At 28.6% G+C, this 60,948-nt stretch overlaps 2 protein-coding genes across 6 annotated transcripts; one reads left to right on the top strand and one right to left on the bottom strand.

Moving 5' to 3' along the window:
• The first annotated feature begins 10,378 nt into the window (after positions 1-10,378).
• LOC145843767 (very long chain fatty acid elongase 7-like) lies at positions 10,379-22,191 on the top strand. The gene is made up of 7 exons (XM_082950990.1): positions 10,379-10,497; positions 12,572-12,762; positions 16,827-16,964; positions 18,189-18,294; positions 18,739-18,875; positions 21,316-21,412; positions 21,668-22,191. Exons 1-7 carry the CDS (start codon positions 10,443-10,445, stop codon positions 21,772-21,774), a joined length of 831 nt encoding a protein of 276 aa, XP_082807116.1. The 5' UTR covers positions 10,379-10,442; the 3' UTR covers positions 21,775-22,191.
• A 1,901-nt stretch (positions 22,192-24,092) lies between these two features.
• On the bottom strand, positions 24,093-58,820 carry LOC145844694 (ubiquitin carboxyl-terminal hydrolase 24-like). 5 transcript variants are annotated; one of them, XM_082952105.1, is made up of 53 exons: positions 58,680-58,820; positions 58,292-58,403; positions 57,732-57,778; positions 55,548-55,577; positions 54,929-55,078; positions 54,532-54,622; positions 54,100-54,244; positions 53,336-53,482; positions 51,989-52,354; positions 51,308-51,469; positions 50,732-50,953; positions 50,175-50,378; positions 49,544-49,708; positions 48,964-49,197; positions 47,300-47,406; positions 46,727-46,819; positions 46,325-46,445; positions 45,609-45,803; positions 44,800-44,897; positions 44,287-44,503; positions 43,536-43,655; positions 43,386-43,442; positions 42,942-43,119; positions 42,280-42,428; positions 41,788-41,930; positions 41,389-41,469; positions 41,041-41,112; positions 40,608-40,763; positions 40,130-40,293; positions 39,667-39,887; positions 38,898-39,059; positions 38,209-38,389; positions 37,882-37,972; positions 37,297-37,459; positions 36,568-36,690; positions 35,864-36,094; positions 34,919-35,001; positions 34,521-34,656; positions 33,332-33,393; positions 33,162-33,271; positions 32,822-32,912; positions 31,952-32,070; positions 31,444-31,621; positions 30,570-30,717; positions 29,350-29,495; positions 28,792-28,930; positions 28,384-28,515; positions 27,832-27,934; positions 27,294-27,636; positions 26,851-27,004; positions 26,079-26,308; positions 24,974-25,175; positions 24,093-24,494 (listed from the first exon to the last, which is right to left on the bottom strand). In XM_082952105.1, exons 1-53 carry the CDS (start codon positions 58,723-58,725, stop codon positions 24,435-24,437), a joined length of 7,680 nt encoding a protein of 2,559 aa, XP_082808231.1. In that variant the 5' UTR covers positions 58,726-58,820; the 3' UTR covers positions 24,093-24,434. The 5 variants fall into 5 exon arrangements, with proteins under 5 accessions (XP_082808231.1, XP_082808232.1, XP_082808233.1 ...); XM_082952106.1 differs by having other exon boundaries at positions 40,608-40,760; XM_082952107.1 differs by having other exon boundaries at positions 54,100-54,217.
• Positions 58,821-60,948: the final 2,128 nt, after the last annotated feature.

Below are 60,948 nucleotides of genomic sequence, written 5' to 3'. Positions count from 1 at the left end.
ATATTTCTATATAACAAGAACATCAAATTTATTTTAGTTATTTTATGCTTCTTCATTGCAGCTAATGCGCAAATAATCTGTAAGTATTTTTCCTCAAATATATGTTTATTAAACTTTTGAAGTAAAATTCAAACTTTGAAACAATAACTTACACTTAATTTAACAAAGAAAACTCTAAAAGAGATACCATTTATTTTAATTTAGCTAAACTTTGCTTAATATAATAAAATGTTAAAGATCGTTCAAAATTGCTTATTTATTAAACTTATCAAATTAGTGAAATAATTTATTATCAAATTAATAAGTTACATATAATATTTAGAACACTAAAAGACAAACCAGTTTTATTATGACAAGCCAAAACACTTTCTAAATACCTATTTAAAAAATTTGAGTCACTAAAGTAGCAAGGTAGGGTTTAAAATATTTTTCGGTTACAAACAAAAAACAAACAAGTATTACTAACTTGTTTAGTTTGTACCAAAATAATAAAACTTTTTCAAAGTGAGTTATCAGAAAAAAATATTTAGGTAAATTTTCAATTAATATTTTTTTAAGAAAAAATAAACGATCCAAACTGTATTTTTTTGATAAAAATATTTTATCTTGGTTGTAAATAGGAATTTAAGTTTTCAATCTTTATGTAGACAAAAACTTAGATAAATTTATTTAGAAGGTTTAAATCACTAGCTAAAAATTTGTCAAATTACCAGAAATTCAATTGTTTTTTGAATAAAACAATACATATCACATTTTAAATAGCTGCTAAAGTAAGTTGAAGATAACCACTTAAAGATAAGGAAAAAGTAAAGCTAGTATTATAAATTCACGGACCGTTCAAAATTTTCTAACAAGTTTTTCTTTTAGTGCTAGATACACCTATATGTATATTTTTATTGAACGAAAAAAAAATACGCTTAGAATATTTGGTCCTAGGACTTGGTGCACGACGAACCTTTCGGTTATCGAGTCGCACACCACGGATACTTTTTAACGTCTCGTCCAGGACATCTTGTCAAAAAAATCAAAGAAATTCTGATAAAAAAAAGAAAATATAAGAGGTTATTAAGATATATTCTGGACAGTAAATGTATTTGGTTATCTTTTATTGTTTAAATACTTTGCTACGAGCTTAATAGACTTATTTAAATTTTCTACTGTTTATTGATTAAAGTATTTTGTTAATATGTTTACTGACTTTAGTTAATTTCCACAAAGTATTAAAAAGAATTTAAAATCTATTACAGTTTTTATAAAAATTAATATAATTTAGAAAGTATGTACAATATGTTATAAGTTGAAATTTAGAAAAATTCGCTTAAAACTATAAATAAAATACCTGTGGTCTAGTTTTAATAAAAACAACAGTTTAACAAAAAGATTTGAAACTATAAGTTTTTAGTCAAAAAAAACGCATTTTAAGTTTTGAAATAAGCAGTATAAAAGTTTGTTTAAATCGTACGATAAAAAGCAAACAAAAAATGAAACTAACTTTTACAACTTTTTTCAAAGTAATATTGCTTTTACTTACAAAGATAAAGTTAATTTAGCAGGCATTCAAACGTGTAAGAAAATTTATAAAAATAGTTTAAACACGCCGCTGCATACTTTTAATTAGTCCAACCACGTGGAATAATGCACTAAAAAGCTAAATTTAAACTTTTGCTCTGCATATAAGCAGATTTTGCAGTACAGATTTCATTCAGTTTTGTAGTTGTGCAAAGTAGTAGAAATTTAAAGTAAATTTTGTTTTAGCTTATAGCTTAAAAGAACTTTGCAAGATAATAAACTAGGTTATTAATCATAAAGTTTTTAGTTTTTTATATTCAGGTACTTTCAAATGTGTTTTTCAGAAGTTTTTATCTATAAGCAAACTAAACATACATAGATTTATATGTAATTGCCTTTTAATATCAAAAACTTAAGAATGTTTATTTAGTCTATTTCAATTAAAGTCAGTTTTTTTAGTAATTTGAACTTATATATAGCTCCTTATTTTAAAAACTCTATCTCGCTGACTAAACTAAAACTACTTAAAACGATGAAACTATTTAACGCTATTTTTGTTCTGATACTTTTGGTTGTACCTTTTATTAATGGTGAGTTTCATTATTTTTAAAGCGCTGTGAAATTATTTATATTAAAACAGCTTGGGATTATTACATTTTAAATCTTTATTAATTTTGTTTCCAGCTTTACATTGTTGGGAGTGTCAAAATGCTGGGAATGAAAAAGAATGTTTGTTGAAAGGAAAACTCACTAGATGCTCGTCAAATGAGGTAAAGTCAAATAAAATTGTGTATATATTAAAAATAATGAACAACAAAAAAACGTATTAAAAATTTTACAAAATTAAGGTACAAAACTTTGCATTTGATTAAGACAATTTTTTGAAACTCAACAGTTTTGTGTTTTAGTTGAACAAAGTTTTTTTAATAAATTTACAATTAAACTTTAAAATCATTAATTTTTTTTACAGGCAATATGTGTAAATGAAATTACGGTGAACCAAGATGGTAGGAAAACGATCACTAAAAAGTGTCAAGAAAAAAATTGAAGTTCAATAAATGTTAATGAAATAAATGTTAATTTTCACTTTTCACTTTTTCAATGGTTTCATTACTATGTATAACTAGTATTCCAGTTAATGAATAGCGTTTAATTTTTTATATAGAGTTAAAATAAAATTTTATGCTCAACTTGACTTTTTTGTACTGTTTATAAAAATAAAACGTAAAAAAAAATAAGAATACTTAATGCATTTTGTAGATTTCTATTTTTATGTTTAAGGAAGATTCAAACTTCAAAAATTGTCTGAAGTTGAAGTACCATAAACAATACATATTTTCTAAAGTTGTTCTTTATAATACTTTATAGATAGAAAACTGATTCTACAATCTAGATTCTAGACCAACAACTGTTTAGAAAAATAAATAGGTAAAGAGTAGATATTTACAGAAAGGAAAAGGCATAAATTGTGCGATTGTGAAAATGAGTTTAAGAAATTAGTTAGTTGTTTTTAAATTACATATTGCTTCCGATCATTTGCATTTTAAACACTAATGACAAGTTCTAACTTTTTATTTTAACTAGTTAATTTTAACAAAAGGTTGAACATTAAAACAAGTTAAACTCTATAATTAATAGAGGTGGTCATAATTAGAATTTATTTCGTAGCTTATTAAGTTAAAACTTTTAGAAAAAAAAGCCTCACTTTCACCTGCGAACGGAATTTTATCAACAAAACTAAAATATAGCTCTTTTAAGTAACGAGATTTTCAATTTAATAAAACTAAGGTTTATCCAAAAAAAAATATGATCAACAGATCCAAACCATTTTTGTATTTTTCTTATATCACTAAACTATAAATTACTCAGCTAATTTTACATTATGTATTTGAATGTTTATAGCAATTATATCAATACTTTGTTATATTAACATCTATAAACTTTAACTAAAGCTAAAAGATCATAACCTATTAAGTTCTAGAATCGTTATTCATTAAAACCTATGAGCTAAAAAGTCTGTAAACAATGTATTTATCACTTAAAAGTACAAAAAATGCTGATACAATAGTTTATTGTTCTTTAATTTTTTAATGCTTATTTATTTTTTCAGGTAAAATATATTTTGTTTGACCAAATATATAGTTCTAAGCTACAACTTAAACTGTATATAATAAATCTAAATTTAATTTGAAATAAGGTAAATAATTTTTTCTTGAAATATTTTGCATTTGTCTCTTTATAACGAAACGTTTTTTATTTTTTAAAGTTTGTTCTGCAAATTTTATTTCCTAGAAAATTTAAGTGATAAGTAATAAACAAAAACACTAAAACAAAACTTAATTTAATAACTTAATTGTTTTTAAACTTTATAGCAAAAACTAGTACCAATACAAAACTGTTTAAAATTTATTTACAACTTTTAAGCAAATATTGTAACTGCTTTTTTAATAGCGTAATGCTTTTATATAGTAGAATTAATGTTTAGTTCTTTTAACCATTTTTTATAAAAAAAAACTTTAAATTGTTTTTTTTTAACAACTCTAATTTTTTTGAGAGTAATTTAAAGACTTTTTACAAAAATACTTATGCAGATGTTTCTTTTTTATTTAATAAAATGTTAGTTTAATTTTGTTAACTCTTATTTAAAGATTGTAGACTTTTTAATTTAACAAATAGAATTTAGTTTTATGATTTATTTGTATCTAAAGTTACCAGAATAAATCAAACAAATAAAAGTAAACAAAAGTTGTTAACTACGCTTTTTATAAAAATTTTGTTTTTTTAGTAATTAAGATTTTACTGATCAATAAGATATTAATTAGACACTATAAGTATAATTACCTTTTATATATAAGCAATATTTATGGCTGTGCTACATTTTATAGTTTTAAAACTTTAATAATCTAAAAGGAAATTACAGCTTTTGATAAAACTTATCTTTAATTTGTTGTGATATTGAATAAAATCATAGTGTATTTAAAATTTATAGACATGTAATGATGTTTTTATGTTCGTGAGCAAAGGGATAAAAAAGTATTTTAAAAAAGATTAGAAATAAAAAAATACTTTAAAGGAAAATGGAAATTCCTAAACTTTGCTTAAAACCTTTTTAAATAAACATACTTGTAATGTTATAATTTGTAAAAAATTTAATAAAAAATACAATTTAGATAAAAAGTAAATTTCGCAGTGTTTTAATGATTGAAATAAGCAAGTAAACTAAAGTATAGTATATATAATAACATTTAATTAATAAAATAAAAATTTCACTGCCCCCATATAAAAATTCCTTTTAATGCTGCATAATTTTCATGCCAAGTAATTTTCAGCCATTTTTCAAGATTGCTTTCCAAGAAAATTTTGTATTTTTATAAGTTATACATTTTGAAATGAATTTATTTAAGTAGCGAATACAAATCTATATATGATGTATGAGGCTAAATCAAAATCAGTGTCTTGTAATTTTTTTGTTTGAAATATGGAAGTATACATAGTACTAGTATAAAGCCAAAAGTTAAATTAATAAAATAAATAATTCACTGAGCCTATTAAGTAAGCTTTTAAGTAAGCTCACAATCCTTCATTAGTTTCGTCAAAAGACACTTTGAAAAATTTCTGAAGATTGCTTTGCATGAAACGTATACACCGTGTTTAAACTTCATACTTTGATTAAAGGTATATGATATATACAAGCTATAATAAATTAAACAAGTACAAAAATATATAATATTGTTTTAAGTTTCAAAGGTGCAATAATGAGCCATACTCTTCAAATGGAAGTTTCCAAGTTTCTTGAGCTTTACAATAGCGCCATCGACGGATTCATGAACCTGCTGACTCAAATTGTAAATTTCCGCCCAGAATACAATAACGAAAGTAAGATAAAATTGTTGATCGAGAAGTTTAATTTTATCAGAAATGAACTTTTTGAGTTTGTAAAAAACCACCGAAGGATTGCCCTCGTTAGAGCGCAAGCAATTAGATGCGAAGGCGGGGAGAACTCAACGTTGCATTTCGGCGGTTTAAAATCGGCTGAAGAGTTTCTTGATCTGAGAAAGTTTTCTCAATTTATCAATGACAATTCAGGTCGCATCGATGGTGATAGAAGTAATGTTCGGTATCGTACTGGTTACAGCAAAGGTGCGCTAGTTTTATTTGTGAAGGAAGTATTGAATGTTAGAAATCGTGAAATCTCAGAACACGATTTGGAATTGCTAAGATACAGATGGTCGGTGGTGGATGAGAAAGTGATGAAAACAAAGTTTTTCGTGACTGACCTTTTAAGAAAAATTGCAAGAAGAAAAGACCAACTTGAAAACAAGAAAATTTATGCTGAGCGCGTCGCCGAGCTTTCTTTTTTATTTGACGTCACTACAGCACGCAGTTTAAAAAACAACACTTGTCCTCTTTGCGCCGAACGATTAATTTTCAATCAAGATTTGTGTATAAGTCCTTTGAGCACCATCGCTAATCGCGCCATCGCTTATCACAGCGAGTGTATGAGGTCTTTGTGGGTGACCGTAGAAATGTGGCAAACCAGCGAAGAATTCTCTACGCAATATGACATTCATTTATCTACGTTGAACGAAATGCTCAACGGAACTAACGGCATTCCGACTGGAGCTGAAAAAGAGAGTTTGCGAAGCGAGTTGGAGGATATGCTCATTGAACTGTACTGAGAAGCGTTTTTTAAATGTTGTTGTGCGGCTTTATAAGTTGAAAATTCCTTGTTAACATGCTTTCTCTCTGTTGCATATTTTGTATTGCGTTTACACCTTTAATAAAGATTGTGAAATAGTAAAAAAAGGTGTTTCTCAATGAGTTTTATATAAACTTAATAAATGGTATGATAAGACGTTTATTGATATAAATCAGTTGAAACAAAACTGGTATTTTACAATAGAAAGAAAAATATATTAATTTAAGTGGTGTTAATGAACTCATCTGAGTTTTTTTGTTTATAAAGTTTGTTATCTAAAAACTTAGGCTGGAAAAGGATGTTTTAAACTAAATAATGTGCAACTTTATAGTTCCTTTTTTGATAAAACAAGACCTACATATTTAGCTGGAAAAAGTATAATCAATTATAAGTCAACCTTGTAAACTTCTATTTAAATGTACCAAACTGTACATCTTGCAAGCCAATTACCATAAATAACTATGTAATGAATATCAATATGCGATATTTAAAACTTTGGTCTGTTGAAACTAGCTTCAAATGTAACTTTTAATGTCTTAAAATGCGCTGTTTCAATAAAACAAATTAATCAGTAACCGTAGACAAAGAAAAAGCTTTCGGTTTTTCTGTTGGTTGATGAATAACTAAACCTTCAGTAACTAGTGGAAAATTTTAAATAAAACCTAGTATTTTATCTATATTTAAGGTTAATTATAGTATAAAATAAATTAGTCTACTTTTCTTTATGTTTAATATTAAACTCCGATACGAATCAACTAACTTATGAATTTATTCAAATTTTTATGCAGATACTAAAATACTACTAGAGATTTAAAGCTTTCACTAGATTAACTTAAAAAATACATAAAGTAGCATAATTTGTTATTATAATATATTCCGGTGAACTTAATTCGCTAAGATCTTTTGTTAACAAACGCTTACGATTATATTATGAATAGTTAAAATTTAGCATTCCAAATGAAATTGAAATTCTTCGACCGACAAAGGAATAACTTTTTCCACAAAATAAAAATTGCATACCCTTACTTTAACATTAAATTGTTTATTAATCTGTGTTGATTAAGTAACGGTGAACCAAGATGGTAGAAAGGGAAATCACTAAAAATGTCAAAAAAATAAATAAAGTCTCACCTAATTTTCATATGAACAGCTTTTAATAAAATTTCAACGTTTCCGTTACTAAGTTAAACTTTTATACCACTTTTAACGAAAAGCGTTTTGTTTTCAATACAGCATTGAAATAAAATTTTATGCCTAGCATGACTTTTTTTACTTAATAAAAATAAAACGCTTTGTAGTTTGCAGGTTTCTGTTTTCATCATAAAAGAAGATTCAAACCACAAAAATTATCGTGAGTTAAGGTAAAAAAAAAATTATATGTTTTACAGTTGTTCTTTAAAATAGTTTATAGATAGATTATTGATTCTATACCAGGAGTCGGCAGCCTTTAGTAGCTCGCGGCCCCGCACTATTTAAAATAAAGTTTTCGAAGGCCGCAGTTATTTTTAAATAATTTTATTATTTAATGCAAAAATACTGTTTTAAGCCTAAAATATGGTAAAATAAGAAATAATAAAGCACTAGTAAGCAGTATTTATTGAATAAGGAGCCTTATTCTAATATTCAATACAAAATCTTTTATTTTTATGGTTTTAATAAAGTATTTTTTTATCTAAAGCAGTTTGCCGACCCTGTTCTAGACCAACAACAATTTGGAAAAATAAATACAAATATTTTAAAACGCTAACGTAAAAATCTTTTTTAATATTATGACTCGATAATAACAATTAACGATGATAAGATTAACCTAATTAATTATAAACGATTTTATTTCATTAAATTCAACTAAAGTTAAAACTTTAAGTTAGTAGAACTTTTTTGGCTTTGAAGTACTAAGTTTTATTAGTCTAACTTTTATTCTTTCACTGCAGTATAATTAAATTTGTTAACAATATCCCGTAAATGTAGTCTATTGAAAAAATTAAGTTAAAGTTTGTTATCTTTTTAATTATAGTTAAAATTAGAACTAATTCACTTTGTTTTTTTAGTAAGCTTGAATCGCTAAAGTTATTATACTCAGTTTATCAAATTACAATAAACTTACTTTTTTAGTGTTACGTTTAATAAATGTAAAAATTTACATTTTGAAGTAAAAATTAGAAAAAATTTAATTCAATATAACCCAAGATAAAGTCTTACAATGTGTTATTACGAATATTCAACATCTTTTATTTGAATTTTTCATTATTTTTGAATTATATTCAACACATGAACTTTAATCAGGCTCTGTAATGGAAATCTCTAAATTTGATTCAATCTTTAGCATACAATCTAAAATTTACATTTTTTTAGTCAAGCAATTTTTATCATTTGAAATTTCCTAGAAATTTTGTGCTATATTGTTTATTAAACGATAAAAAACACTCTAAAAGTTTGGTTTAAGGACCTAATGTACAAAGGAACCTTTTGGTTATCGAGTCGTACACCACATGTTTATAAAGTTTCTTACGAGCTACTACACATAATTGTTTTATCATCTAAATATTTAGTAATGAAAAATCAATAGAACAAAATGAAAAAAAAAACTAAACGAAAAACTAGCGACTGTATTATACTGCACTTTACTTTATTATACTGTATTATACTGTACTATAGCTACTGAATTAACTTTAAACAAAACTTTCTATTTTATTGAGATGGGTTAAAGTGTAGAAAACTTAATAAAATAGTTCTCAAAGCGTAAATACGTGAAAATTTTATTTTAAGTAAAAATTTTCAATGAAAAATATATTATATAGTTTAAGGTATTATTTGAAAATAGTGTTATTTTCTTGCACTAACAAGAGAGTTTACGTGAAAGAAAATATAATGGTGAAATGTTCAATATTACTTCACTCTAATTGTAAACTTTCAATGATTCTATATGAAAGAAAATTCTTAAGCTTATAATAAAAGCAAACGACATTAGTAAATTAACACATGGGCTCCAAGCTAATCAAGCCTGTGCACACTAAACCAATAAAATCAAATTTGTGCACACCAAGTTGTAAATTTGTGAGACGCTAGTGTAGATTGTAGAAACACCTTTATAGGAATTTACGGCACTTTTTTGCTACTAAAATTATTTGAATTGAATTTAATGTACTTTTTACAAGCAAATCATCTTTAAAAATATACTAAAGCTAAAAATTACAAATGTTTAGACGAGGAGTTTAACTTTTTTTTACTTTATGGATCTTATTTTACAAAATACTTGTTTATGTAGCTCACGTCTTACATACTAGTTACAACTTTTAACTAACTTCACGATCCAAACTCATTAATTTGTACATGCTTTTTCATTTAACAACTATAACTTAACTCTGCATACAGCAAAATTTTTTACATTGTATTCAACTTTTATTAACTATTTGTTTATTACGATTTTGAAACGACTTTAAACTAGCATTTAAAAATCTATAAAAAATATTATAGTTTTTAATTTAAGGTTTCAAACAAAACCTTTGCTGCTCAGACCTCTTTACTTGGTTCTGATAACATAATACTGAGAGTATATGCTAAATATTTATTTTCATTTTAGATATTGCTTTAAAAAAATAACAAACTTTCATTTTGTTCTTCAAAATAAGTGTTAATTTATGACTTATATTTTGATTTACTCAATTTATATTTTTAATACTTTTAGTTTATATCAAGAGTAACAATAAAAAATTTAGGCTTGATTACATTTCCATTTAAATAAAGACTTCATTGTGGCTAAGGATCATATTAAAATCCTTGATTAATTTATTTTGAATAAACTTGTGGAAAAATAAAGATAAAATATGAAGATTATTTGTTGTTCACAATATTTTATTGTTAGTTCAGTTATATAGTTCTTAAAACATTGCTATTTTCAGTTTTGAAATTAAAAAGTGTAGTTAATATCTTTTATTTTATTTTTTTTAAACCGTTTATATTTTTTAAAGAAATTTCGAATTAACATACAAGCTATTATGTTATAACATACACACTCAAATTATGATTTACTAAGTATTTTTACTTTTTTTGTCTAAAAAGTTTTATTTCTACAAATAAATAAGCATACCGCACGGTGGTACATAGAGCCCAAACAAAAATAAAAACAATGCTTAAATTAATGACTTCTCTTTAAGCTTTCTTAGACTTTAGTCTATTAGTTTCCTCAGTTAAACTTTCATTTTTGTTTTTTACTTTGATTTACTGGGGTTTAGAAATGGATTTATACCATAGGTTTATGAAAGCTTATGATGAAACCCTGGAACAAGCAGGTATATACTTTTTATTTTATAGTAAAAAATAATTAAATTAGTGTTTTTATACATTATATTGTTATGTTTAGTCCTATACTTATCAAAATATTAAATGAAGCTTTTGTAAGTTATAAATTCAACAATAGTTATATTGTAGTGATTGGATATTAAGTTTATTATATTTAGTCTACCATAAAAATAAAGAAATTGGTTGTCATATATATTTTGTATGAATGATTAAAAATAAGAAAGTTTTTATTTAATTCAAAAATATTTAGTGTTATCTTAGTTAAGTGTAAACTTATTTAAGAAAAAATTAAAAAGCTAATCTTTTAAAATAAAAATAGAATAAAACCTCTCTTGATTTGTTTGTACATCTAAACAAACCAAATTAAGTTGTTTTAAATAAACACAATAAAAGTAGAAATCTTTTTATACTCATTTTTCAAAAATGGTCTATTCCAGTGTTAATAAGTTTATTTTTTCTTTTCTCACTAAAATTTAAAAATTTGTTTTCAAATACTAAAAAAGCATAAATTATAATTTAACAGAACAATTTTCAAAGTAAACTTTTATAAAAAATACTAATTCACTAAGTTGCCACTCTCTCAGTAAGGCTAACTCACAGTCTACTTTTATATTTTTTGAAACAACTCAGGCTAGATTTTTCTTATATCTAAATGGTTTGAGTTGGTTTTAGTTTAAATATTGTGATATATTATAGTTTATCTAAGTTATTGTATTTAGTTTTGGTTAGTGTAACAAAATTAAAATTTTATGTGAAAACTTTAAGTTTACTTCTAAATGAACTTAAACATAACAAAAAGTAAGCAATTGTCAATAACATAAAGTCTGATAGCATATATTTGCAGTCTCTGTAAATTACTGATAAGATTTTTGTGTACAGCACCCAATTTAATTTTAATTATTTTATTAACTAAATGAATTTTTAAAGGTTTGCATGTATTTATGGTTGCATAATATATTGATACTAGTTAATGACTATGAAAATGAGAACATTACTGATTTTGCATACAGTAAAAATAGTTATTAGATAATTTTATGTCTATATAAAATAATTTACACTTCTAAATTGTGCTCATAAATGTTTGTACCTCCTAAATTGTGCTCATAAGTGTTTGTACCTCCTAAATTGTGCTCATAAATGTTTGTACCTCCTAAATTGTGCTCATAAATGTTTGTACCTTGGTTTTTCAAAAAGCTAAAAGTAACACAGGATAGTTTTTAAACCCTTAACAAGTGGTAGCCTATTGATTAGTTTTTGCTAATTATCTACTTTTTAATGGTACTTGAATCCTTTAAAAGTACAGAAGCTAAAATAATATAAGCCCTTCTAGTCTACTGACTATATACTGACTGAAATATTGTTTAAAGTATGTATTCTGCTGCTTTGATTGTTTTAAATCTGTAGAACTTAATGTTTTGCAAATAAGCTTTATAGCTATCATACAAAAAAGCAATTATACAAACAAAATTAAGTTTGTAATTACTGTTAACGAGTTAAAAAGTTAAGTTAAATGAACCTTGAATTTGACATTATATTCAAAATAAAGCATAAATTTACTCAAAACAAAAAATTCTTATTAAATTTCCTAACTCACTTAAAAAGAAACTTTTTCTTTTAACTAACTTGATCTCGTTTACTTATTCAAAATTTGATGGTGTGGAAAAGGTAAAACAATCTTATAAAATAGGTTTTTTAATCAAGAGACATTATCTGATATTCATCAATGACATACTTTAAATCCCAAAAACAACACACTAAATACCTAACTATTATGCTAAAAAGCATAAAAAACAAAAACAGAACTAAGTTCCATGATTAAAAACAAAAAAAAAAAACGGGCCTAAATTTAAAAAAAACAGATAAATTTCCCAGTTAACTTAAGTAGTTAAGGAAATCACAAGTTTTCTCTGAACAAGCGCACAGTTATTTATTTTTATAAGCTGTGAAACACTGTACAAAGCAGTCATATAAAACAATTTTATTGAAAAATATTATCTGACACTTATCAGTGATAAGTTTCAAGTTTTTATCAAAATAAACTTTCTAATCCTCAATTACCTTCAGATCCTCGCGCGGACGCCTACTACCTGATGAGGTCGGGAAAGTTCAACACCATCTCAACCCTCACTTACCTCTTCATCGTGCTTTTTGCCGGCAAGCGGTTCATGAGGAACAGGGAGCCTCTCAACATCAGAAAGTTCATTTTCGTGTACAACTTGGTGATGGTGGTGTTCTCGTCATACCTTTTCTATGAGGTGGGTTGTGTTTTTTTTTTTTTACAAATTTTGAAACTGCAGTGGTCAATTAAAAAAAAAAGTTGTTTTTTATGTTCTTCTAGTCAGATAAAGTTTGAAATTAATTCCTATAGAATAGTTAAAAATTGAGCATGAAAATTTTAAATGGCTACTATAGTTTATGTTTTATTTCAGTTTCTTTATTTAAAACAACTTAATTGTTTGTTTTATTTTAACAACAATTTATTTTGAAATGATTAAATAAAGTTTATTAAACTCAAGAAAAAGCTTTATTTCTAGTTTCTTCTTTGTACAAGCTATATTTGCTTTAAATTAATCTGCTGAAGCAAATATATTTTACTTTAAAATTGTTGAAAATAAAGTTTCTTCAGTTTATTGTACTTAAGTCTAGTGGTAGTATTTTTCAAACACAATTTAAGACAACCACAAATTGTTGAGTTTATTCCAAACTAAATTTTTAGATAAGCCTAAGTATTATATTGAAATTGCTTAAAAAAATTAAAAAGATTATTTTAGAACTAAAGCTATCAGACTTTAATAAAACTAGCTCAACATGATTTTGTTATGTGTAATGTCTGCAAAATTTTTTGTTTAAAAGTTAAGTTTTGTAATACTGAAAGTTTGAGAAGATTTAAATTTTATTTAAATGGTTTTTATTCTAACTTATTTTAAATGCTTAGTAGATATGAAATACAAAGTTGTTTGACAAAAATAGTTTCTTACTGAAAAAATGTAAATATTAAGTTACGTTTATATATATAAACAATTAAATATTAAATCAAACTTTATGTTTATTTAGACTTTAAGCTGTTTTAGTTTAATTATTACATTAACATACATCTTTAGATACAACTTTAATTTTTTATCGCCACGTAAACAGATATTCATTTACAGCCATCAACATTGCAAATTAATGTTTTAAAAAATAATCAACAAGACCTTTTATATAGTTTTCCTTTTTGTTTTTAAAGTAAAAAAGATTTTTTATTTTATATTAACTAGACGTCTACAATTAGCTATCATTTAGCATGTTTCATCATGTTGAATTGAATTTGCATGCCAAAAACAAAAATTCTAATAAGATTAGTTTTTAGTTTGAAGCAAGTTCTCAATAGAATCTAGTACTTTTTGACAATTTGAATTTGAATTTTGTAAGAATTTTTTCTTTTAATTTTTAATTTTAGTCTACTGTGCACCATACTGTTACAACATATTTGTAAAAAATATTTCTGAATAATTGAATTAATTGTTTTGATTAATTCATTATGATTTTGTAAAAAACTAAAACAAGCTTGTAAAAATGTTATATAAAGTTTTTAAATTTAATGATAGTAGGAATAAGGTCATTAACTTTGTATATAACTTTAAATATAAGAAAACTAAAAGTGTTGCAAAAAACCTGGAATTTGACATTTTAGGCAAAAAAAAAACCTAAAATTTGATAAATTTTGAAAAAGCCTGGAAAATAACTAAAAAACCTGGAAAACTTAAAATTTTTAACTTTTCTTATGCTTCTAGTAACAAAACTTTGATAAGATAGAAAAATCTATCATTAAGATAAAAAATACTGTTTTGTTTCAAATTATTTTTTTAAAATACATTTGAAATATCTTTTACTTGTTTTTATACTATCGAAGACATTTTTTTTCAACTCAAGTTCAATTTTAGACTATAAATAACCAGAAAAACATGTTTTTTAAAAACCTTGAAGAAATTCAGAAACCTGGAGTTAATTTATAAAAAAAACTTTTAAAACCTTGAACCAAACAGAAATAGTTTAAAAAAAAAAGTTGGAAATTTTCTAAACCAATGGTAATGAATTAAGAAAAACTCTCCAATGGTTAGTCATTTGTATAGAACCCTTATTTACATATAGTAAATTTTAAAGTCTACTCCTTTCACTTTATTGTAAAAGAAAGTCATGACTCATATAACTAAAGTAAATTCTTGCAATTGTTTGAAAGTTTGAATATTTATATAAAAAGGAAAAACTCACAAACTAATGCTAGTTAAAAACAAAAATCATAATAGTAAATGATAATATGTACAATCCTTTTTTATCTAATGTCTCTTGCTATAAAAAACAGTATAGATAACAAACGTAAATTTTATTGTAACTTTCAAAGTATGTTGCATTTAAGGAAAAAATCTGAAATAAATTTAAATAATCTATTTAAACTAAACTATCTGTAAAAACAAAATTGTTATACATTTCAATGCATATAACTTATGTACTGGACTAAGTTGATCATTTTTTAATTAATAAGCTATTGTTTTTAGTTATCGTTTGTTTACTTACTACGGATTTCATGTAAATATTAGTTAATGATTGAAAACAATTTAATGTAAACATAAATTAATGGGTTTAATTTTTTTTTGCCGAATTATCTGTTATAACATAAAAATATAAAATTTTACCAATATACTGTACGAAATAAAATTACATCACATATTATGTTATTATTTGAACTCTCTTAAAAGCGTAGAAGTGTTTACTTAAAAACTATTGTCAACTTAAAATAATAAATCACGTAAATAAGTTTTTCTCAATATTTTTATAAACATAGTTGAGTAAAAGTTTTGTAGTTAAACTAAAAGTGTAAACATTAAAAACAGAATTAGCATAAAAAAGAACAATACATGCTTTTTATAAACTTTTATGTTCACCTATTTAGAAAACTTAGGCACATTTTGATTGTATGTTACACATAATTTCAAACTCTAAAGCTCTAAAAATAGAGTTGATTACTAGGTTTGTATGTAAATTAATTAGTAAGCGAACTACTTTGTTAATATTCAGATGAATGTCTTCAAAATTTCAACACCATGTTATAAATGCTAAACATGTTATTTAAATTATTGTTACAAAATAAACTGAAGTGCTATAAATTACATTCTATAGATACAACAAGTCCATAGTATTAAGGTGTTTATTTGTTATTTGTTCTTGTTTATCATTGTGTATTTTTATTACAAAAATTTTAGTTTATTGCAGTTTTCTTGCTTTACAGTGTTCGAGTTTATTTACATCATAAACTTATATCACAAATACTTTTTACAAACATTGATAATTTGAAAGTTAAATATAAAACTATAACTTAAATTCTTCAATATTGAAATTGTATTTTTTATGATAAATTTTGAATAAGTTCTGATTTTGTTAAAAATACAATCAATAAAACAAGTTTACTATATTCACAATAAAATGCTTAACAATTTACTACACTAGCGCAAAGTTAAGAAAATTGCTTTAAACTCGAATAAGTTTGGATAATTTCTGAGCAAACATTAAGTTTGTTTGTATAGCTTTCTTTAGCTATTTGCTCAAACGTTAACAGCGATTTAAACATGTTAAAGCTCCCTTTAGTTTAAACTGTTTATATCAAATTTAAAACTTTTTGATTTCTTAATAAATAGTACCTATTATTTGTACAAAATGCTAAAAGGTTTAGCCTATAAAATCTTAGTTTTATAAGTTGCATCAAACTTTTTTTTGTTAAAATATTGATTTATTATTGTTATTTACTATTATAATCTTAGTAGTTAGATCTATAACTGTTTTTTATTCTTTTTTAATTTATGTTATTTTTTGATATTAGCCTATTATTTTTTTTAAGAATTTGAGTTGTTATGTAACTAGTAAAGATGGGTTCAATAAAACGAAAATATTAATGTTTTCATTGTGTTTTGAATTAGAAGTATACACAAAAAATTCCAGGACGTTTTTTTTGTAAAATAAAAACTTCAACTAATTTAAGTTAATTTAATTTTTTATTAAAGTTTTTAACTTTCTACAGCTTAAACATTACAATGGGTGCACTTATTTTCTCACAAGTTAAAATATCTAGTAAAAAAATTTTTATTCAATTCAAAATTTAAAACAATTAAAAAACAGTGTTTTTAAACTAAAGTTTTAAACCTTCATAACAAATCTAAGAAGTTTTAAAAGTCTTCTACAATTGAGGCTACAAAACCTTTCAAGATTTAAAAAATTCATTGGCTCTATGATTCAAAATTTCAAAAATCACCACAGTGTTTCCAAACTAAAAATTTAAACTTTTCAGTTTCTGATGTCGGGTTGGGGGACGGGTTACTCCCTGGTGTGCCAGGAGTGCGATTACTCCGACTCGCCCCAGGCACTGAGGATGCTGGACGTCTGCTTCTACTTCTGGCTGTCCAAGCACATCGAGTTCCTGGACACGGTTGGTGTTTGTTTATTTTGATTATTTTTTCAAAGATATGAATAGTTTTATCATGTATAGTAATAGTCTTTTAAAGATTGTATTCGTTATAATACAATATTCCACATCTTTAAATAAAGTAATCATATGTGGCGATTAGGTTTAAAGCAATAATAAATATAATTTAAAGTGTTAAAATTAAAAGAATTAATATATTAATACTGACACAGTGTAAGTTAGATATTTGCAATACTTTTTTTGATGGATCAAACTTATTGTTAAGAAACATATATACTTCTAAATTCACTTAAAGTATATAGGAAATTCGAAAATTAACTGCCTAACGTGTATTTTATTTAAGGAATTTGGGAGACAAATATCTTTGCACTTGAAAAATTTTATTTATAGATAAAAAAACCTTTTAAGTGGGAGCTTCTTGTTTTATTCAAAATTTTATAAATTCTTAAAGATTTTTTTCTTACTTTTGTTTTTGAAATTACAAACATTACGCTATCAATTTTATATTTGAATTTTGTTTGCACTACAATACTTATTTTGAAACTTTATGTTTGTTCATTTAATAAAATGGTTATTTTTGTTTTAAGCTAAAAATAAATAAAAAATATCTCATGAAGTTTAAAACGTAGGCGTAATCTTAAGTTCCTTTATTGAAAGTGTCTATTTATTTCTAGCTTTTATATAAAAGCTATCATTAAATTTTGCATATTTGAAGTAAAACTTTCTGTTGATAATAATTTTGTAAAGATGATAATTAACAAACTATTTTTAGAAGCTAGTTTCAAATAATAAGTTTATAAATGATGTTTTATTAGAATTTAATTTAGCACTTACGTGCAATATGTTAGGTGTTTACAACCTAGAAAATAAAGTAAACAATGTAATAGTTCTTTAAAATATTTCAAAAACTATTAAAAATAAAAATTTATATATGTTATTTTATAGTTAACATTATTTACAGGGATTATAAAATAAATTTTTTATAAGTTCCATATTAACAAGTTCTTATTACAAAACACATTCTATAACACAAAAAGTATTTAAAGTTTTATCTTTTTGATATTTTTTATAATTTAATCAAATAAACAATTTTTTGAAGTCTTTTTGCCAATGTTCTTTTAAAAAAAATCTTGGAAAACAAGAGCATCCATTGGCTCAAGGCTTCATAATTTAAAAAATGAAAATTTCAAAAAAGGGTTTCCAAACCAAATAATATAATTTTCGCAGTACTTCTTCATAGCAAGGAAGAAATACCAGCACATTTCTTTCTTACACGTGTTTCATCACACCCTGATGGCTTTCACTTGGTGGTGGGGCGTCAAATTCTCTGCCGGTGAGAAATTTGTAAAAATTTTAAGTTAAAAATATACAGTAATCTTCCTTTGAGTAATCACGACCCAAAAAGGCGTACTCGATAGAATGTGCGTACCTAGTAAGTGCATTCAAGAGGAAGGCTACTGTAAAAAGTTTTTTGTCTAACAATTATGAATGAGTTTTATTTGCTCGTGTAGTTTTTAGTTATCTGCTGGTAAGAAACAAATGTTAAATTAAAAATTAGTTTGATAACTATTGATGTATAGAAAATTTATTGAATAAGATTTAATGAACGATTTGTAATTTCTGAACATTCACAATGGTTTAACAGTTTAATTATGATTAAAGTAAAATATTGTTTATTCACAGCATATTTATACCTGATGTTTTTCTAAAGGGGATTATAATTACGGTAAAGTATCGTATTTTCACAGGATATTTAATACAAATTGTATTTTCGCAGGGGGATTGGGAACCTTCCACGCGCTGATCAACTCGTTCGTACACATGGTCATGTACTCGTACTACGCCGTGGCTGCATTGGGTCCCAAGTACCAGAAGTTCCTCTGGTGGAAGAAGCACCTCACCGCTTTCCAAATGGTTTGTGTTTAGGGGATTTTTTAAAAATCTTTTAGTTCAAAAACCCTGTGCCAATAAATGAACTCTATTTCCCAGTTCTTAACATTTGGGAAAGTTAGGGATCTTAATCCATTGGTTTACGGCTTTAAAATTCAGATATTTATTGTATAGAGTTTTATTATTTATGAGTTACATGACAAACTAAATTCTTAAACAAACGTTAAGAGGCTATCTCAAAAGGTAGCATTTATTTGAAAAAAAAAAGCGGATGTAGATCTCATTAATAAGAATATGAAAGAAGAACAACAAATAAAAAATATTAAGAGATAATTTTAAAAGTTACAAAAAAGTACAATATCTTAAAACTTATATTAACTATATTACATTTTTTTTATTTAATTTTTGCAAAAAAAAACGGCTTTAGGTAGTAATTAGACCACAGGTCGGCAAACTGTGGTCGCGGGCCACATTAATTTTTTTTTCCAACTAGTTTAATGTATTAATACTCTCAAAAAACAAAATAAAGTTTTAGTGTTATCTTTAAAGAAGAATCTATCCCCTAAATTTTTTTGTTCAAAAAATTATCTTTAAATATGTTTTTTAAAGCACATGAAAAATTTTCCTTTTTTGACCTGCCGACCCCTGAATTAAACCTACATACAATTTTTTTTTCAGATATATTTTACTTTTAAAGTTGTGACCGTTTATATATTTTTTAAGAACTTGTGTTTTTGTGCTCCCAGATTTATAATATCAAGGAATTAAGTAGTTTTAGAACCGTTTTTTTTTAAATTATATATGAATCTGACGACTGTTTAGTTATTATAATTAATTTTTAAATGTTTATAAAAAAATTATGAAGTTGTCTCAATAGAAAATTGTTTTTTTAACTTTAATTAAAATTGTAGTTAGTAAAAATGTTATTGTTATCTTGTTACTTTATTTTTTTGTTAAAGCCGTAAAACGTTGAAAATGTTTAAAAAATATTTGTAAGTTTTCAGTAAAACTTTACTTAACTGCATTTAAAATGGTCGGTCTTCATGGTATTTTTGTCTATGATTCAGTCTAAACAATGTTTTAAAAATAAAATTCAAACTATAGATTAATTTGAATCTAAATTTGGAAAAGAAAAAAAAATATTAGCTTTAAAAAAGTTTAATTTAAAGTTGGTCATAGTAATACGTAGCAGGGCTCTCTTAACTTTATTTTTTAACCAGTTAGCTATACGAATTAACATGTAAGCTTTTGTTTTATTATTAGAAAAATATTCAATATCTGTAAGTTATATAAGGTATTATAATAAAAGCAGTTGAAATAAGTTTATGTTTATCTAAAAAGTTAATAATGTATTATGACTTTATGAATAATTATTTTCGTAATAAAACATCTGATTAGTATTACATGTAATTATTATTAATGAAAATATTATTAGTAATATTCCATTACGAAGTGTAACTTCATAAGAAATTTAAACCGGTAGAATATAAAAAAATACCTTATATTATAAAAAGTATATATAAAATGCAGCTTTATCCAAAAGATTTAACAATCTAATTAATGTTTTTAAACTTTTTAAATTCTACACCAAAGACATTTACTTTTAAAAGTTGTATGCACATTTTAATAGTGTTTAATATAACAATAAAACTTTTTATTATTTTTATACTGTAATGTTCAACTTAATGTGATAATTTTTAATTTATACACATTTTATATTTATGGTTTGTTTTTTATGGATTCAGACACTGTAAACAATTATCTGTCTTCTATTTACTTTTATAAGTTAAAGCTAAAATCGCGCTGAACTTGAAATAGGGAATGAAATTTGTATAAAATCAATATTTATTGTAAAAAAATTCATGAGTGAATTTTCAATGTAGCCCAAGATAATAAATATTGATTTTTCTAAACAAATTGAGGTAAACTTTTTATTGTTTCAAAATTTAGTCAAAGCTTTCGGTAAGACTAGTTGCCCTTTTGAATTATACGAAACAATAGGATTACTTAAACAATGGAATTTTTATATACTTTTAAGTGAGAAAGCTTCTTTTGAACTGAATTTATCAGACTTTCAGTAGTAGCTTTCTAAAAAAGTTATAATCTTTTGTATAAAGTGTATTATAATTAAAACTGAAACAAGTTAAGCTTATTTTAATATTCTGTATAGCAACAGTTTATAGATATTATATTTAGTTTTTTCATGTTTCAAATGCTACTTTCTACTTAATTTTTTGAATAAATAAAAAGTTGTATTAAGTATTTCCGAAAAATTTTGAGTTTAATTTAACGTCAACCGTTGACCATTTTCTGTTGGCAATATTAAAAACTAAAAATTATAATTATGAATACATTTATATGGTCCATTTGTGTTTTTTTAACAAGCAAAAGGTTTTAAAATATGTAACATTTAAATACTGATAAACACTTTTATGACGTAATTAAGAAATCAACCAATCAACAGACTCAATTCGTGGTGGTGTTTGGACACATGGTGCATATCATAGTGTTTCACGATTGCGTCTTCCCAGAAGTATTCAAGTACATCATATCTCTATACGGTTCGTTTGTTAAATTGTTTTTTTTTTTGAAACTTCATAGTTTGTTTGGACAAAATATTTAGTGATTATGGCATCTTTAGCTTTTGCCGCAGTTTAGTTTGTTAAAAACTATGTTTAATTTAGAAAAAAAAATAATTTACAAATTTTTTCGAAGACATTTTTCTTACTAATTTAGAAAATAATTTTAGGTTAATGTTATTCTTTAGTTGTAGCCAATTTTCGTTCTCATTTTTTACGAAAAAAAAACTATTTCAGGTTTCTTGTTCTTCATTTTGTTTTCCAACTTTTGGATTCAAGCTTATACCAAGAAACGTTCCAAATCCCAGCAGGTATACAGATCTGATGCAAAGAAAATCGAGTGATTATATGCAAAAATTCATTTAGCAGTTAAAATTTTTTACCTCTTCAATTTTTTTGTTGTAAATATGTATCTGTAGTTTTTTCGTTCTGTAAAGCTCTTTTTAAGAAAACTATCTACGTAAATTTCGACATTTTTTCAAAGTCATACACAGTTAGTGCCTTAGCATGAGCCAATTCGTAGTTATTTTGTTCTTCTGTAGCATACTTAAACTTTAGGCTAGCTTTAACAATTTTTCATTTAAAAGTATTTCGGTGCTTTTTAAAGCCACAGTTTCAATTATTTATTTTTTTAACTTCACGTTAACTCTATGCATAGTTTTGGTTTAAATGCAGTCTTTACCAGTTCTTCAAACAACATTTTACTTCAATGAGATTTGTCATTTTTTACTTGTTACATTATTTATTTATTCAATAAAACCTTAATAATTAGCCGTGTGCTTGTTTGTAAATATAAAGTATATTTTAAATGATATTTTTAACAAAATCTAATAAGTCTTTATTTACTATTAATGTTAAAGTTTTAAATATTTCAAACGTATTAATGTTATCTCTAACATTTTCAATAAACATAAATCAACATACTTTAAAAGAAGTTAATGTTAGTATTTAAATAGTTTTGTATTGGCGTAATGCCCTGTAAGCACGATTGTAGTTATCAGGAACTAAACAACTGACATAATTAAGGGATCAAAAATGTTGGCCGGCGAAGTACTTATAATTTATAAGCAACTAATTTAGAAGGAAGTTTATGATTTTTTGTACAACAATTACAAATTAAAATTTCCTTTGCTTAAACGAGTAAACTGTGGTGTCAATTTTGTTTATTTCTATGCCTATTAGCTTTTAAACTTTATTTTGCTTAAAAATTCTACAATAAAACTTTTAAAATAATTATTGATTGGCTTTTTCCTTTTAAAGTGGCAAACTCTTTATACAAGACTGCCGACCCATGACATAATAACGTTAACGTAAAATTAAGACTTAATTTTTTTAATGGTTAAATAACAGAAGCTTTGTTGTATCTAAATTTAACTTTTTATTTTGTATTAATCGTATTTAAACACCAGAAAAAACTTTTAGATATCTTATATTTGACATAAATTTATTATTTTATAATAAAAAGCTTGTAGGAATTGGTTAACAAATTTTGATCACACGCTGTATTAAGAGCTTTTGTAAGTTTTTTGTGTCAAAGAATTCAAATACAATTTTAGCTTAATGTTTCATAATACATACCTCAACTAAAAAGTCTTGCGTGTTTAAACATTACTGGCATATATGACGTAATTAACATGTCAATTTCGTTGTTAAATAAATAACTGCGAACTTTCTCAAATTAGTTCTATATATAAATAGTTTAGTTGGTTTAAAATATTTCATAACCACAAGTCGAATTTAAAATAGACAACTTGTTTTACAACTTTAGTGGCTTTTTAATGATAGAACATTGTATATGTCTAAAAAAACCCACTAAAATGATAGAAACTTTTAAATTGGAAAAGATTATAAAGATAGCATTCCACCAAGATAAAGTACTTTTCAATCTGTTCATTTTAATGGCGTTGAGGTTTTTAATTATTAACAGTTCATTGGTCAAAATAATCATTAAATTAATTTATAAATACTTAATAACATAGTTTTATTTTGGATTGTATAAATGCAACCGTGTAGCATAGGGGTTGGCATCGTTTTTAATCAACGTATACGGAAAAACTTGGCGGGCAGGAGCAGTTCAATATTATTTAATTCTAGAAAATTACTCTATTTTAATTGTAAAACACTAGTTTGGTGTCCTTTTTTGCTCTTCATTTTAAATTCCAGAATACCCAGGGGTGAGTTTTCAAAATTGCTTTTCAGATTGACATGCCGGATCGAACCGTACGTTGCCCCACTCCTAATTTAATCGAGCGTTTTAATTACTTGAAACTTTAAAGCTTCTTTTTGATTTAATTTCTAAAAAAATAATTGACTTTTGATTAGCAAAATCAGATATTAAATAACATTGTAGCCAACATTTTAAATTTATGGATTTAACAACATGCTAATGGTAAGAAAATTAGTTAGTGCTAAATAAATAGTGCTCAAATTTAAGTACAAAAAAAGAAATATTCAATTTTTTTTTTGTTTATTTTTAGCATTAATTATATTAATTCTCATCTTCGCGACTATATCAGCTGAAGACTCGTACTAGATACTCTGGTAAAATATTTTTTTTAGATTTAGGCACTTAAAATGTAAATAACTTTATGTTATAATATTCAGCCAGCATTTATTTTTCAAAACATTTAACTACAAAAACCACACACGTTTTCAATTACGCCTAGAATTTATTCAGAATTCAACTATGATAATGTAAAGCACTTGACGTATGTATAGAAGGAGAAAGCAAAAGAAATAGTAGTCAAGTGTACAAGAGAGAAACTGCATACTATAAAAATATACAGTGATTGGAACATTTATCAAAAACGCAAGTTCAATATATACTCGTTTATTTGGAAACTCATAAAAAAAAAGTGACAAAACTTTTGTTCGTCCACGTGAAGAAGTTTGTTCTAAAACAGAAGTTCAATTCATATTTTGTTTGTAAACTTATAAAAAATAACTTTTAATTCATCCACATCCATTTATAATTTTACTAGGAAACTTATAAAATTTTTTAAATTTATTCATCGACGTCCATATCGTACTGGTCTGGCGAGGAAGGAGTATCATGCTGGCTGTTCTGTTGATAAAAAAATATAATTAGTATTAAAAATATATATAATTAGTATTAAAACAAAATTGATACGCTTAAATTAAATCAAGTTTCAACAACAATTAAACTGTAACTTTTTGTGATTTTTAGAAACCTTAACGATTTTGAAAATACTTTTCCAAATTTAACAACAAGTTTTAAAATTCTACAGATTTAATGTCAGTATTTTATTTAAGTACACTTATTATTATATTAAAAGCAGATTCAGTGCTCTTAGTTTTTATTGGTTTGAAGTTGTTTTATACACAACTTGATAATACTTTCTACAAAACTAACTACTTTTATTAGAACTGAACAGTTAAAATTATCTAATAGTATTTAATTTATATAATTTTATAGCTTAACACTAACCTTTTAATCAGCTAACTAACTTATAGAACTGAACTCATTAAAACAAAAACACCTAATTTCTTACGCAAATTCCAAAAAACAAAAAACAAACAAACGTTGTTGTTGTTGGAATTTCCGATCTCGGAAAACTTCTCGAACGTCTCCGACTTGCTGCTCGTCCTCTGCCAACCTCCCTGTCTCGAGTTGGGGGAATCCCACACGCTGGCCTGGCTGTTCAGTTTCCCGCGCAGCCACTCGATGCTGGGCGTGAAGCGGTGGTAGGGGAATTCCGAAATGGCTTGCTGACACTGGATGTCGCTGGAGAGGAGGATGTGAAAGAAATATTGAAGGTTCGGGCTAAACTCAAATCTTATACAAGGTGCATCGGTTAAATATTGGGTGAATAAATAAAATAAAAACATATAGTGCTAAATATAAAAAATAATACACATAGGTTTTAAACTGCGTTTTTTTTAATCTTTAAATCTTTTTTTTTAAACTTATTTATAAACAAAATTTCTTATATGCAATACTTAAAAAAGTTTATAATAAAAATAAGTCTTTTATTTATACAAGTAATTATGAATATATAAAAAGTAATTGTTAAAGCATATTAAAAAATAATGAGCTTCGTTTTAGCATTGCCCAGTTCAAACTTAACCAAATATTTTGTTGAAATTTGTTCAAAAGAAGATGGATTAGAAAGCTTAACAAACTCGCTCGAGCGTGAAATTACTTGGCGCTTTATAAAAATTCGGTTTTATATGACTGCTTTGTTCAAAATATTTATCAAAATTAATTTTAACACGCGCAAAACTAACATTGATTTGGTTTTACGAAAACTCTCAAATAAACGAGTAACTTTGTCGAAAACTTAAATGTGATTGAAAGTAACTGTAAAGGTTTAAATAAATAAGATGAAATACAGATTTTTTTAAAAAAATGTTTAATTAAAATGTTTTACAAGCTAAGTGGACCATGAACTTAATTTTATTTGACTCTAGTTGTCAAATAAGCTGAAACCACTAAAAAAATAAAATAAACCAATTTACGGTCGAAGCTTTCTTGTTTTAAGAGCTTGCACGGTTAAACTTAAATAATATTTAACTATTTAAAGAATAATAACAAGCGAACCCATGGTAAACCTTGCCGGTATTAACCCCTGATTTTTCAGCTCAACAAACGAGCTTTATTTTCAATTTACCGCAAACTACAACTAACTCGTGGTACAGTTCGGTGATGAACTTGATGATCTTGTACAATTTCATGTCGTTGACGCCCCCCTGCAGCAAGCCCATCTGGTCGAAGAAGTTGTGGGAGCTGCAATGTTCGAAGGCGTACTGGACCCGGTGCTGCTGCAGGTGGTCTTGCAAGCACAGGATTTTCTTGAGCAGGCCGAGCATGTTGGACAGGAACTCCATGTCGTTCACCTGCTCGTCGTGGAACATCCTCTGTTTTGAAATATTTACAAGTTATTAATATATCTCAAAACTTAAAAAAAATTCAATCCTCTGTTTTAAAATAATATGGTAGAATATTGGTTGAGTTGAGTTTGCAGTTTAGTTTCTTTATTTGAAATAAAAAAGTGAATTATCAAAAGAATATATATGTAACATTATTTTCTTCGTGGATCGTCCTCTGTTTTGAAATGGTGAATGTTATAAAAAAGAAGTTTAATTTAAAAAGTAAGAAGTTACTCGTATAAAATCCTATGTTTTTTATATTACTAATAGACATTCAACTTGCTTTTAAGCTGTTTGTATTCCTACTAGGTTGCTGCTGTCATAAATTTGGTATTAATGGAAAACAGATGACGGAGAAATATTAAGCAATCTAGCAATTTCACTAGCGTCAGTTTATATATTCAATACTGAACAACAATCACAAACAAAACCGACTAAAAATTCATCCCGAAACAAAAACTGGTACAAATTTATTGAAACAGTTTACTATTATTCATGTTTATCAATTACGCATTTACAAATTAGCTCACCAGTATGACGTCAATGGTGCAATTGGAGAACCGCTCATTGCAGTAGCAGCAGTAGACCATGATGAACATGAAACAGTTGTCACCCCTGGCTCTTTCCTCCTTGTAATTCGCCATCGGCCACAATGCCGACGCGTACACAAGCTCCTTCACGTATCTGAGCATTTATGTTTGTTAGAAAAATACATTTAATCTGTATTGACTTAATTTAACTTTGGCATAAAATACAACAAGGTTTTAAATTAGCCTTTAAGACAAATGGGTTAAGTCAACTTTAGCACAACAAATTATTCAAGTCAGAAAAGAATCACGGATCAGCTTTTAAATTAATTAGCCGAAGTGAGAATGTTTCGTATACATATTCTATAACTTCTCATATTTCGAAGCAGTTTTACTTGCAGTAATTTATCAAAATCACCGTTAATTCCGACAACAATTTCACCAACCTCTTAATAATGACGGTGTTGTCCATCAAGAACTCCACTCCCTCGTTAACCCCGTCATTCAAAATGATATCAATCTCGTAGTCCTCCAGCTTGACGTACTCGCAAAACAGCATCTCCTCGCCATTCACCAACAGCTCCTCGTTGAGCCCGCACCTGGGGTTTCCCCCCACCCGATACCCGCTCATGTCGTGCGCGACTATGAACTTGTGCACGATCTTGTGCAGGCGCAGGAAGCACGGGTTGTTCAGGCAGAAGGTCCACTTTCGGGGGCTGGTCAGCTCACCCCATTCGTCCACAACGCCGCTGTCCGGAAGATCGAACACGTCCACGTAGCTCTTCCGTCCTGTTTGTTAATCGAGGTTTTTAGAAACTCGTTTTGGGATTTTTTCAATTTTTCAGGCTGGAACTTTTCAGAGCGTTTTTTAAGAGATAAAAACTTTAGTTGAGTAAAAATTAACTTGGTTCTTAGTACAGAAATATAAAACAGTTAGTGAGGGTAAATGCAACCAACAAAAATATGAATCAAGTATGAAAGTACCTAATGCGACGAGCGCGAATTCGGTCGTTTGCTTTCCAAACAGGAAGGAGAGCAGCTTCTTGAAGAGGCCGAGCTTGTGGAGCAGCACCATGGCCAGCGAGCCCTGTGAGTTGTTGAGAAAAATAAATTAAAAGGTAAGTAAGGGTATACATTAAAAAGTACAACGACCCTGGGAGATGTTAAGAAAAATTAAAAGTTTGAAAAAATAACTGCAACAAAAAATAGCATTTAAAACTTTTTAAATTTAAAATGGCATTTAAAACACGTTTTTGAACCAGCAAGCCTTTAAATTTAAGTGAAACTAAAATACAATAAAACGTATGAAAATATAAGTATAGATTGTTGAGAAATATTGAAATATAAGTATATAAGTATATGAAATTGTAACTTAGGAAACACATGATGAAATAACAGTGTTGTAAATTTTAAGTGTTTTTGAGCCTTAAAATTTCAAATTAAACTTGAGTACAAAAATGTTTATGTTTGTTTTCAAGTCTTCCGCCACCCGCATGCACTTTCGGCTTCAAAACACTCTAGAAAGAACCAAAGTACCTTGGAGGCGAACTTGTAGATGATGATGAAGTATCTGTCGTAATCTTTCGCCAGCTTCCCGTCAAAATCGTGCTCGTCCATCATCGACACGAGGCGCTTGAAGAACGACGTCACTTTCTGACAGACTTCGTGCTGAAACGTTGATTGCAATTAACTTTATCAGTGAAAATATTCCAAGCTAAAAAATCTATCGAGATCTCGTTCCAGTGAAACGTTGTTTTGATGACAAAACTTTAAAATGTTTGAAGTTACACTAAAGTATCAAATAATCGACTCTCAAGTTTTGGTAAAATTCATTCATTAACTTTTTCAGTGAGTTTAGTTCTACAAGGAGAATCGGTATTAAAATAAAAAATAAAGCCTGTATAACAGACACGTTAAAATTATTATTTATTCATGAAAACTGACGTCTTTGAGGTCGAGGTGGGAGAACATGAGTTCGAGGATGTGGAGGAAGTGGTGGGGGATGGCGTTGTCGAAATTTTTGAAGGTGTAGTACGTCACCACCTCGAAGTTGCTGCAGAAGTAGTCCACCATTTCTATACACCTGTTGTGAATTAAGTCTTTTAAATTTTTACTTTTCGTATTCTTAAATTTGGTAAAAAGTTGGGTTATTTTTTTGATTGTTGTAAATTTAACATTTTATTAACAACATGATTGTTGCAATACTGAATTCAAGTCTTCTGGGCAGAAAAAAAAAATAATGCAAACGAAAATTAGGTATATTTTTCATGTTTATATTAAAAATGTTTTCAGCAAAAGTTGATTAGTTTATTACGATTTTAAACTTCTCGATGCTTGTTTGAACAAAACTAATGTATAACTTTTGAAAAACAGCTATTTGTTAAATACAGGGTTGCCACTCGTTTATTCAAAAAATTTTTCCAGGCCTTCCAAATTTCTTCCTAATTTTTTTAAGGTTTTTCCAGGTAAAGCGGCAACCCTGTAAACACACGAATTACAAACGCGGGTTCGTTGCCGTCCATGTGTTCGCACAAGTGGTCGCAGATGTCGCAGTAGTGGAAGTTGTACGGCACGCTCCACAGGCTCACGAAATTGCAGTTGGCCGCCAGCCGCATCAGGATCCGGTCGTTCTGCGCGTTCTTGTTGTCCTGTTGAAGTTAAAATATATATATATATGCTGTTTGTTTTATTTTTGTATCAATTTTGCATTTCTGTTTACCAAAAAGCTTTTTGTTTTAATTAAACCAGCTGAATATTGAAAACAATCTTTTTTGTCCATATTGAAACATATGTTCTGGAGTTTTTTAAATTGTATTTCTCTAATAAATTATTTAAAAGCCCTTCAAGTAGGCTCTATGGAAAGTGATGAAATTTAGATAATCACCTTATTTTCTCTCTCTCTCTCTATATATATAAATATATATATAAATTTTATTATTATTTATTATATATATATATATATTAAAGGTTTTATAAAAAGTTCTGGTCGATAGTGCTCGACAAATTAAATTGGAACTAAATTTTTATCTAATTATAACAAACTGTAACTTACTGAGGAGCACATGAAATTTTACATTTCATGTGTGAAACAGCTGTATAAATTATAGTTTTTACATAATTAGATAAATATATACATATATATATTTCTACTGTACAATATTGAATAATTAAATCATAGTGTTTTTGTTTTTTTGCATAACATTTGTATCGTTGCTTAACAAAGTGCTGTTTATTTTAAACCGTTCTAGCTAAAGATATTTAATTAATTAAAAGCGCTTCATGTGGACTCTGTGGAAAGTGTTTAAGTTTATTTAACCACATTATTTTCTTTAAATGTATATGTATATTCAAACTTAACATGTTTTTGAAGAAGTCCTCTTTTAAATAATCAAACCATTTTTTTTACTTTTACTCTTACCATAACTTGCGAATTTTAAAGCTTTAAATCCTCTTTTCCATGCTTAAAAAAAAAGTAATACAGTTAACAAAAAAATTGAACTTCCAAGCGGCAACAACAGCACGAAAAAGTTCTGCAAACTACCAGTCTGACAAAGAATTGACACTTTGATCAAACTAACCGCGATAAAGCATGGTATTTACATAACTCCCTGTCTAATCAATAATTTATTTCACCGAAACAAAACATCCGGCGAGCAACAAACTCACAAGCACAACATATTTTCACATATTTATTTTGTTGCTGTTGTATTCGCAAAACCAACCTTGATGAGGCACCCGACGAACCTAATGTAGTCGTAATTGTAGACAGACTGGTACTTGTACAATTGCCTGTTCGACTCGACCACGTGTTGCAGTAGCGCGGAAGCTGCGCTGCCCTCAGCTCCGAATACTCCCCGCTGCTCGCTTTTCCTGCGATTAATATTAATTTTGTTTGTACAAAGACGACGTCGTTTCCCCCAACAGGGATCTTCAGACCTTTTTTGAGAATACATAGTTAACTATGACAAAATATATTGTTATAATAAACTATCTGCGTTAGTAGCAGAATGATGAGAATTAAGCGTAGTTTTTTAAAGCTAAACGACAAACTTATCTTGTTAGTAAAAAAAATTATACATATCAGACTTATTGGTGTAAACAATCAATCATAACAAAAAATGGTATTTAAAATTCTTCACGTTTTGAAACCTTCCGCCGATGGACGCAGCAACTTTTAAAATCTGGGAAAATGAGCGCGTCCGTTGGTGCACGGGATTTAAGAATATAAAAGTATTTAAAATGCACTATGAATAAAATTCCAATACAAGTATGTAATTTAAATTATAATTTAACTGCTCAAGTAGCGGAGGTGCGTTTTCTTAAACAAATAAAACTTTGCTCACGCTGGACTTTTAACAAATAAAAGAACATAACCAACAAATAAGCTTTGATAAAAATTTAGTTTCAAGAAATTGTTCCAGCGATTAACGCTGAAACAAGTTTTCCTTTTTATCAACTCAACTTCGTCTTTTTAAAACATAAATTAATTTTACTATTTTGCAATAAATTTAAAATTTATCTGCAATAATTTGTAATTACTTTTTTACAAAATTTGTAAATACTAAAAATAAATTATTTCTACACAACTCTTTAAACCTGACGAGATTGGACAATTGCGAGATGCTGGTGTTCCTCACCCTCCTGTTCGTCGGGAGCGTCCTCTGATTGGCCGAAGCGTCGGCCTGCTTCGGAACGGCGGCTGCTGATTGGACAGCTGACTGGCTCGAGTCCTTCTTGCGCTGGTAGAACAGCAGGTAGGCGCTCTTGCTGTCAGCTGTAAAATTAAAAACAAAAAATAAAATTTAAAAAACATTAACATAAACTGCTTCATGCTGCACCAGTTTTAAAATAAAAATTAAAGTTTGACATTCAAAAAAAAATGCGTAAAATTTTGCACGATCTAAATATTGCAAAAAAAACATTAAAATAAACTGCGATAACTTGGGATTTGAAACAAAAACAAACTAAATTTTGAACGATATAAATGTGTGATCACTTAGCAAACTGCATAAAACAAAAACAGGAAAAGAAATACACTAAACAAACAAATTAATTTAATAATGAAATATTCTGATTTTGCACATTCTAATTATAGCAAACTAACAAACGCGGTTGATCTGCTCCCCACCGAAGCACGCTTCTTCCAGCTGGTTCTCGATGTCGAACTGGGTGACTTCCTCGTCGTTGCAGTAGAACCACTGGCCGTGCGCCGGGTGCCTTCCGCTGTTTACATATTTATTAATTATTAAGTGATATATGTTGATGTATATATTCAGTATTAAAAAATTAGAATTAAATTTCAGTGTTATAAAATAACAAAAGATCTTTTTTCCTATGGTTCTTTCTTGACAGAATTTTTTATTGAAAATACATGCAAGGAGCTAGGAATTAAACTGATTACGTATATTAGACCTCTCAAAAATGACTCAAGTTAACAAGGTATTGTGCCGGGTGCCGTCCGCTGTTCATATACATGTGTATAAATTATTGTTCTTAATATTTATTATACATCTTTTTTATCTAAATTTTTTACTGTTATTCTGTTTTTCATTTAAATCCAAAATATTTGTTTTTACAATAAAAAGTTTTAAGTTTAGTATTAAAAAAACTTTTTATATTATTATTTTGAAAATACAGAGTATGCAAAGAGCTAGGAGTTAAACCAACTGTGTATATTACACCTCTCAAAAATGACTCAAGTTAACAAATTGTTAATTTATTATAAAGTATTGGAGTTATAAAAATAACGGTTGACTTGGTTTTCAAACAGGTCTTATTTGATATTTTTAGTTTTTTTGAATTAGATTCAAGTAAATACAAGATAATTTAATTTTAACTTGATGCATATTAGTAATAATGAAAACCTAAAGTTTTTTTTATTACTGTTCTCTTGTTTAGTTACTTATTAAAATATTTAGAAACTATTTGCAAAATTCATTAAAAGTAAATAAAAGATAACAAGTTAAAAAAAAACCTCTGATTCTTCACGACGGAAGTGTAATGGCCCGCCACCGTAGTTCCTTGGTGAATCACCACCCCGATCAGTTCGAACAAATCTTTCTGGTCTGTTACATTTTGTGCTATTTTCACAAAAACAAGAAGAGATTTTTTACATTTGGTTGAATTTTTTATTTGTTTTATCAAGTAATTTAGATGTCTTTAATAAAATTTAATTCAGCAGGCTGTATTAGTTTATGAAAAAACAACTTAATGTAATATATTATTTTTTAGTTAGGTAGCAACTGATTAAATACAAAAAAATCAAAACTCTTCATAATTTACTAATTTTACATTAAAAACATTTCACAACTCACTGGCGTTGGACTTCTTTCCGGTGCTGGTGTAGGCGGCCATGTCTATCAGCAAGTCGAATTTGAAGTAGGAGTCAATCTTCCTGCTTGTAAAATATTCGGTCATTTCGAACCTGCGAATAATTACTTATTAGTATTTATTATCTATTTAAATTTGCATTATTACGTCATACCTGCTCAGCTGGAAGCAAATGACGTCGCCAAACTTCCGGTACACCGTCCTCTCCCGGTGACCCTGCGTATTTGAAAAAATTAAAGTGTTGTTTACTATTTGATTATTTCTTTAAATTTATTATATTAACATTTACGATATCAAACATATCATAAACAATGTGTTTGGTGACCGTGCGCATTTTAGCGAATTATTTTTAAAATTGAAAAAAATCATGTATGTATTCAAAATAAATAAGTAAAAAATATTTGTAGAATTATACATCTTTTTAATTTTTGTTAACTTTTCCAAACTATTTGATACGACTCAAAACATAATAAAATTTTGATAACTGTTGTTTAAAACTGTGCATTAGGAATAATTTGTAATCTTAAAAAAAAAAAAGTTTGACTACATATTTGATGTCAATTAAAACCAATAAATTAGATTTTCTAAAATTCTCATTTTAATCAACAATTAATTTTATCACCTTTCACGCGTCAAACTTAAACAAATTATTCGGTACATAAAACATTTACTGAATTTTGTTGACGTAGTTGCGCTTAAGTATATAAATAATAAATGAATTTATTTACATTTTTCATATCACAAACTGATTTTTTGATAAGGTTATCAATTCTATAAGTCCACGTTTTTATTAACTTATAGTTGATAGTAAAATAGTCAACTTCAACTGAAGGCTTGTAATAACACATACCACAATTAATCACTTGATTTCACAACTATTGTCACAGTCAATTTACTTTAAAAAAACTTTTAATCGATTGAGAAACGGTAAAACGATATTTTATTGAACAAATAAGCTCAAGCATCGCTGTTAGACGCACCTTGTAGCAACACAAAAGCCGCTTGTGTTTGTTTTAAATTACCTGCTGATGTGGGGTTGATTTTATAAGTGTTTTAATCATTATTTTTTCAAATTAGTTAAATAATAAATTAAATACCGATGTTTGATTTTGCTCTTATGGTTTTTTTTAAATATTACTTAAAATAAAAACATCATTTAAATAAACTTTTATTATTTATTAACGAGTAAAATACAATCTTAGTTATTTATAGTTAAACTATTTTTACTTTAAGTACAAACAACTAATCCATGTTAAAAAACATGATCATTGTGCAATTTTAATAAACATCACTACTTTCACACATATTTATTAATTTCGATTTTTAAACAAACAACAACAAACTTTAACTCCGCATTTCTCGCACTTGCTGTCGTTGATGTTGTTTTCCCTGCAGTTCTGCTTCAACGCCGAGTGCAAGTCGGGCTTCTCCACGATCTTCAGGTTGATCGAATTTTCCTCGCTTATCTTCGGATCGCTCCTGTTGGTGGTAAGAAATTTACATTAAAACAAAAACTAAAAAGTTAAAAAAGATGGTGCCAGCAGTTAATTGCTTGTGTGACGTCATTATTTATTACAATCTTTTTGATAAAGAAAAATGCAAAAAATATTTCATCAAATGAAAGCTTCTCTAAGGTTTAAAACTAGAAATAGTTTTGTGGAATTTAACATAAATTTGTCTCAATTAATCAATAAATAATTGATATTTACTTTTTTTTATTTTCATCCAATAAAAAACTCACATGTATCCACAATTCCTGCAGGTCTTCAAAACTGCTTGCTCAATTTTCATGACTGGAGCAAACACTTCCGGCAGGTTGTTTTTCTGTGAAAGTTTTGTTTGAATAACTGAACATCAATAAAATCATAAATTTCATAATTTAAATATTAACATTGGTAAAATATATAAAACATTATGTAAGGGAAATACTTTTAAAATTTATAAATTTGATAATCATTTAGTTATAAAGTTACTGAAAATCTTATTCTTTCTGAAGTGAAGTGCAACAATTGTTCCACAAAAATGTGGTTTAGTTTATATATATTTATATATTTGTTGTAAAACGCAAATCAAAAAAAACTTTTTTGAGCTCCTCAGCTATTTAAAAGTTATAACAATTGTTCTACTTTTTAATGTTTTTTAAAACAATTTATCATAAAAGCTTTCCCAGGAGGCTGTGTATAAAGAATATATCTATACACACAAAATTTCGGGAGCGCGTCAGCTTTTTCGACTATGCCTATCACGAATTGATTAACAAATAATATTCACAATATTAATATTAAAAATAACGTATACAAAACTATATATGCGCAAATATCTACATACAAATTAAATTTCTGTATTTATTACAAACCTTGGCTAGCTCGTCAACTTCATATACCAAGCTTAGAAGTGAACAAATTACAAATAACTTTCCGAGTGGGATCAATGTACTAAGCAATAAAATAATTATATTGAGAAAGTGCAAATTTATCTTAACAAACCTTGGGAGTTCGTCAATTTTATCGATCTAGCTGATCATAAAATTGTTCAAGCGAGATACGTTTTTCACTTATTCGTCAGAAAAAAATATATCACATATTATAAGTTTATTAATGTTATGTATTTTAAACACATTAATTTGATGGCCAGCAATACAATTGCTACACAAAATCCTTTTTAATTTAATATGTAACACACATACCTTGGCGAGCTCGTCAATTTTATCGATCAAGCCAATCAGGAACTCCTGTGCGTCCTGATGCGCGTTCACCCGCATCTCCGGGTCGGTGAAGCGGAACGTGTTCCACAGTCCCTCGGGCTTGTACGACAGCATGTGCGACTTCTGCAGCATGGTGAGTGTGAGTTGGAAGCTGTGCAGCATCTTTTCGGGGTCGTTTGCGCCCATTTCCACCATGTTGTGCGATAGCAGCGCCTGTTTGGATAATGGTTGTTTTAAATGGTTACGAGTTTTTTATTTCTAATGGTGTTTATAAGCTATATTTGATTGATATGAAAGTTGTGATCCAGTGTAAAAACGTCTGTGTAATAATGATTGCTTAAATAATGGTTGTATAGATGGTTATTGAGTTGTTTCTATTTCTAATGGTGCTTATAAGTTGTATGTCGATGGTTCAAAAAAAGGTGGTTCAATACTGTAGCGCCTGGTTAAAAATGGTTGCTATGAGGGTTACTGGTGTTTGTAAATTTGTTACATTGTCTGATGTGGCGTACTATTGGTGTCTGTTTTGTACTTGGGAGCGTGTCTATTGGTGTATTCTTTTTGGTACAAAACGGTTTTTGTGATGAATAAAATTTGATAATGATTAAATAGCTAAAAATAAGGTGGTAATTAATGCAAATCTAAGCAAAAACATAGTGAAATTAAAAAATAATAAAACAACATACGTTGACAATTTGTTTGATGTTGAATATCTGCTGCACGATGGAGTTCAGGTAGCAGGTTGCTCCCTGGCTCACCAATCCGACCATCCTGTCCCCATTGCAAAAGTGTTTTGCAATATTCATTTCCTGTAAAAGATCATAAGAAAATCTTTCCTGTGAAAATACATTTTGTTTGTTTAATAGTTTGTAATGGTAAAACTTTTGCACGTTTGGAAACTTATTTATAGTTTTTTTTTTGTTTAAATTGCTTTATTTAAAACTTTAAGGAGCAAAACATTCAATTAAAACATTTACTTCAACTAATACATGTTTTTTATCAAAAACACTTAGTTTTTTAGGTTTTAATATCAAGTATGCTGCTGTGGATAAAATTATTTTTCAAGACAAACATCGATAAAAAATCTTATGTATAGCTTTACGTAATTGATACATTTATAGTTTATCAAGATCGATTATTTCCCAGTAAATTTTGATTTTAAGTTTTTGACTAGAAAAATCAGATAGAAAAATTTAACTTATACTTTTATCAAGTTTAGCGTACTATATATAAAAAGTTAGCTTACACTTTAAATAAGCATTATTCAACTAGGGGGACTGAAAATTACATAAAAATATAAAATTACTTATTACTTTAATTTCAAAAGACGCTTTTTACTTCAACGTAACTAAAAAACTGCCCATATTTAACAAATTATCGCTCCGCTACGCCACCTAACGGACATAAAAACTCACCTTCAACTCGGTGATGTCTAGCTTGTGGTTGTGCTCTATGAGGAACCTGCACACGAAGTCGGTGTTGGCAATGTTGTTCTTGCACAAACTATATATAAATTTGAAGCAGGCGTGCCTCGCGTTGAAGTGCGCTTCAACCTCATTCGTGCGCTTCAACCGGCATCTGCATAAAAAAAAAACTACATTTTGTTAAGTGTTTCGAAACTAGCTTAGTTTTATTTTAATTACAAAAATTATAGTGTTCCTTTGATTTGATTGAAAATGTGTATGAATATCAGCAACGGCTGGCAAGATTAAAATATATTGTTTTTTAATTGACCTTTTAAGCTCTATTTTAAACTTTAATACTAGTCTTAATATCAATAATCAAACTTAATTCCAATAAAAAGCTTACAAAAAACAAGATACTTATGTTGTTTTTTGTTTTAGATTAGAATTATAGAAACTGACAATGTTATGAATTACTTGAAATAACATTACTCGTGATTTTTTCTGACAGAAATCGTTTGTTTTAATTTAATTTCCAACTATCTTAATAATTAAACAATTGGATGTATTTTATCAAATATCTCATTTTAAACAAACATGGGCATGAATGATGTTGGATCGTTGTTGTTGTTGTTGGAAGCAGCTTTGAACAGAAAGTTCTTCAAAATTTTTTCAAGGAAGTTGTTGTCTGTAAAATTTAAATTTAAAAAATGATTCATTTGTAACAACACAAATAACAATTCAGTTTTGAGTTTATTTTAACTTTTAAAGAATGCAAATACATTCAAAGCTATTATAACACAATTATACAAAAATTACTTTTTTTCTTATTTTTTTCCTTTTAAAACTGTCCACACAATAAATAATTTGTTATTAATAAATTAATATTAATAAAAATTAATAAATAAAAAAACAACTACAGACCGGCGGCGATTTTCGTTTTATCGACGAACGGGCTGTCCACCAGCGCCGACATCAAGGAGAAATGTCCCGACACCAGCTCGTCGTCACGCTCCAGCTGCTCGTCGTCGCCATCCAGCGGCGGGTCCCAGTTCTCGCACCACTCGATCTCCTTCGCGAGGTCCTCGCCCAACTCCATGATCGCCTTGTGTAAAAAACACGTCATTTTATTGTTTAACTTTTGTGTTTTGTAAACAAAATAGAACTTTTTTGAGACGCGCTCAGTTCCAACCCGCGATCAAACCTGAGAACCGCTATCTCGCCAAAGGTTAAGGGTCAGGGATAACAGCGGCGGTAATAAATAATTAAAAAAAAATTATAGTTAAATAAAATAAGACAAAAAATAGGTTGGGATCGTGCGCGGTTGGGAACTGTGAGTACACGTTTTTTTTTTCAAACCAAAAACTTAAAGAAACACACAAGCTAATTTTCAACTTAGTTTCAATCATGTAACCAATGCAAACAGCGTTATTTTATTATTCAAGTTTTACGCACATGTTTTACTAACTGTGTTTTAAACAATAAAAAAATGTTTTTTTAACTGAATAAAATATAAATAAATAAATTGCTCTAGAAAGTTTTTGATAATTTATTCCACTATTAACAACATATGCAACCAATAAAAAAAAAGCTAATTTTCAACTAATACAAACGTCTTCGTCATCGTCCATCCCCTCGCTATTGTGACGTATGACTGACGCGCTCAGCTTCTCCCTTAGCTTGAAGTAGGCGGCGCAGTTCTCGACCTCCTTCCGCGACTGGCTCCTCAGGTTGGTGTTGCTGTTCCAGAAGGCGAGCTTGGCCGCTCGGAGGATCTGTTTGTGAACCTTACAAGTTGCCCGTTTAAAGCGTTTGCACCGAATATTTTTTTCAATCAAAATGTAAAACACATTGCCAAATTTTTTTTCGAGAAACTTCTACCAGGATTTTGAAAGTACACGTTTTTAGGTCTATGTTTAGTTTAAAACCAAGTTTTAGGTCAAAAACTGCGTTAAGTAGTATAACAACATTTAAAAGATACTGTAAAGCAATTTTGAATATGTTTTTTATTAAAAAAAAATTTGATGATGACAAAAATTTGAATCTTTATGGTAGATCTTTTCTGTCAAATTAAAATTTTACTACTTAACATGATAAAATTGTTATAACTTCTAGGTTTTTAAGTTATTTTTGTTCAAAATTTTAGCTTTTTCAGTAATTTTTGTTCAAAATTTCGGGTTTTTTTAACCTAAATTGTAAAATTCCAGGTTTTCCCAGGTTTTTTGGCAATCCTGAATACGATGTACGAGAAAAACATGATTTTAAGTATTTATTTTAAACTGTACGAGAAAAACAAAAGCTATATATTTAAAATCATTAAATCGTCATCATTAAGTAAAATAGTTTAATATGAAAGTTTTTTTTTCCTATAAGGACAAATACCTTGAGAATTTCTTTCTCGTTTGCAAACTTCACGGCCTCCTTTCGGTCCTCCACATCGTCCGTTTCCTTATCACCTTTTCTCTTCTCGTCATATTCCGAATCCGGTTTGAAGTAAGAGATGGCCAAAAGCTGCCTGTGCGAAATCTCCCGGATCTCCAGCGGAGCTTTCACCAGAATGTCGATGACCATTTTGTCCATGTTCCTTATTTCGAAGAACTCTCCTGCGAAAATGATTAAAAATATTTCATAAACAAAAAACGAAATTGAGGAAAAAATTATCAAATGAAAGTGAAATTAAATTTAATTAGTTTCGAATTTCTTTTTTTGAAAACCAACAACAGCTGGTTACAACCAAGCTGATAAATTTGGTTATATTTATTCATCAATTTTTAAAAAAGCTAAAACCACCAGTAAACACCAGTAACAATGTGTGGATCCTTAAACAAATCAAAACCACACAAACTTATAAAATGTCGGCGGTGTTTGAGGCAGGCGTTGATGATGTCGAGGCAGATTTCAGCAACGTAATGTTCGCACCGGTACACTTCTACTTCGTTTGGTTTCGTCTCTCTGGCGCCACTGAACGGTGAGTTGGAGTTGTTTGAGATATTGCTGTCATCCATGGCTCTTTAGAAAGAATTCAATTAAAATATGTTTGATTTTAGTTATGAGGTATACATAATTTAATGGAAAACTTCAAAAATAAGAAGGATGACAAAAAAAATCATCTGAGGTATTAGTTATTTGTTTTAAATACCGATTTAGTTCCTGTTTTTCAAATGCATAACTTAAACGATAAGTTAAAATTTTCAAAACCCTTTTCCTTTTGCTAACATGTTGCCTTTTCGAACAAAAACTTTACTCGATAAAATAATCAAATTTAACAAACACAATCTATGCACATATTCAAACGATATAAGATATTTTTTTTCAAAACTAACTCTTCCTGGTATGGTTTGACCTGGTGGAGCTTTTCGGCCGCTGCGTACCAGCAAATTTGCAGCAAATCAACCGCTAGCTGTCGCACTTGCTCTTTGGAAAACTCGTGAATCACTAATTTGCTGTCAATGGCTTCTTGGAACGGGAAGGAACTGCTGCTGTTTTAAAATAATAACTTTTATTTTTAGAAATGTTAAACAAATCGTTAAAAACAAAATGAGATCATTTTCTAAAAAAAATATCAGATTGACAAAAAACTTCAAGAGATGTAGTAAAACAAAACTCAGACTTGAACAAAAATTTAATGTTTTGTACGTTTTTATACCGGGGAGAAAACAAATTTAGTTCGTTTTCAAACAGCATTGAAAACAGGAAAGGTATATAAAAAACATGAAGACTTTTCATAAAAATTACAAGATTTTTTTCTTCATAAACCTTTCACTGTTTCGTTTTGTGCAATTGTCCTCTGACGGTCTAATACGTTTTTTCTCTGGGGATCGAAACTGACTGAAAGTTATTACAAAATTGCAAAATTAAGACAAAGTTTACTGAATTTAAAACAAAAAATTTACCTGTAAAAATGTAAGGTTATTCTCAACAAAAAAAAAAGTAAAACTTATAAAGTAGACCCTGATACAGGAATTTCAATTTTTCTAAATTTTAAACTAGTTTTGTTTTGAATTATTTTAAAATAAAATACAAAATCCAATATAAAAAGAAAGTTATCATGCTTGTTGTATTAAAGTCTACTTTAAACAACTGATAAGTTCTCTTGGCACAAACCGGTTTTCGTCTTTCCTGGGAGAGCACGCCAGACCCGACTTTTTCTCTTCATTCATTCCGGAATCTCGCTCCAGCAAACGTCTGAACAAGTACTCAGAATTAAAATTTTAGCTTATAAAATTGTTCACTTATCTTATTGTATCAATGTTGTGAGCAAGACCACAGACACACATAAATAAATACTGCATTTTAAAAACAGATTTAATCAAGTCAGTTGTTTAATTTTTAATTCAATTAATTTCATCGTACAACAAAATACAAGCTTTCAAATTTAACCCAGTTACATATAAATACCGAAAGCTATCCCAAATTACTTGTGAAATATTAATTAGTTATGTGCAATAAACTTACAATACAAAAAAGGCTTAATATAGCAGTATAACAATCTTAGATTAAAACCTGATTATTTGCAGTGTGCATACGAAACAGGAGTAGAGTGACATTTTGTCTTTTTCGCCTTCCTGGTTCATCAGGTCTTCCCTGAGCAACTTCAGCAGAAAGTTCAAACCGTCCACTCGCATGAAAAACTTCAAGAATTCTTCCTGTGATAACACATGCATTTGTTGTGCAAAATGTGACTCAACCATATTTTTTCGTAACACAACAGAGTTTAATTTTTATAAAAAATATGATGGAAATCGAATTTAACTTGTGGTTGTCATCTATTTTGTATATGCATTGATCAAACTATATATAGATCTAAGAATTACTTATACTTTGATAAACATGTATGCAATTGTGCTCCACGTTAATGAGCTACAACTGCAAAAAACGCATGACACTTTTTTTTCTTATCCTTTATACTTAAAATGCAACATTAAAGAGCTGCAACTTATAGCTGATTTTTGTATTTTGTTATTTACTATTATTAAAATTATAATTCTCACTCACTTCAGTTTCGATGAGGTGGCCTAATGTTTCCAGCTTGTAGCGCAGCGTGAACAGATTGATCTGGCCATTCTGCTGCGTGGAGAGAATCCTTCTCATGGCAACCTTCACTTCTGACACTTGAGAACTCGAGTCTCCGCTTCCGTTCAAATCTTTATTGTATATTTGTTTTGGAATTATTTTGTTATTTTGATGTTCAAGTATCATAATTTTATTTAGCAACGGACAATATGTGTTTGTTTTAAGTTTCAAAATAGAGCTTATTTTTTAGCTTCATTGTTAGCTTTTCTATTCTAAGCTTTTTACTTTCAAAAGCTTAAAATTCTAAGAATTAAATCATCAGGTGAAGTACAGTATTCGCTTCGACAATTAAAAATGCTTGTAGTTTGCATTATTACTGCAATTACACTTTTAATTGCTTCAACTTTGTGCAGCTTTTATCACTTAACATCCTTATTAACTTTTAAAACTAATACGTAAGTACTTTTTATACTTCCTTGTAACACAATTTACTGCTTAAAATTTTAGCATAAAATACATTAGAAAAGAAACTAGTTTAAAATGCATTACAGAAGAGTTCTGTTAAAAATGTTTAATGAGCTATACCTAAAGAAAACCCTTATTTTACAGACAATAAAATATTTTTTCTTTTAATTGAAACTAACCATAAGTAAGGAGGTTTTTGAATTGTCTTAGCAATGCAGGGCAAGTGGGCATTTTGTCCAATATACTTTTTATCTGGCAGTTTACGCTCACGTTATCACTAGAAGAGAGCTTGAACAAAAAATCGTATATTTTTCCGTTTTCGCCCTTGGCTAGCAAGTATGAAGGCAGTGGTTCACCCTGAAATTGTTTTAAAATTAATAACAAATTCAAGACTTTGTACCCGTAACTGCCTACAAGTATTTCAACAACTCTTCGCTTTGAACACGTTTTTAAATTAGTCGCTTAAAAACGCATTAATTATTTGTTGTTGTTTGAAGTACTACAAGCTTCAGAAAAGATCCAACTCAAAAGAAAAATTCTAAAGAAACTTAATAGACTAATAATTTTAACATAAACATTAAAAAAATTCTTATATGCTTATCTTAATATAAAAATCAACTTACCACACCGAGCAAGTTGGGAGCTGTTCTTCTGTTCCTCACTGTAATGATTTTCAATTTCTGCAAAAAAAAAAACATCAGTTGTGTTCATTTTACCATCTGCTTTGAAATCAACTTTTTTTTTTATTTAACAACTTTACGACTAAAACTCACCATCTTGTTGCTGTTGTTTGTGTATCTGGAGATGGGATTCCTCTCATTCTTCAGCTTCCTGTCGTAGTGGGTTTCCAAACTGACGTTCCTGTAGTCCCTCCCGCACCCCTCGGCCGCCATCTTCAAAAACAAGATTTGTTTGACTTAAACTCAAAAAACGCAGGTTCTTAAAACAAGCTAGAAGCGCATTCAATCAATAATGCGTACGCTTAGTTTTAATGTGTAAAATTACCTTATTGTCAAGTACCACAACAAGTTAGTTGGCTGGAATCGCCAACAGAATAAAAATGTTTAATTGGAACAATTTGAATTAATTAAAAATTTCAAAACTTTTATTTATAATATTCATGAACATATCATTCTTTAAAACTTCAAATCATTTTTGTTTCAAACACGAGCTAGTTTTTTTTTTAAACTATCACGCTAGCTTTTTTATCAACCCTTCTCAAGCTCAAACACGGTGCAGTCAATTTAAACATTCAAGTAAAAATCACAAACCAAATTCCTTATAAATAAACTTTCTAAGACTTATTTTATAACTTTCATAATCAAAATATTCTTTAAAACGTCAAACCATTTTAATTTTGAAGACGGGAAATATTCACATACATGTTATTACTTTACGTAATTTTCAAACCTTTTTTAGTTAGAGCAAGGGGTAATTTGATCAATAGCTTACTTTATAAAACTTTACGATAGTCTATTTAAGAAACTTTGAACTACAATATACAACAGCAATATTGCAAGCAACCATTTTAATTTTGAAGACGGGGTAGTTGGATGCGGCGTGGAACCTGAAGGCCTGGTATTCCCTCGTCCCCTGAACGTCGAACTGCACCTCCGAGCTCTCGTACGCCAGGTAGTGGCACGTCGCCCTGAGCTCGTGGTGGTCGTACTCGCACTCCGATTCGCTGACGTACTTGTTGATCAGGCCCAGGATTCGCTCCGTCTTGTCGCGCTTCAGTGCGCTGCGGTTGGGAGAATGATAAGACTTAATAAGGTTAAATTAATCAAATCAAAATTAATAATTAAATTAAATAATCTTAGTGTTGTAAAATCTTATTAAATGTCTGGTTAAAAAAAGTTTATATTCGTCACTGAGGAACTAGAGGTGCTGGAGTAAGACTTTACTTAATAAAGGGTTTAAAAATTTCAAGTTGCTTCATTCCACATTTTATCTATCATAACAAACTGAGCACATTTATTGGATTGTGTGAAAAAAGTCATTGAAGAATATTTTTTATATTTAGATTAATTAAAAAACCTCTTTTGAGTGTCGATGTTTGGCATGGTGCTGTTGATTGCCACTTTAGCCGCGTTCGCTGCACTCTTCGCCAACACACCTTCGTCTTCTTCCATTTCCTTCAATTATTAAAATAAATTAATATATATACACATAACATGGGTAGTAGCAATAACTTTAAAAAGTCCAGAAACCATAAACCTAATTACAGAGTCTCTTTGAAACAGCCAGAGATTCCAAAAATTAGCCTGACTTTTTGAGTAAAACTTTTTTTTATCTATACAAAATCCAAAAACTAATTTAACTTAATTTCAATCAAGCTTTGATACATAAAACAAAATGACATAACGATACCTAGAAAAAATATAAAAACTTGTAATTAAAAACTTTGGTTTCGAGGTCATAAAAGCTAGACTGAGATTTAGTAAAAAAAAAAAAAAAACTAGCCCTGAGTCTCTAAACAATTCTCAGTTAAGTTAAAACTAACTCTAGTCGGCCTGAGTGTACAGAAACTTTGCATGAAGCTGAAGTAAAAAACAAAATGCATTGGTTTCGGTACGCAATCATCTCAACATAAACTACCACCTACAAATGTGCTAATTTCTGACCTGCAGCCGGCTCAAGCACTTCCGGAAGAACTTGTTGTGCAGAGCCAGAGTTTTAAAATAATTATAAGAGAAGTTATACAAGTCGGAGTGCGTGGTTGAAAAAAAAAACAGTCAGTTACATTCAAAAAACAAAGATTTTTGTATGAGACCATTATTTTGTTGTGGTCAGTGAAGTACAACGCAGAATAAAATTTTTACCACATTACCATCTACAAGTCTAACCTGCAGCCGGCTCAAGCACTCCCGGAAAAACTGGTTGTGCAGCGCTGTCGCGTTCCTCCTTAGGTCCTGGTTGCACTTGACGAAGTGGTAGTCGACCAGCTTGTTCTTGGCGCTGCTTATCACCTCCTTGTTGCCGCAATGGAGCAGCACCTTCCACAGGTACTCGATCCCGATCAAATCGGTGTCGGCGACGGTCTGTGTGAAAGCGTGGTTTATGATACTTTTATAGAAATAAACAGAATCTTAAGTTTGTCAAGTAAATATTAAACAATAGTAAATGGTTCCGATCAGATGGTGGTTTCAACTGTCTGTAAATATATGTCAATTTATAACAACAACTATGTGGAATTAAACACATTAATAAGTATGTTACGTGAATGTAATAATAGATAAGGGTTCCAATCAGATGGTTTCAACTGTCTATAATGTATATGTTGATTTGTTAACTTATAGAAACTTACAAAAATTCAATTACATTTAAAGCTGTGTAGCTTTGGTAAGTGGTTCAAAAATAGAATAAATTTCACTTCTACTAAAAGTAATGCTCACCACGATTCAACACATCACTTGTGGCAGTTGGAAAAATAAAATTTACCAAACTTTTTGTTTCCAAAGGGAACCAGTTAAGACGGTGGTGTTAAAAAACTATTTCTTACCAGACAAGGTATTTTTTGAACACGATTTATTATTTTTAGTATTTTATCAAGCTCACTCACAATCTTTTTATCTGCCTCCGTTAGCTTTTCTTCGTGCAAATTGGCGGTTTCGAGGTACTTCAGGACGCAGTTGAACATTTTCTTGTTCAAGTTGACCGGGTCCAACTTCAAGAGTCGCTCCCTGTTAAAAAATATTGTTGTAAGAAAACATTGAAGACTAAACTGGAATTTTTCTATTGATTTGTTAACTGGGCGTGTTGAAAATTGTAAAATGAATAAAATAATGTAGAAATAAAATGCTATCCTAAAATATAAGAGAAATAAAATTTGGCGTTTTATACGCATTTATAAAATTTTTGAAAACAATTTACTATTAAAAACTCAACCTTTAAAATACTACTTTAAAGAGCAAATTATTTTATTCAACATTTATGTTTATTCAACATTCAATAAAAAACTCACCTGAAGAAATTATCCCGAACATCATCTTCCAGATCCTCGATCAGCCTTTGGAAGAAAAAGCAGCATACCGTCTTGTTGCTCTCGAATGAATCTCTGTTTAATTACATTGTTGATTTATAATATTCAACAAATAAGATGACAATCGTTGTATGAAATTTATTTTGATTATAAAAAGTTTTTTTTTAATTAGTTCTTAACGCAGTTCACCATGTTATACGCCTAAATGTTTTTTTAACTTTACATTTTCAAGTTATTCTAAAACCATAACTGTTTTGTTGTAAAGGCATTGAGTAAAAATGTCTAAAAAATAAATATTAATTTAATAGCTAACCTTTTCTCAAAACTTCAAACGCCATAATATTAATTACAGTTGCAAATTTTAGTTTTAATTCAATACATACTTTTACTACTTCTATGGGGCTTACCAGTATTTTTCTATCCAAAGTTTAACTTTTTTGTTCTGTACATAATAATCTTTGAATAACAATTATGGACTTTTTTACAGAAAACAATTTGAAGTTGAGAACTATATCAAATTGTTATTTTATATATTAAAAATTCAAAAAATCTCACTTTTGCCCGGCGATGGGGTCCCACAACTGCTGTACTTTCTCCCAACTCAAGTTGACGTCGCAGTCGTGAATGAGAAACTTCAGCAGGCTCAGGCGGCTGTCGAGGTTCTGTGAAGAAAGAAAATAATCTCTCGTTAGTTTTGTACACTACTGATGAGAGTTACTCGAAATATATTTAGTTTACTGAACTTAATTAACTGAAACATCTTAACAGGTATAAAATGTCAAAAGTAAAAGATTATTTAAAACCTTGAGATGGGCAAACCATAAGCTTTTCAAAGAGCTGCTTTACACGTTTTCAAACAGGTCAAAAGCGTTTATAAAAGACAATTTTTTACTTTGTTATAAAAATTATTATACATAGCTTGTTTCTTTTACTACAATATTTACTGAACTATATATAATTATATAAACTCATAAGGTATAAATATAATAAGTAGACTGTAAAAAACCTCATGATAATAAAACTATGAGCTTTTTAAGAGCTATTAAAATACTGCTTAAACATGTCAGAACTTTTTACATGAGGTCATGTTTTACGACTGTAACTACCATTCTGATGCATATGTTGTTAAATTTGTTTCATAAGTTACTTATGTAATAAGTGTATAGATGCCTAAAATTGATAAGTATGAAAAATAAGTGCATTAATTTTAAAAAATGTTATTACCAAAATAAACTTTCTGAATTTTATCAGGTTAGTAACGCATTAAAATTTTTAGAACGTTTTGAAGCTACAAATTTAATCTGTGTTTCTTAAAGCTGTAAATAAAAGGGAAATATTTTAAGTATGTATCTTTTCGTTAGTAATAACTTAAGAATTTAACTTGCATTTAAGTTTTGAAGGTGCAATATAAAACACTGCTGACGCAAAAATTTAATGATCAAAGCTTTAAAAACTCAAAATCATCAGTTTTTATGTTTTAGAATTTATTATCATTAAACTACATTGACCTATATAAATATTCTACGTATGTTCTCATATTTAGCTTATCTCTTATTTTTTTAACATCAACTCCAATTAAGTCATAAAAATTTTAACATCTGCACTGCCCAAGGATAACAATAACTCATAATTAAGTTTTATAAATTAAGTGTAATTATAGTGTACTTTTAAGCATTTAATTAAAAGTTTGTGACAAAACTTTATTCTCGCATAGTGAGAACGAAACTACGAAAAAAACAATAGGTAATCAACACTTTCAATTTTTTTTTACTAAAACTCATTTAATAATATTTATTATTATAAAATTATAACAAATAAATATATGATGTCCTGATTTATTTGTAAGCTTTTAAAAAGTTTAAAATTGATGAAAACAAATTTAATATGGATAAATAAAAACTCATTTCAAAATTAAAAACATTAATTTAACTAAAAATTTATAAATCAAGAATTTTTAAAAGCCTTTAATTCTTCAACAACAACCGACCTCAATTATCTTAAAACAATTTCCTATTTGCTAAACTAATTACATACCAAAAAAACTATCGGCATCGTTTATCAAAATAAGTACGACTTACTCACATTCATTTTTTATTCATTTTTTAAAAAAACTTAGTTTTGTAATGTTAATCATAAGAAAACTTTACACTCTAACTATAATATTTTCTAAATGCTTATTTATTTTTGATAATAATTTTATTACAAAACAAACAACTCACGGTCTTATGCGAGTGGGAATCCTGCACTATGACGGAATAGTCGGTGGCGACGGACGGGTTGTGCTTGGAGAAAGCCACCGCGGTCACGTGGTACCTCTCCATGCTCTCCAGTGTGACGTCACAGAGCCGCTCGCTGTTCGCCATCTCCCGCACCCGCGCCTTGGACTGCCTGTTGCCGAGCATTCTGGAGAGCAGGTTCCTCATGTGGTGGAGCGCGTGCACCTCGAACCTTTCCTGCGGTTTGAATAATAAAAAATATTGAGTGTTATTATAATATATATATATGAAAGTTGATTACAAGACGTAAAAGTTTTCAGAACTCTTAGCCCTTAAGGTGGGCTCTGTGTTGAAAAATTTATTTTATTAAGTTAATCAACTTATATCTACTTCATATATACTTATATATATATATATATCATGTACATATTATCCTATTAATATTTGATGAAGTGGGTTTTTTTTTTTCTCTGATACCCGGTAATAAATAGAATATTAATTCGCACTTTTATTACTATTATTTAATAACTATCTTTAAAATTTATTAAACTGTTATAGTATTTAGACAACTCATCAAACAAACGTTCCTGATGTCTTCTATGCACCTCCTGGCGAAGTTCAGCGTGAACTCCTCCCGCCTCTTGTACGCCACCTTCTCCAGCAACCTCCCGTGCTTCTCCAGCGCCGACTCCACCTGCTCCTTGCTCGTTCCTTCCCTGTGCGCGATGTTCCACAGCGACTCGAGCACCTGCGGAACGACCTGGGTGAAGAAACAAGAAAAAAGAGAAGATAAGAAACATGATGTTGGAAATAATTTTATATAGAGATTGTTGTTGATCTTTTATAAAATCGTTTGCCAATAGACTTTTTTTTTAATATTTTAGGACTGAGATACAATCACATATTTTAAACTTAGTATTTAAGTGTTTAAACAAGTTGTAGATCAATGACAAGGTTCACCAAGCTTTTTATTATTACTTATATCACGTGAATAAAATGTTCTCACATTCTCAACAGGGTAAAAACACAAGTCGCTATTATAGTATTTAAGCGTTAAAACAAATAATTTATCATTTAGCTTCACCAACCTTTTATTTATTTTTATTCTCGCGGTACTCATATATTTAAATTTCGCATGACTGAGATGTTCTCACATGCTCAAACCCAAGTTTTTACCTTGATAATTTATCATTCTTTTTTTATCAAATACTAACGGGACTGAGGTGTTCCGACTTGCTGCTCTCTTCCCCGCATTCTTCCAGGAAGGTCAGCACCTGGCACCTGCTTTCCTCGTCGCCGCTCGTCCACGTCTTGTTCACCAGTTCCAGCAAAGTTCCCGCCAACTCCTGGTTGAAGTTCTTGGTGGCCTTGGCGAGGATACTCCTCACGTTGGCGGCTTGCACGGGGGTGGTGTTCATCTGTTTGTGTTATGGATGGTTGATTAAAGATGCAGAAAACATATTTTTTTTTGTTAATTTTTTTTTTCATTTCTTTAGTGTTTTTATACGTTTTTAGATATAAGGGAAATATTTTTTTCTTCTATAAAAAGTAAATAAAGTTTATATTTTTATTGACTGTTCTGTGTATTTATTTTGCAATAAATTAAATACAGTTTTTTTTCTTTGCAGGTAAATTCACAAGTATGTTTTATAACTCAACTAAAACACATACATCTCATTCGTTTTAAATTTTTTGTATGCACTCAAATTTTTTTTTTCAAAAACAACTTTTTCTACGCTTTACAAACGTGCAACTTATGCAACAAACGAACCTGCGCTTCCCATATCTTGGCGAGGTTGTCGGCCTTCAAGCTGCCGCCGACGAAAGACACGATCTTGCCCGTGCCCTCGCTCACCGCCTGCTTGTCCATCATGTTGGAATCCAAGGCGAGCTTTATGATGCCCTCGTCCTGCAGCCAGTTCCTGAAATCTCCCTCCTCCAGGTCGTACTCGTCCCGGGACAGGAATTTGAAGGTTTCGATGATGGCGGTCAGCTGGAATGTGTACACAGTTAGAATAAGGACTTTTACTTTTATTTATAAAAGATATAAACCAAAAAAATCATGCTTTTTTTAAATTTTTTAAATAGATAAATGCTTCCATCTGAAACAATTTCAGTTAGAATCACGGTTCTCACTGAAAATTTAAATACAAACTTCCAAAAATTTACAGATTTGTTTTAATTATTTTTTCTCTGATTATCTGCATGTAGCTGAAATGATTGCGGTTGGAACTTAATTTACTCGCAGACGCGTTTCACTTTCTTTTTGGTGTTTTCAAAACATTTATTCAACACCAAATCATCAACCAAATCATAAATGAGAAAATATAACAAGTTAGCATCGAACCTGGCAGAGGGCGTCCTTGATGGTGGCCAGGCTGTCTGAGCAGGTCAGGCACAGCTTGATGTAGTTCAGCCTGACACCGTTCAAGTCTTCCATGTCGTCGGCATGGAACTTCTTGTAGATCGGCCGCAGCATTTCCAAAATTTCGTTCGTGTTCCTACGCACCTGTTTGATAATTTTGCATGTGTGTTTGGTAAATTACGTGTTAAATTTTATCTTATCATCTTACGTCAACTCAACCAAGTTTTCTAAATAAAAATTAATCGATATTTAATTTTACGGCCGATGTAAAATAAGTGCAACAGCACAAGTATAGATATTAGTATTAACTGACATGAAAACAACTTTGCTAAAACTTTTTTTTTTCAAAAACTTAAAATATTTTTAACAGAGATCCAAACGAAAAAACTTTGTTTCAGTATAGAGCATAACAACAAAACATTATTTTTTATCTTAACAAAAAAAATCGTTTTTATTACTTTAGGTTTTATATACGTTTTTGATAAAAGAGGAACAATGTTTTTTTTTAACCAAATAACAGGTAAGACAAAAACCTTGTTCTGCATGCAATCCTCGCACGAGAACTCGCCGACATACGAAATGAGAAAAAAATTACTTTTTTACATACGCTTTTGATATAAGAGAAAGAATGTTTTTACATAAAAACTAAATAAAGACAAAAACCTTGTTCTGCATGCAGTCCTCGCACGAGAACTGGCCGATGAAGGCGTTGTAGTAATCTACGAACGGCTCCACCACGTCCCTCGTGTTCTCCTCGTTCAGGAACTGGCACGCCGTGCACATGGGCTTCAGCGCGTGCTTGTAATAATCAATCACCTCCACCTTCGCCTTCGCCTGTTGCTTCAGCTCCTTCTCCTTCCGCTTCTTCTGTCGCTCCTCTCTCATCCTCGCGCGCTCTTCCTCCGTCATGTCGGCTTCCGCTTCTTCTTGGTGGCCGTTCGCGCTCTCGAGAGGATTCTTGTCCTTTATCTTGGCCAGCTCGTTGTGAAAAGAGTTTTTCACGGCAGACAGCATTTCTTCCGGGCCGTCCTGTTATGAGATTATTTCATTTGAGTGAATATTTTTTTGATGGTCAAAACTTTATTTGGTTTATATGGAGCGGGAGTCGGCAGCATTTTCCAAAAACCAAAATTTTACCAAAATACTAAATTAAAAAAACTAGTTTGGGTTTTCATTTTTTATCGCACAACTATCAACTGGTTAGATAACAATAAGAAATAAAAATAACTTTCTTAAATAAAAAGTGTTATGCTTCAATTAGAATTAAGATCTTTATGTTAACATTTTTATGGGTTTTTGTATCGCAGATTAGGTAACAATTAAGTTACGTTCATAAACTATGTCGGTTTTTAAGCGATAGATTAGATTACACTTAGTACAGAGTTTTACTTTTAAAATGCAAAATTACAATGAGCTAGTTGAAATAAAAAGTTGAATTTGGCCAGCCGCAACTGATCCCTGATTTAGAGCAAAAACGTTTTTTTTTTCAGTGATTTTTTTTCTTTTCACTGTCTGTTTTCCACTTTCATCTCAACACTTTACAAAAGACCCCACTTTTTGCTCAAAAACACAAACGCCAAACTGAATACCTACGGCTGTTTTCTCTCCTCATTAGAGCTTATTAAAGACAAAACATAAAACAATTTTACATATATATATAAACAGACTAAGTATACAAAAAACTATAAAAATAACCTTAGATTTGTATCTAAAACAACTGATCACCCCTTGAAAGAAGTTGTTGATCAATACTTGAAATAAAACACGGGTCGACAGGTCAAAAAAGGAGCGATTTTTATGTGCTTTAAAAAACATATTTAAAGACAATTTTTTTGAACAAAAATTTTAGGCGATAAACTATCCTTTAAAAATAACACTAAACTTTTATTTATGTGTTTTCGTGAACATTAATATATTAAACTAGTTGAAAAAAATTTAATGTGGCCCGCGGGTCGCAGTTTGCCGACCCCTGATATAAAACAAACTTGTAAAACAAAAAAAAACAATTACCAATGTAAAGAAGTCGTTTATGAGCGTGAGCAGCCACCCGAACTTGTTGAACTCGGTCACGCCAGGCACCTCGCAGTAGGGCACGTCTTCAGGGCACACCCTCTTCTTGCGGTTCTTCTCGTTCCAATCGTTGCTCGGATCGAATATCTGTCGTATTTTTTGTTACTGTTTTTGTTGTGTTTTAGAAAAACATTCACTCTTGTATCAAACATCTGTCATAATTAAATTTAAAAAAAAATCAAGTATTTTGTACCAGTTGTATTAACTCTCACTTTTGAAAGCGCCACATAAAATGAGGTCAGCCAGTGGTCTTAAAAGAAAAATCTTAAATTTTGACCCACGACTTACAGACGGTTCATTGTCAAATTTTTACTGATTGTATTGTGTTTTTTAGTTTTATAATTTCAACATTCAAGTTTTGAACCACGATCGGCTAATACAAATTTATATCTGCTTGCAAGCGTGCTCTCGAGAAGTACTATATAATTTATTTTTTACAAAAATGAGATACAATTTCAAAAACGACTATAATGAAATTTAAAAAAAAACGAGCATAATTACAAGGAAATATACAACTTGAAGTAAAACTACCGCACAAGCTTTTTATACAAAAAACAAAAAACATATAAAAACCACTGTAATGAAATAAAAAAAACGAGCATAATTACAAGGAAACATACAACTCGAAGTAAATCTACCGCTCAAGCTTTTTATACAAAAAACAAAACAATTTTTTATAAAAACAAATCAAACACACAACTCACCATGGCGAGGGTCTCGAGCAGCTTCCAGGGGAAATTTTGGTGCTTCAGCCTCTCGACCACCAGGCGTATGTACCGGCTGCATATGGGCCGGATGCTCTCTTGCACTTCCCACTCCCAGCTGTTGTGGTAAGCGTAATTACCACTACTTTATTCGTACAAAAATATCGGGTTAATTATTTGCTTTTTGAAAGTTTTTATCAAGCTTTAGAGTTAAAATTCAAACTACTTCGTGTATGTTGTTATTTGGTTGTAATTTTTAATTCAGTGAGTTAATTTGCTTTAGTCTTAAGATTTGTTTTTATTTGGTTACATAGTTTGTTACAAGAGTTTATCAACATTTAATATCTTATTAATTTTATATATACTATTCATAACTTAACAATTAATCATAAAATTTTTTTATTTATAATTAATTTATTAATAAAAGCCAACCCGCGCACTCCACCCTTCATGAGTTTTTGGAAGCACTCGTGCACTGTGGTGTTGATGAACTCGTCTAGAAGCGAGTCGCCGTGAAAATCGTCTGTTGTTATAATACACACCATATCATACAGTTATTACAAAGATACTAGTTAACTACTAGCAGCTTGTGAAGATTGTAATGATAAGCTTGCTAATTAATAACCACTTTTTTGTTAATCACTTTTTACTAGAGACTACATTGACGTAATGAAGGAACAACTATTGCATTAGTTTTTTCTTCTTTGATTTGATTTAATTGTATTACAATCTTGATTAAAAAATAAATAGTAGACAAATCCGACTCGATGAAACAAAACAACTACTTCTTCCCACTATATAATCAACAGTAAATTTCAATCAAACAAACCCATTTGGACGAGGTCGGTGGCGGAGCTGAGGCACAGGGCGAGTTCCTCGTCGTCTTTCACAGGAACAACCCAATTGTGGCAGGTCACTTTGCGCTTGAGCTTGTTGTAGGACGCCGAAGCGAAACTGCCAATAGGGTCCACCTCGTCAGCTGAAGATGTTATAATTATATTTATGTGAAAAAATTTATGTTTGCTGTTAGAGCTCTTTTAAGTATTTAAATGTATAGTTTGTAAGCAGACTGTATTTGTGCCCAAACTATTTTAATTCATTTTCAATGGCTGTAGATGGAAATTACCTTATTAACTTTTAAATAACTAATGATATATTACTTACAGAAAAGTTAGGCGTATTTATTTTGCTCATTAAGCGTTTTTGTGTTTATAACAATTTTTCCAGGTCAAATATTGTAATACTTTAATTTAATTTGTTAAAATATTGTAACACTTTAATTTAGTTTGTTAAAAAATTGTTGGTATAAAAATTAGACAGAATTGTTTTTCTGATCACTAGTTTTTTGTATATAAAATTTTTTCCAGTACAAATATAAAATACTTCATTTATTTCATCTATAAACAAGTTTTGTTGTAATTATGTTTTAATAACAGCAAGATGCATACCTCCATATATCCCTGGGTTTCCTTCTTGATCTAAGAAAATTTAACTAAGTAAATTAACTATTTGTAAATATAATTAAATAAATTCACAAATCAATAAGATTTTATTTCTAACAATTTTTTTTCAAATTTAAAACGTTTAAATAGTTACTTTTTTATATAGTTTAACGTTATCTACTTTAAGTATGTAGTTTTGGCTACAGGGTGGCCAAATGTTGTTGAGAAATTTCTTTTGGGTTTTCTGAGTTCCTTCCAGGTTTATAAAAATACACATGTTTTAGGTCTATTTTTAGTTTAAATTAAGCTTGAGGTAAAAAAACTGTGTTGAATAGTACAATAACATTGAAAAGGTACTGTAAGGCTGTTTTAAATGTGTTTTTTGATAAAAAAAACTTTTTGATGGCAACAAAGTAATTTTAACTATATGATAGATTTTTTGTTCCAAATTAAAATTTTATATATTTAACATGTATTTTTTTTTAATTTCAAGTTTTCTCAAGTTATTTTAGACTAAATTGTAAATTTCAAGGTTTTGGCCACCCTGAAGCTAGGAATTCGTCCATCAAAAGTGCTTTAAACAGTTTCTTGTTAATGCTTAATACTTATAACTGTGTGATTAATTGTAAAAAATTAAAATAAGTTTGTGATAAAGAAAAAATGTTATTTTTATTGACATAGTCCAAGCTTACAGAAATTAGCTTCAGATAGTTTATCATTCTTACAAAAATAGAAGTATATTTTACAAATTTTGTTACACTAAATACTTTGAATTAAAGTACTTTAGTATCTATCTTGAACAAAGATACAGCTAAAAAACTAATTACACTTATTTAAACTTAATCGAAAGTTTTTTTATATTTTAAAATCTTAGTTTGCATACTTATAGCTGTAGGTAGGTAAAATTATTGGTTGATAGTAGTCATAAGTTACCAAAACAACTAATATTTCTCTGTAACTTTTGTTGAAATAAAAGATAACATTATAAGGTAAAAAATGCTTTTTTCAAAAACATTCTGTGAATAAATAAAAACTTTATAGGGTGTTTTAAAACAAAAAGTTGGGGGTTATCCAGCAACTAAAAAAAATAATTTGTGAGCTGTAATGTTTTTCCACAAATTAATTTTATTTAAACTAAATTGTTGTTGAAATTAAACGTTTCGTTTATACAGATGCAAACCAGTATATTGTGTTATTATTTTTCTGTATATTCCTAAACTGACTTTATACAAACAAAAAGTGCACAGTGAATACAGGGTTCCCACTAAATTTCAAAAAAAATTATAAGAAATCCATAAAATATAGCAAATTTATAGGGAAATTACCGAAAAAAAACAATGAACTTTAAATGTTTTATACATATTTTTGAGATAAATAAAGTAAAATATGTCCTTAACCAGTTATAAGCACAGTTTTAATAAGAAATTTACGAAAGTTCAGGGACTTTTGAGCTCTAATTTTACTTAAATAAGCAAACTTTAGATAAATTTTGTTTTATATAAAAATGGAAAAAAATTATTCACTAGGTGGCGCCAAACAGTCAGTTTTGTACTGAGATTGCAAAGAATTTGATTAAAAAAAAATTAAATTATTATTAAAAACTTCTAGGTGTTTTTCACCATGCGGCATTGCTGTTTTAGCTTTTAAATTTCAATCATCTAACAAAAAAAACGTAATTTGTATACGAACTTTCACTTATTTAAAAATTTTTATATGGATTTATAGGAATTTTTCAGAATATTTCAAATTTATAGGGAAGTGGGAACCCTGTTAATATGCTTAACTTAAAGTATCTAAGTGAAATGAAATCAAGGAATTTTTCAAACGTGAATATTCATAACCTTGAAATGTACTTTCCGGAAAGCTAGAAAGGTCAAAAGGTATGGGTGATATGCGTGCTTTGGACTTGTCACGAACTAATAAAAGTAACTTTATTAACAGGTTAGCATTGATAAACTAAACATTAAATTTATTAAACCACAGCAAATGATATGTCAGATAAAAATATGTTATTTATACGTTACTGCAAATTTAACTCTAAACTATTTGTCTTACTTATAAAGAAACTAATTTAATTTTTAACCAACCTAAGCATACATTTTAACACTAAACTAACTTCCAACACAGAAAAACATCTTAAACTACCAGTTATCATACTAAAATTAGAATTATACAAAAGATGAAACTAACTTTCGTCAGGAATTGGGCTTGGGTATGCAGGCGGCGGATTGTATGGCCTGAAAAAAAAATCATTTGATCAGTTGCGTTTATTTGTCAGGCATCTACCTAGTTTTAAAAGGTAACAACCATTGCAGTAATTAATTCCAACAACTACTTTCAAATTAATTAAGCTTGATAAGCTTTAAACTTTTAATTTTTCAATAAACTTTTTATTATAATCTAAATGTTCACACATAATTGCCATTTAAGCCTAGTTTAATCAACAGCTTTAACTTTAAAATTTAATGGACTTATATAAAACTAAGTGATTCCTTTGTTTTCCTTACTAACCATTGCTTAAACATTGAATAAACTTGATAATAACAAATTAGTTTAATTTTCTTAAAATTCAAGTTTTCTGATTTTACCAATGTAAAAGAGCTAATTAAATATTAAAACTTAAAAACTATTTAACAAATTAAAACTATAATGAAAATTTTAAAAGGTGTGAAAACTTAAAGACTTTGTAATTCAAGACATTTTCCTTCTTATTTTTTATAAATCAAGAACAATCATATAAAACTACATACACTGTGTGTGGTGTCTTATCATATGCCATCAGCGTCGTGTTCACTGCTGTCTCGATGTCGTTGTTGTTTTCAAGCAGGGCATCCCGAGACGCCTTAGCATCAAACCCCATGTCTGGATCAAAATAATACAGGTTATTTGTTTTTTGCCATTTGAGTATTTCTAGTCAGAATTATCAATAAAATTAATTAAAAATTACATTAAACTTTCCAGGCATAACATACAAATACTACAAACTTAAGTTCAATCCTGATACTTTAAAAAAAAATGTTACATTTTCAATCATTTTACACAAAACTCTACTTTTGATATGACACCTTGAATCAACATTAAAACTACTATTCCTATAAGTTGTTTTTCAACTTGAATTTTTTACGCAAACAAACTCACTAATAAGCTTTGTAACATTTTCATCAAGCTGTTCGTCCTTGTCCATGTTTGTTTGTGAGCAGAAAAATTAACACAATAATTAAAGTTGACTTTGTACAGCAAAAAAAAAGTAATTCTGTATTTACACCAACCAAGTTAGAACTGCAATAATATTTTGAATGGTTAAAAGCAAGAAAGAATTAAATTGAAACTATTTAAAATTATTCAAATTTACTAAAATCTATTAACTCCTTTGTAAGTCAACAAGTCTTGTAAAAAATTTTACAGTTAATCACTTAATAATGTTTAACTATTTCTAGTAAACAAATTACTTCAACTTTTTTTTTAAATACCTTTTTTTATCTTTCACTAAATTTTTTAATTCCCACTTTTTAAGTGTATAGGGGGGTTCAACTTGACTTTTACAAATATCTTATTTTACAGAGTTTTATCTGAGCTATCAGATATTTTGAACTGCTTAAAAAACAAAGTAACTTTCGAGATATAAGCAATCAAAATCAGTCTGCTCAATAGATTCCTAATAAAATGTGCAAACCAAAAACAAGAAAAAAGACTTTCATTAAAAATTATTGTCTCCTTTATTTTTTAACCAACATTCTTTTAATTTTCACAGGAGATCCATTATTAAATTTAAATTAGATTTAATGCAGGAATTTTCTTAATTTTTAAAAATATATATTTAATATAAAACCACTTTTTTTATATTTTTATCTAAAATTTTTATTTTTTAATATTTTTTAAATTGCATCATCCAAATTTTTCAAAACTATAAAAGAAAAGTTTTCTGAATGTTTGAGGTTTCTAGCTCAAAAAATGAAGGAGAAGATAGATTTTTAAAAACTTTTTATTTTACCAACAAAATTAATTTCAAAAATGTCTGGTCTATGCGTTTTATTGGAAAATTTTTGTAAAAATTACAATATTTTAACAGTACATCAAATTGTATTTAAAACCGTATTTGAAATCCCAGAATGAAACGCATGAAAAAACGGATGAAATTTTAATATAATTAACATAAGGAGAAAATAAAGAGAATATAATTAATTCCTGATGTAATGTTAAATTAAGTTGAGAACATTGCTATATAAACCAGCCACAGAGAATGGTGGGGACATTCTAGCCACAGCCTGCTTCAGTGAACATGTTATTCCAGAATAGACATTTATATTGTTTTCTTGTGTTAGAAACTTTTTTAGTAATGCTACTTAATAGAAATATTTTTTATCACATTTCAAGTAGTTAAATCTTTATTTATTTATACATTCCTTAAGTATATTCCTGTTAGATTAAAACTTGTGTCAAAGTTCTGACCACATTTTAAGTATTTTTTAAAGTATGATGTTTTTTATATATTTGTTAGTGCTTGCATGGTTCTTTAATATGATTGTGTTTATTCATGTCATGCCTAGTTTTATATAGAGTAGCCATAAGTATTATTTTTATTGGTTTCAGTATTAGTTAGGTATATTTTATCATTAATTTATTTATTATAGTACAGGTTTTTAAAGTACACTACAAACTTAAGTTTGTACCAAAAGCATGTAGTTTCTACCTTAAGCTTTCATATAAAAGCCAATGTTATTTTATGGAACAAAATGTTGGAAACCCCCACACCCTTACTTTTTTTTTAAGTATTGTAGAATAGCTTGATAGTAGACAGTAAGAGATTTCTACTTGCTAGAACAAAATAAATAATGTTTTATATTTTTTTACGTTCATCAAGCTAAGTTAGTTTTACTCAAACAGCTCATCAGTGAAATAACTTAAAAAACTCTAATCAAAACAGACAGGTTTAACAAAAGTTTTTTGTAAATTTCTTCCATGTGTTCTTCCAGGTTTTTATAAAACTATTTTATGGTATAAATTTAAACTTGGGTTTAAAGAAAATTGTTTTAAACAGTATATAACATTGACAAGAATAAGTAAATCTATTTTTCATTTTTTAATAAAACAAATTAAATGATACAAAAATCTTATATTTTCATGATATCTATGTATAACCAAAATTTTGGTACTTGACAGGTGAAATTCTTTGAAATTCCAGGTTTTTTTTTTCTGAAATTCTAGGTTTTTTCAGACTGTTTTGCCTAATTTGTCAAATTTTAAGTTTTTTGGCTATCCCCATTAAAATAATATTTTTCTGTCAAATAAAATATTTTTTAATTAAAAATTTTCATTTAATGTACTAATGTAAAGAGCCCTTTAAATAAAAGTTTGTTTACTAATAAAAAAAATGTTATATTGATAATGTTCTTTTTTTTATTTAAAA

Source organism: Thalia democratica, chromosome 9 (assembly GCF_965202585.1).
Source record: "Thalia democratica chromosome 9, ktThaDemo2.hap1.1, whole genome shotgun sequence".
NCBI lineage: Eukaryota > Metazoa > Chordata > Thaliacea > Salpida > Salpidae > Thalia > Thalia democratica.
This window is presented reverse-complemented; position numbering and strand designations above follow the sequence as displayed.

What these genes read in the sequence shown, in the direction of transcription:
- LOC145843767 (XM_082950990.1), top strand. Translation starts at nt 10,443, where the DNA reads ATGGATTTATACCATAGGTTTATGAAAGCTTATGATGAAACCCTGGAA. An exon ending in CGTCATACCTTTTCTATGAG is followed by an intron (nt 12,763 to 16,826) that starts GTGGGTTGTGTT and finishes TAAACTTTTCAG; the next exon opens with TTTCTGATGTCGGGTTGGGG. An exon ending in GTACATCATATCTCTATACG is followed by an intron (nt 21,413 to 21,667) that starts GTTCGTTTGTTA and finishes AAACTATTTCAG; the next exon opens with GTTTCTTGTTCTTCATTTTG.
- LOC145844694 (XM_082952105.1), bottom strand. Translation starts at nt 58,725, where the DNA reads ATGGACAAGGACGAACAGCTTGATGAAAATGTTACAAAGCTTATTA. An exon ending in TAAAACGAAAATCGCCGCCG is followed by an intron (nt 37,973 to 38,208) that starts GTCTGTAGTTGT and finishes TAAATTTTACAG; the next exon opens with ACAACAACTTCCTTGAAAAA. An exon ending in ATTTGCTTCCAGCTGAGCAG is followed by an intron (nt 33,272 to 33,331) that starts GTATGACGTAAT and finishes AATTATTCGCAG; the next exon opens with GTTCGAAATGACCGAATATT.